Source organism: Haliotis rufescens, unplaced genomic scaffold, assembly GCF_023055435.1.
Source record: "Haliotis rufescens isolate VD_foot unplaced genomic scaffold, xgHalRufe1.0.p SCAF_10, whole genome shotgun sequence".
In the NCBI taxonomy this organism is placed as follows: domain Eukaryota; kingdom Metazoa; phylum Mollusca; class Gastropoda; order Lepetellida; family Haliotidae; genus Haliotis; species Haliotis rufescens.
The window spans coordinates 21,355,738-21,416,685 of record NW_025963780.1 but is presented as its reverse complement, the minus strand read 5'-3'; the positions used below and the strand labels follow the sequence as shown (position 1 = coordinate 21,416,685).

At 40.7% G+C, this 60,948-nt stretch overlaps 1 protein-coding gene across 1 annotated transcript; it reads right to left on the bottom strand.

The window, feature by feature from the left end:
• Nucleotides 1–1,261: 1,261 nt before the first annotated feature.
• Nucleotides 1,262–37,670, bottom strand: LOC124143128. The gene is made up of 23 exons (XM_048388107.1): nucleotides 37,588–37,670; nucleotides 25,525–25,596; nucleotides 25,105–25,202; nucleotides 23,443–23,538; nucleotides 23,032–23,139; nucleotides 21,816–22,082; nucleotides 21,163–21,292; nucleotides 19,999–20,182; nucleotides 18,174–18,846; nucleotides 17,634–17,799; nucleotides 17,079–17,196; nucleotides 16,540–16,734; nucleotides 16,227–16,263; nucleotides 15,097–15,363; nucleotides 14,695–14,742; nucleotides 14,241–14,353; nucleotides 12,663–12,855; nucleotides 11,545–11,664; nucleotides 10,113–10,267; nucleotides 9,444–9,572; nucleotides 7,578–7,692; nucleotides 4,981–5,074; nucleotides 1,262–2,800 (listed from the first exon to the last, which is right to left on the bottom strand). The coding sequence occupies exons 1-23, from the start codon at nucleotides 37,653–37,655 to the stop codon at nucleotides 2,665–2,667; spliced, it is 3,582 nt and encodes a 1,193-aa protein (XP_048244064.1). The 5' UTR covers nucleotides 37,656–37,670; the 3' UTR covers nucleotides 1,262–2,664.
• Between the last annotated feature and the right edge of the window lie 23,278 nt (nucleotides 37,671–60,948).

Genomic DNA, 60,948 nt, shown 5'->3' with positions numbered 1-60,948 from the left:
CTTATAGCAACTATGTAAATAGTTTGGAGTTAACATTTCTATTTTCTATCGTTGCAATATATGATGTAAATCAAAACTTCGGTGTCTTGGTGTATATTTCTCAGCGATATAAAAACAATAATTAAAAATGCAAAAAATGTTGCAAGCCTCAAATTACAAACGCATTATTAAAAGTGAGATCCACCATTTGCAACCATTTACAGAGACTTATTTCTGTCTCAAGATAAAAGATTGAGTTCGTGATGCTACATCTTTATTTTTAAAGTACAAATTATAATAAGGAGCACAACATCGAGCATCAATTAAAGTTAATCTCAAGTAAAATCTAGAAAAGGGTTTGAAAGTAAACAGAAACATACTGTTTTCATTGATAAATTCCTATATCCGTTGAACAACTTGATACCCAAATTGTATTACAGTACTTCATTATGACGCTGGAAATCTTTTGACAAGGTAAACACAATTTTATGGATTACAACTTCTTTAATACTGTAAAAAGCGACGTTTCGGTATACATCCTTATACCGTTGTTATAAGCAAGACTGAATGAGGAACTGACTGACTGATATAGAAGATTTAACGTGCGCTTTCCGACTGCGGCGTATTTCGCACACGGGCCTGGCCAGGCCATTTAGTGTATTCCGAGAAGGGTGAAAGTGGTGTGTGCAACCCAAGAGGGGGCTTTTAGGGGTTGCTTATATCGATTTTTTTGAAATTTTAAAATTTGGAATAAATGCCGAGGTGGGTGGAGGAGGGAACTAAGGGAGCCGGGTGAGGTTGGTGTTTGTATGTTTATTGGATTTTGGATTGGTAGATTAATTAGTTTTTAGATGCGCTTAATTAGGCCTGTTTTGATTAGGAATACGCCTAGGGCCTTGAAGTTTTCTAGTTTATTTTGAGGGTTTAGTATTTCATCTAGAGTTGGAACCTTATTTAGATTGAGGTTGGTTTGTAGTGTGGTTCTGTGTGTTTGGTAGTGGGTGCAGTGGATGAGTGCGTGTTCTGTGGTTTCGGGTTGTTTGCAGTGGGGGCAGTTGCCCGTGGTGTGTCTTTTAAGTTGTTTTAGGTGGTTATTTAGGTTCGTGTGTCCTGTTTGGAGTTTTGTAATTAATCTGTCAATTTTTTTAGAGGGGTGTAGGATTTTAGGTTTGGCTAGTGGTTTTCTGAGCACTTTTTTGATTTGGCTATTTGAGTTTTGATATTGATTATGCCATTTTTTGGTTATTTTTTGTTTGTTTACACTTTTAATTTCTGAAATGAGGAACATAGTACAGAATATATGTAGTAGGTGGAGGATTAACAGTAGAGGATTAAAAGCAACAACATTTGCATATATGAGTGGGATAACATAGGTAGGTGTTGACACCAAGGGGATAATACTGTCACAACACGATGGACAGAGAACACATATGTGGAAGCCAACAGGAGCATGAAGCCAATTAAACAGGATAAGTTATTATTGCTTGATGAGTTCATAGTAGGCGGATGGGAAGAAATAGGCTTGATCTTTGATGATTGATGGCTCGTTTGATGAGGATGGAGATGATGCCAGTCTTGGTTCTAAGGTGGTGGTTGGAGTTGAAGTGGATATACTGGTCGGTTAGGGTGGGCTTCCGGTAGACACTGGTTTGGATTCTGTTTGTTGGGCTTCAAAACCAGAATGAAAGAGCACAAAACCTCCACCATTAAATCCGACAGTAAATCAGCCATTTCGGACCATATCAGCAACTGTCCTAATCACAGAGCTCGTTTTTTAAGTTTCATCTTAAATATGAAAAACCTTGCTTAACGACTGCAAATATATCCACAAGTTATTCATTGTGCGTTTTGATAGATAATACTTATCCATGTCACATATTCGTGCAAGCAAAAAATAAAGCAGGAAAACAGGCACATACACTTTATAATCCACCATTACACATTTCAACCCCACCCTCCCAACCATGTGAAGAGTTGCGTTCCTTTGGCGTTGCCAGAATCCTATGACTGTGGACGTGGGTTTGATTACCATTTTCATCCTGATTTTCGCTTTTGACTTTTCAGCATTTGTTATTCGCCAAAGTAGTTTTTTGGCATTGCTACGGGCTTTCCTCCCACATTAACCTGACACGCAGTGACATAATTTAAATGATGTTGTGACTAAATGCTATTCAAAGAGGCGTAAACAAAACACAATCAGATAAATGTTGCATCAAGCAGTAACTAATATTCACATAACATTCTTGTGTAAGTAAATTTTACCTTATATAGAAGTTATATGTTAAGAATATTTAGTTGGACTATGATTTATTCGATGTCAGAACGAAATTGTGGCATACATCACTTTGAAAGGAGGTCACAGTGGCGTCCTACTGGTAGGACAATTGTCACCACTTGTCTTCGATGGATGCAATTACATTAATCTAATTGGATCTGACTACCATACATTACAAAAACCTTTACGTATGTACATTGATTGATTTTTTATGTTTTAACATACACAAAGTCAAAACTATTGACATTTTTTAAATACTTTAGGTTATAAAAGCTCTATGAAAACAACAACTCATCGTTGAAATCACGTTCTCTGACTGACTGATACTATACATTATGTGCTGATCATTTCTTATTATGTACTTGAAACACAGACACTTCTATCACGTTCTAAACTTGGTGACTTGACAGCTATTTGCAGTAATAATACACAGCTTCAGAGGTAGGTCTTAAGCCAAAGGACACCTCCAGTTTCTGCACAATTTTTACAAAGGTAGGTCTTGATTGAGGATTCTTCTCCCAACAACTGCCCATCATGTTGTAGTGGCTGAAAATATAACCAAAAAATGCACAATATGGCAGGTCCGAGTATAAAACTATTTATAACTAAAATATCTTTGGAGTATAATTAATACTTAGATGACGGTTAGTGTATTTTGTCAAGTCTTTTTTACTTTGATCAATAAAGAAAAGTATGGCCGAGTAGATCAAAGGGGGATTAAAGCCATTCTTAGAATGGACATTCCAAATGTAGTAAACGTTCACATTTTTATTATTTCTAATTGTCAGGGGGCTGAATGCCTTGGATCAGGGTGTTAATTAATGTGAATAAAGAAATGATATACAATGTAGTAAATGTTCACAGTTTTATTATTAACAGCTAGATATAATTAACGAGAGACAATATAAAGTGACAACGTCCTTTGTCACAGGCAAAGATCTCTAATACATTAACAATGAAGGGATATGCAAGCTCGTTAACTAAGCTTTGTTTGTTTGTTTGTTGTTTAACGCCGCGATCAGCAATATATCAGCTATATGACGGCGGTCTGTAAAATAATCGACTCTGGACCAGACAATCCAGTGATTGACATCATGAGCATCAATCCAGGCAATTTGGATCGATGACGTGTATCAACCAAGTCAGCGAGCCTGACCACCCGATCCTGTTAGTCGCCTTTTACGACAAGCATAGTCGCCTTCAACGGCAAGTATGGGCTGCTGAAGACCTATTCTACCCCGGATATTCACGTTAACTAAGCAGCCGTGTACCAGCTATTACAAAAGATGGGTAAAACAACACTCTGACCAGTCAATCAGCCAGACACATAGAAACCAGATTAAGTGTGAGACCAATGATCACTCGGGAGTTTTGCTGTGCACTTCCTAATGAGTTGGCAACCAAATTTGACTAAATCTGGACAAATTGGCAATGTGGGCCTGTCCCTAAAACCGTCTCTTGGACGAAAAACGAAATATTTGACTTCCAGAGTATGCAAGTACTTGACCTACAGGTACTTTACTTCCAACAATAAAAAGGTACTTGACCTAAGCTAGATTATCCTGAAAGGTAGAAATTAGTTGTTCACGGAAAGCAAGGAGTACATTATTCAAATATGATACCCTAGATTGTAAGTTTTGCAGTCACGACAGGGGTAAGTCAGTATAAGATCCAAACTGCCCAGTGACCACCTGCTGTCGAAATTAAGTTCGACCGATCACACAGTAACTGAGCGACCCGTCAAGGTCTTACGATTCCTGGAGATAAAGTCACTTAGTAGCGCTGAGCTATTTAAGCTTGACTGGCCTCGGAGAAAGCTATAATCGCAAGCTGCCCGTGAACGCCGTCTAGCCCCTCAAGCGAACAGAAATGTGCTTTCTTCAGTAGTGAAACACGAATTGTAAACTAACTACAAAACCAATACAAAAACAAATAAAGGACTGATACACAGTATTACCCACGCGTACCATTGAACAGTTACAGCCAGATATGTACAATTAGTAGGATGGCAAACTTAACTATAACTATATGAGAAATCCCGCTAATGCGTGAACATCAAAATTATGAAACACGTTCAACATGTGAATATGCTTGTACTCGCATGGGAGATAGCATATATAAAATCAACACATGATGAGAGTATAAGATTAAACTGTTAGAGATTGAAATTTACGGACAACAAATTCTCAAGCGCTTGCCCAAGTGAACACAAAGTCAAAGATCTTCAGTCGTGCGGCTGATCATGAGGAGAGGAGGGATGCTCCCTCCGAGCTGGACCACAACGAGCTGGGGTTTAACTCCCGGTGACACTTATTTTATCCCATTAATTATGCAAAGCGCCAGGCAAGGTTACATCTATCTTTAAACGTCTTTTGGTATGCATCTTCAGGAGCATCGAACCACCGACATTCCACTCTTCGGACAGATGCTCATATCCACATCACCACGGGGGCGGTCTTTGTCGAGAGAGGGAGTTTAATTATAATATCAACAAAATTTAATTTACTTCATTTAACTTCTTTGAGGGGCATTTGGAAGTATATCATTTCGTAAATAGCTGGGACACAGGTGTGAAGACTTGCATCACTTTTGGCGTTCTCCCATATAAAGGTCACAAGTCGCGATATAACTGAAATATTGTTTAAAGCGGCGAAAAACTTAACTCAAGTCCTTAAACACATATTTACTCTGACTCATTCCTGCAAGTGTTGTCATCAATCACTTACATGTCTTCAGCATACTCAGGTCTGGGGAGTCTGTAACCGTTCCTGATTTTGGCAGGTAGATCTCTGCTTCGAATGTCAGGATATGGCGTCTGACCTGATATTGACAAACATTATTTAAACCTCAAAGACATCGATGTATCACGAATAGTATTGTCGAATCGTAAATAACTCATCAGAACGTCGCGCACACAAAGGTCGTTTCTAACCATACACCCCCGTGATGATCCGGAGTAGAATAGATCTTTAGCAACCCATGCTTGTTGAAAGAGGCGACTGACGGGACCGAGTGGTCAGGCTAGCTGACTTGGTTGGTTCATGTCATCGTATCCCAATTGCGTATCCCGATGCTCATAATGTCAATCACTGGATTATCTGGTCCAGACTCGATAATTTACAGACCGCCGTCATATAGCTGAAAAATTGCTGAGTGCGGCGTTAAACAACAAATAAATAAATTAATAACTTCTAACAATTAACAAATCATTTTATTGATAGGTGTGTTTGCATTTTTAGTAAGCACATTCGTTCCCACGTGTGCATTTGACATCAGTGCATGAAGTTCATTATGTGAAACATAAAAGTATGTTAATACAAATGCTGTCGTCCATTTCATCCTTTCGTTATGCCATAAGTACCTAGAGAATAGACCCTTGAAGACCCGGGGTAGAATAGATCTTCAGCAACCCTTGCTTGTCGTAAAAGGCGACTAACAGGATCGGGTGGTCAGGCTCGCTAATTTGGTTGATGCACGTCATCGATCCCAATTGCGTGGATCGATGCTCATGATATTAATCACTGGATTGTCTTATCCAGACACGATTATTTACAGACCGCCGTCATATAGCTGGAATCATGCTGAGTGCGGCGTTAAACAGCAAACCAACCAACTAAAGAACAGCTACTCTCATCAACATGATGACCATTTCAACGAGTAAACCTCGGATCTAAATGGTCAAGCCTATTCTTCAATCAATCAATCAATCATTATTTCAGTACTGAAAAGAACATAGGCCTATAGTACATATATACATATAGTAGCAATGGGTGCAATAGGAATAACATATATCGTAACTAAATATCATCTGTAATGCAAAGGATCATAGCATGGTATATATAGATTGCAAGATATTTTGTGACTGTTTGATTTTGAGATGACATGAGCATATGAAATTTGTCTATTCTAGGATTCAGATAAAATATGTATGTATGTATTTGTTTCTGATATTTGCATACAATGGACAGACCACCATAAAATGGTATTCATCTTCTATATTATGACAAGTACAATATTTGCACGATATGTTTTCTCTTTTATCGCTTAATATCTACATTTTTCTGTTAGAAAGTCATTAGTACTACATCTGAAACGAGGTAGTGCTGTTAGGAATTTCATAACATTTATGTCCAAAAGATATTTTTCAGTAAGAATGAAAGATTTAAAATACGAGTTATGATTTAACTGAAGAGTACCACTTTTGAAAATACATATCTTTTAGCCTTTGTCTTAAATTATGTATGAAATGTCTGGTACTGTTACATTTGTTCTCGCGTAGTGTAATTACACCCGCAAGATTGCAGAATCGTTTTGACACCCGAGACCCAGTTATTTTTACCTCTACTATCGTAACGCATCATCATGGTATAGCATTTCTTTTGGAATCTGGTGCTTGGCATTGTAAACAATTTTATCCATTATCTTATTACATTTATGTGACTAAATATATATACATTGGGCATGTCCTACATTCCCCATAAACTGTAACATTTGGCGTGTTGGAATTTACCCCTAAAATCTTTGACACGCATTTAGATGTACCTTTTCAATTGTATCATAGTTTTCTAGACAATCCACTGATTGACATCATGAGCATCGATCCACGCAATTGGAATACGATGACATGCATCAACCAAGTCAGCGAGCCTGACCGCCCGATGCCCTTAGTCGCCTCTTACAAACATAGTCGCCTTTTACAGCAAGCATGGGTTGCTGAAGACCTCTTCTACCCTGGATCTTCACTGTTCTGTGGAGTTTAGTTATTCAGTTGTATATTAGAAAAGTATTTCTTGGGTACATATCTTTTCTTTCTTTGTCAAGAACATTACGAAACGGTTCCATAACAGAATCATTAGAACCCTTAAAATTGATAGTTCGTAAGGTACAATTTCATTTAATTCTATGTCTCTGACCCAAACCTTATCTGCTTGATCTTCAATGATCCAAGGAACTTCATGTATAGAATTATTTTTGTCAACTTTATTTTATTCATTTAATTAGGCACATACATGTGTCATATACACACACAAACATTTTATACTTACACACAATTCAAATACATTTTTCAAACAAAGTCATGATATCAAGAAAAATAGATACAGTAACATACATTATTGATTACAGGTAAAAGTTGAGTTGGCCATTTCTCCTCGAACACTATATAATTGTTTTCTTGCTTGCAAAATAATATCTGTTATGATTATTTCTTATCTTTGATACTTGAGATGAAGATCTATACTGCAACTGTCACGAGAAACGGTTTCATGAGATCATAGCAGCTTACAGTTCCCAACCGTATTGCAATATTATTTGATATACCTACCCATGCTAAGTATCTCCCACATAGTGATGCCAAAGGACCAGATGTCACTCTTCTCGTTGGCCTCCTTCAGAGACTGAAGACACTCTGGAGCCGTCCACTTCACAGGGATTCGATCCTGAAACATCAGTTCGTTTTAATGAGAAGTGTAAGCATGACTTGTTTAGAAGCTATCAATAATTATTTGTTACGAATGTGAAGAATTAATGTGACAATACGGAGAAAATCCCACATAGTCAACCTCATCAACATCCACATTTTCGTCCTTGTCCTCATTCTCTCCCTCGTCTACATCCACACCCTCATTCTCATCCATTTCCACGTCCACTTTTAGTTCCATGTTCTATGAGACGTAATTATCCACGTCCATATCAACAACAACGTCCACAATTATATCCACATCCACGTTCATGTCCACTTTCAGTTCCATGTTCTATGAGACGTAATTATCCACGCCAATATCAACAACAACGTCCACAATTATATCCACATCCACGTTCATGTCCACTTTCAGTTATATGTTCTATGAGACGTCCATATCAACAACAACGTCCACAATTATATCCACATCCACGTTCATGTCCACTTTCAGTTCTATGTTCAAATACACGTCATCATCCACGATCACATCCACGGTGCTTTGGAACTAAAGGTTATCAGCAGACTACCCCTGCCTGTGACATCACATCTGGTGACCTTTGCACTTACTGAAATATTGCTCTCAGAATTCACGATCGTTATTTTCGAAGACAAATGAAACATTCTTCGACTGAGAAGATCGTCAACATTCGCCGGTGCATATTGAGGAAGGCAACGTAAGTTTTGTTGATATCAAAATAGCAAAATGTTATCCAGAGGGTGGACGAAGCTTGCATCATGACACGGGATTTGTATTTTTGTATTTAGTAAATATTCAACCAAAACACTTGAAATTAGGATTGGTGAATATTTCTTGTCATTAATTGTTTCCTGCAAATTTTATAACGTGACACGTTAGATTTCTGCAAGTTGTCGTCACGATATGGCTGAAATATTGCCGATGTGACGTTCAATCATAACTCACTCACTCACTCACTCACTTAAATGTCTGCAACTAACTTGACGACCTCGGAAATTGAGGTTTTTTTCTGTTTAACGTTTGGATAATACGATTACTGAAAGGGTTCTTAGTTTACCATCGCGCTGTTATTTGCCAATTAAAAAATCGAATTTATACTTAGTTAAAATCAAGATAGCGGAGATATGATTATTGAAATATATTTGCACAAATTTAACGATTGGAAAAGCAAACCACTTTCAATAACGTAAACCAAGTAAGTTTACACATTTTTTATTCGCTTTGTTAACTTAACCTTGGTAAGATTGAAAACATTAGGCTACTTTTACAAGGTAATGTGTAGTTTTCTTTCGTGAATAAATGTGCCAATCTGCCAATAAATATATCTTCAATTGGCCCATGTTAATGACGCACCGACTGTTTGAAATCGTTCACCCTATTTACAGCGCCTTGTGCTAAAACAATTCAGCAGGCTGAAGATTAATGGATAACATCTGTTAACTTTTAATTTACTTACCAATTTCTAGAATGCCAATCAAACATTCATCCTTTATTCTCATTTTCATTCTCATATACACCCACAGCGTTACAAAGACATTGCTCTAAAATAACGGGATTTCAAAGTAATTTCGAACAAAGTCACACTCCTTCAGAGGACCATATCATTGGTGATAAAATTGTTAATAACATAATTTCAAAGATATTTAATCTTGTTTCATTCCAATTCCGTGCCCGTGGGATTTCAATGTAGATGTTGGTATTAATCAAATATGAAAATGGAATCTAAAGTATTGGTATGGTAGTCGGCTTACCGCTTTTGCATTGTTGGTGTTGTCATCGTCGTTGGTGTCGTCCATGCAGCTCGGCCCAAATCCACTGATCTTCACCTCGTATAAAAATGTTACCAGGCAGTTCCGAGCAGCCAGTTTTCGGTGAACAATCTACACAATAAAATATACATGGTTTTTTTAGGAAGGGGTAAGCGTGACACATAGTGGTTGGAGTCCCTGCTGTGCAGAGTTCTGTTCCCCAGACTTACCAGAATTCGTTGATCGTTGGACCGAATCCTTGTCTCGCCCTGAGTATGACCTTCAGTCTGTCAGCAACAAGCCAGAGTTCGTGGATATCAACAAATGGGTAAATGAATCCCACCAATACCACCTTGGGGTTTTCTGCCATATCAACCAGGCCCAAAGATACAATAGTCGAAAAGCTGTTGTGTTGACCCAGGATCTGATACGTGCCTGTTGTGACGTACAGCCCATGTAAACTAACGAAATGTGCCATGATCTTTGCTCTAAGTTATGATTATCCAAATGTGCAGAATAGTTATAAATGTCTATGATGAAAGTAATTAATTACTTAAAGTATTATCTGTGTTGGAACGATTCCTCACCACTGCAGCTGCCTGGTATGTGGCAGATACACTAACTTCTAAGCAAGAATCTCTGGTTAGGAAAGCATCTGAAGGAAACACATACCTCTTTATTGGCCAGAAATTCCATTCCTCTGGCAACACCCAAGACAAACATCTGAATCCTCTCCAGAACGTCCATGTCCACTTTGTCCCGATTGTCCTTGAGCCACGTGTCCAGCTGACCATTTTCACAGTACTCTAAGACCATCATTGGGCCGACTGAAAGAGTGAGTGGGGGAGCGTGTGATCGAGTGACCGTGTGAATGATGTATCGCGCTTCATCAGCCATCTTGCCATTCGCGACGACCGAAAGAAGATATGTAGCTCGTGTTAATAGACACGGTGGATTAAGAAGCAGATAGCCAGGGCCAGGGACAATGACTAGGGAGGGGTAAATCCTGCTTTATTGATATTCCAGATGACAACAACTTGATCATACAATGATTGAATGAACGTTTCACGCAGTAGGATATTCAAGCTATATCATGATTGCCAGCAAACACGAGCAACGATAAGGTAGCGATACGCCTGAGCATGAGGTGTTAGGGACCAAGTCTGCCTCGGAAACCAACTGGCCGTAAGGAGATGATTATAAGGTGAATTGGGGTTTATCGCAGCGTTTAAGATTATTGCACTTACGTTTTTGAAACGGCGTGCATGTCTGTGTAATACTGCTTGTAGTCCAACCTTACAGTGCAAGCTCATTGAAACGGACATTACATTCTTATGCCCATCATGGTGAGCGCCAGACAAGTAACAGTAATTAACATCTTTCAAACTCTGGTAGGACACATCTTCCCGAGGCAAATAGAGTTAACTGACAATAAAAGTCCACTTTCCACCCTTGCTGAACTAGGATGGTATTATGGAGTTACATTTTGGCTGGACTAACGAGTCTATGCATTGTCCAATAAAAATCGCGTAACGAAATCGAAATCCGGTTCGTAAACTGTTGTGCAGATTTCGGTCGATTGCAGGATTTGCACCGCCAACTCGTTGTCAACAGATATTTTCCAAATCCTTTAATCAATGTGCTGACGTGATTTGATGCATTTCGCGATGTAAGACCCGTTTTACCACAATATACATCTTGATTGTCGATCAGATCATCTTGACTGGGCGCCGCCATTTTGTTTGAAGCAAAATTAATGCAAGTGATACGAGGGGTGGAATCTGATTGGTCCATGGGAGAGGCTTAAAAGGGACAATAACTCGTAATAGCCACTGGTGGCGCTAAGATCGAGCCCAGGAATTCCATCCCAGTTTGGCAAGGGTGGAAATTGGACTTTTAAAGTCAGTTAACTCTCTTACCTCGGGAAGATGGGTTGGCCAGCAGGGCCAGGGAATGAATCACCGACCTTTCACTGTTCCAGCAGGTTCTCTGTCAACGAGGTGGCTCAGTCGAGGGGAACACACCATGGCAATCAACCGTGTAAGTTCTTTCCAACTTTAAACGCATATTTCCAGCTACATTCATGCGTACAAATAACACTCACGTGCATCGTTGTTGACAACAGCGCCAAGAAATCTCAGCACGTTGCGATGTTCTCCGACCTGTGTTGCAGCAAAGTTGATCTTGGCCATCATCAGCAACTTGTTTTCTTCATCTGGTATATCTGTAATGTTACCGATCATTAGAGCAGTTAAATCCCGTCAAACCGGACAGTGCCATTGTTGGTTAAACCGTCCTGGTTAATGAATTTCCTGATTGATAAATTGTTTGTGAGTAATAATCTCCCTACTATACACGTTTTCTGTCAGTATAACTCATCTGGAGGTCTGGATTTCTGATTTAATGAAGTCTGGTCTAAAGAAGTTCTCCTATTTTGCTGTTGTTTAACGCCACAATGTCATTAATATAAGAGCTTTAAATCGGAGAGATACTTCTTAGCATGAAGATCTGAGTACACATCGGGCCAGGATGTATAAAGCACATCCTTCATTATATATACACATTGACAATAACGATATTTCCGAAGGAGGTAAATGTGAGTTACACGTGATAAGAAAGATAATGGAGTGTAGAGTAAAAATACATTAGTTGTCGTTATACAAGTAGTATCTCTAACCTTTAAGTTACTTTCAATTTAGTAAAGAAGATGATGACAAACACTAAGAATATGCAGAGCGAGATATGTTTAGTTACATGTAGGTGTGAAACAGATTATTCACAACAAAACAATATTAAATCAATGCTTTGATGTGTTTACTATCAGGGGTAAGGGGGTGACAGATTGCCCCACTAATTGTGCAGATTGCTTCCCTCACTAATAGTGCACTGGTCAGTGAGAAACCTTTTATTGCACAACTAAGTACGCAGATTGCTTCCCCCACTACTGATGCATTGGTCAGTGGGAAACCTTTGTCTCCTAATCATACCTGCAGATGAGTCAGCGGCGTAGTTGGGTGGTGGACAGTCGCCATGCCAAAGCAATAATTACTGTACTGGTAAGGGCTTTTAACATTCACCTTTGAACCTACTATTAATGTACCCGAGACTTGACAGACATGCTGCCTAAATAAGCAGTTGTGGACCCTCAGACGGACTTGAGTTGTTCATGCCGAAATCATCACTTAGATCACTAAACTCTAAATGTGACACCACTGTGATTACCTCTGATAACCTTTGCTGCCACTTCGCTCGCTGTTTTTCCGGATTTGTGAGAAGCTTTATACATTTGTGCAAATCTTCCAGTGTGAAGCTTGTCCTTTAAGGTTAAGTCTTCCATGGATATGTGCCATGTCTGAGCCGTGGCGAACGTCATGCCGCCGTAGAGGTAGATGTCTTCGTCGTCGTATGCATTGTTCTGTGAGGGACATAAGTTTCAAACCATCAGTCGATGGGTGAAAGAGCAATTAATGTTCAGTTAAGAATCAATGCTAGCATGTGACAATTTGTGCATTCATTTGAGGGATATAAACACAACTGGTACGCGAAACAATGCCCACTGTCAAACCAATACTGAATGTAACTTACTCTGTGTTTATCAGTTTCTCACATCCTATTGTCCGATATATTTAACTGTGCATTGCGGAATGATGTGGGATCTCAATAAACTTGGCAACATGGTTTAATTAGACTTCTTGGCGTCTGTCGAAATTCCACTGACAGATTACATATCCTAAAACTGACTTATCAGCAAATCACATTGCTTTACATGGAACAAATCCTATAGCAAGGCATACCAGGACAGCCAGAAATACAAAGGAAGCCTAGGGCATCACGTGCGTCAGGGGACCGGTGCCATGCGACTGGCCTTTAACATTTGTGCAATAGTTGACATAGAGAATCTCATCCGAGTGTCTTTTGAAATCAAATATAGCGACACTAGTTGATAAAAGTGGGAAAACTCCGAGGCTTGCCGAAGACTTTTTTCCACTTTTATCAACGAGTGTTGATATATTTGATATCAAAAGACACGAGGGTGAGATTTTATTTATCATCCAACATCATTCTTTTTCAGTTTGTAGAAAGTTATAAGCAGTGTCTTAAGTGTAAAAAGTACTGCTAACAGCTTCATTAGCAGAGTCATTAGTGATGTCATTTGATTGTGACGTCATGGTAATCAATGACGTCACAATGGTCTGCAATGTTTGATCTCAAATAAGCGATATCTCCTGTGGGAGCCAGTTTGGATGATAAATCATTTTGTCATATTTGTTCCCAGGGAATAATGTTCATCCAAAAAGTTAAAAAAACTATCCTATCAATTAGTGACGTGGATGCGCCATCTTGATTGGATGACAGAAAACTGTTACCAAGGATACATTAGATCACGGGGACAGACAAGTTGAACAGCGACGTAAGCCCATGATGACCTGTACTATATCGCAGAATTGTGTGCCTGTGGTCTTTTAGCAAAGCTTCTTAATAACATTATCAGATTTTCGCACGGTTGGCCCGTTGTCCTCTACAGTGATAAAGCAGAAAGGGGCCCCGAGGTCAGGTTCTGTGACCAGACCGATTACGTGGCGTCGTCTTCCAGATGACATGGATCATTAGTCTGACCTTCATTCGCTGTTTTTGTCTGATCCCGACTCCATTAATTATCGACCGCCATTCTAAAGCTGTATGAATGTTAAATATGGTGTTAATCACGCTTTCACTCATCACTGTATCTTCTACCTGATAGGACAAAACTCCTCCTCTATTGTTTGAAGTTCCAAGATTGTTTGTGATCCTCCCAGTCACGTTTCCTTCACGTCGACTTTGTCTGTTCTCACGTTGCTTGATGAGCACCGCCAGCCTGCCGGTCCTCCACAGCAGGAACACAGCTCCCAGCACAACAAGTATAAGGAGAAGCGCTGGGGAATACATGTTGTCAGAGGCATTACTCAAGGAAAGTAAACGATCCAAAATATGGAATAAAACAGTTTAGTTAAATTTATCTCACAAATGTTTCTCAGCACAGTTCTGGCCATTTAAGGTGCCAGAGCATTTTGTGTTCAGAAGTGTTTGTCTTTGTCCCAGAATTTCAAGGAAGAGTTATCTTTCTTTGCCTAACCAGTTCCTTCATGGCTGCGAAATAAAGCCTGTTGACCTTATCACCTGGCAAATAAGCTGATCTTGCCTTTCATCTTCAATAAATATTTATATATTTTTATTTTTTTATTATAGTAATTTAATCATGAACAGCTGCTCATACCTATAACAATTCCTGCTACAGCGCCTGCACCAATGCCTGACAGATCCGCTGTAAGTGCACAATTCAAACATTTGAATGGCATGATGTAACGTGTAAAAACGCAATATGTAATAGGAGTTGCATCTTGTTCGCTGGAGTTATCTCCCTTATAGTTGTCGCCCTTTGATGTCTGGCGTAATTCTACTTAAGAAGAGAGTCGTTCTTATGATATAACATAGCTACGCGATAAATCGCAAAGAACAATGGAGAACGAAGTGTGGATTATTTCACGATAATATATTGTGTTATCATGATTCATTTCTGGAGATTCGAATATGCGCTTGCAACACGCAGACGTCGAGTATTGGACGACGTTATTTTTGTGTGTTGAAACATTTAGAACGAAATCAGAATAGAACTTACATGTGGTGAAATATGATGATTTTGGTACACTCTTAATGTCTCCATACTCTGCTGTTACAGAGACTCTGTATTTGGTGCCGGGCTCAAGGCCTACGATGTCGTAAGATTTAGCGTCTTTGAAGACCTGCACAGGATCAGACGCTCCCGAGTCCCACTCGTAGCTGACCAAGATGGCGGTCCTCTCGTAACAGCTTGGGGCGTGGTCCCAGGTAACACGCACCGTTGTGTCCCTCACCCTCTCTGTTTTCACATTCTCAAGGCCGAAGACTAGAAAAAAAGGCCCGGCAAACGTCACAAAAAGTCCAAGAGAGTCGTATTTCTAATCTCAAGTATGGTCCAAATTATATTAGACAAGAGTGTGACACCAATTTTACCAGCACTGTCTGAATTGTAATATTTAATGAAGGGTGGAATAATTTTGTCTGTTGGTTATTTCACGCCGGATTCAGGGCTGTATTCCAGCCGTATGTAAATAATAGAGTCTGGATGAGACGATTCATTGATTGCCATGGGAATAGATCCACACAACTAGGATTCGATGACATGCATTCAACCAAGCAACGCTGATTGACCACCCAATCCATATTGTCTTAAAACGAGCATAGGTTGATGGGGACCTAGATATACTTGACCCGTGAAGATCCGGGGTAGAATTCGTCTTAAGCAACCCATGATTGCCATAAAAGGCGACTATGCTTGTCGTAAGAGGCGACTAACGGGATCGGGTGGTCAAAGTTCGCTGACTTGGTCGATACATGTCATCGATCCCAATTGCGTGGATCGATGCTCATGATATCAATCACTGGATTGTCTGTTCTAGACTCGATTATTTACAGACCGTCGTCATATAGGTCGAATATTGCTGAGTGCGGCGTTAAACAACAAATAAACCAAACAAACGAAACTATATATTCTTACTCGGAACCCTGATGGTTTGAATGGTATTTTAAGATGGTGTAAAATCAGTATTAAAGGTACAATTTATAAGGATGTCATGCACAAAAATTAATCATGCATAATATTATGGAAAGTAAAGGGGGAGGCTAGAGGGGTGTTGCGTTGAAATGTCAAGTATTATATTTTTAAATCGCTGTAGAATTCTTAAATAATGGTATAATGGTACCACTTACATGCTTCTGTTCCGTTGAGCTGCATGAGATTCCTTATCTATGATAATGAAATAGTGTAATGATTATTCGAATTACCAGATTGGATTTGTGGTAACTACAACTCGTACCACCTGTTTATATAACCGTTACGTTGGTTGCATTCACAACGTAACAATGGTCTTAATTAACTAGATTTTACGAGCGCTTCCAGTTGAGATGACAGTCAGTAATGACATTCTATTGTTTAACACTTTAATATAAAAGGCACATCAACCGGTTCGCAATGTGCAAATCTGCTATTCTCTTTGTAGTTCAAATGTTTTCCAGTACTCACCGGGTGCACCCTGCGTGTCGTCAACCCCGCCCTGTTGACCACGCCCACCTCCATCTGAACATGGGCAGTCTCGAGGGCGTCCTTGGCCACCATCAGCCAGCAGTTGCTGATGAACAGTTTGTACACTCGTTTGTAACACACGTTCAGGGCGTTAGGGCAGTAGCAGTCGTGTACTCTGTCCGTGCATTTGTGCGGCTGCAGTGATTACAATCACATGAACACTTATGTACATTCAATTGAAAAAGAAGATGGACGGGTTCTTGGTCCCACAATGTATTTTTTTATGAATTACTAATAATAAGAATAATATTAAGCTTTAAAGCATGAATACGAGGCACATATAGCAGCGTTTCGAAAGGACATATATGGACTCATGAATGTTTAATTTAATATGCGTAACATTATAGAACGTGATTTTTAAAACAAACACCATTAAATATGATAATAATTTGACAATAATGTCTCAACTATCATATAATATGTTAGCGCCTATGATATGCATAGCTTCACGATTCCATCATTAAAAAGGCTGTATTCACCAGAATAGAAGCAATCGTCAAGTTCTTGTGGGTCATTAAATGGCCGTCACCAATCTCTGTGACTTTGACTGCAAGGTGATCAATCCCGCTCTCCTGGTCTTTCATTGTCACCTCTAACCTGTGAACCGTGGGAACATTAAAAGCAAAATACTATCTTCATTTACAATTCGGAGAACGAGATCTAGACTTGGTTGAAGCAGATATCCCGAATGACCAATGACATTTTTCTGTCCCAATATCCAACGACCTTAGACTCAAAAACAGAATGGTAGGTTTCACAAAAAAACGAAAACTTCTGAGACATGAGTGAAATTGTGTGACTTGCTATAATATTAATACTGTTCAACGAGTCGTTAAACCCAGCTCAAAGTTTCTCTTTCCAAGATTGTTAAATCATGGATTGAGAGTTAATTACAAGCTTTCCATCTGAAGGATGACTGCATATTCCACTGGTTTAATCATTTCCTTCAAACCCTACTAGCCAATATCACAATACGCTCAACATAAAATTCAGCAAAAACATGTATAAGAGTATAGTTTAATCAATATGTTTACCCTGAGCTGAAAGGGATGGTTGATAGTTCGTTTTGATGGAATGTCATTTTGCTGAACTGTGGTTCAGTCAAGTCATAGGTTACTCTTGTGAAGTCCACTTTCTTGTTGTCGACGACGTCCCTGGCCCTTATCCACACAGTAACGGTGCTCCCGCTGGTAACGTTGTCTGAAATATGCGAAACGCCATAAATCCGGACATCTATGCTCCAGGTGAAATCGTCCGTATTGACAAAATTCAGTGTTAACGAATCACGAGTTTCTGTAATATCACGAAAAACGGGGTTACGGATAGTCGGGGTCCGAATGACGATACATTGATGTACCCTATGTGATAACAAGTTGAAGCAATTCACAGAATATTCGCAGAAGGTATTTTTCCAGGGCCAATGCATTGTTCAGACTCAAGATCGATCATACGATACATGCACATAAAGAAAAAACATCGTCTTTGTCTAAATGTCACACAAAATGCATAAAATGAAGTAGCTGTTTCATAGCTATCTTGAACAACTGATGACCTACTGTGTATAATGTACTCACCAAGTTCTTTTTGCATTGTAGTGTTCAGACCAGGGATCTCATCCCAGTTGGGAGGTGTGGCTTGTGTGCTACCCCCTGTCTTATTAACAGCATGTGTCCACTCAAACCTAACAATGCCACGTACATTGGAGATAGCTGCTGTGGTTCTTCTGCCATCATGATCATCATTTTCATACGTCACTTCCTTGTAGATTGGTGGATTTTCTACAACCTTTACCTTGAAGGGGAGGATGTTGTTGAGGAATTTACCACTTTCATGGACATAATTGAGAAAATGGTTTTGCCAGTTGATCACTAGTGGCTTGGAGGCATCGGTCATCCACTGGAAGCCCTGGTCTTGTACAGCAGATGATATGAACAGGGCATGGTTTGGATCAGTGGTCACTTCTGACTCTTTGTCGTACAGTGCAAACCTTCTCATGTATACAGAGTTATTGGCCTTGTCCACGGCTTCAAGGACGAAGGAGTACATCCCTGGTCTTGTTGGGGCATAGGGGAGAGGGTTGGAGATGGGGTCGGTGTGGTCAACTTGTCTGTGAACAAAAGGTCTCAGTTTGTCTACTTCCGTCAAGCTTCCGTTCCCAGTGGGTTCAAGTTTGAAGGCTTCCCATGTGTATTTGTCCATTCCAGATTTAGCATCGGTCCACCCTTCCCACTTCATGGTGACTGGCATCTATATAAAGCACACAACAATAAATTTTCTTTATCCAATTCCTTACAGGATGACAGAATGTCATCAAACCTTTCCCTGAAACAAGAAAATGATTATCAAGACTTTTGTATTTTTGTATTCAAAAGTCCTGGCAAGTATTTAAAATCATTGTGTTGTTTGTTTTGTAAAAAATAAATGGAAAGTTTTAAGTCAACTATTTGGAAGCTGAATGAAATTGTTTGCTTTTTATAACCAAACATTTCTATATATTCAAAATTTACCAGTTTCGATTGTCAGTGTTTGAAGAACTCATTTAACAATAGAAAGTTAACAATGTCACTTGGTTACAAAGGTCAAGGACACAATATTGTGTATGACACACAGCGAAACATGTAAAAAGTACGAAATTAGGAAATTTCTGCCAAACCCAACTATTTGAAATTGAGCAAAAGGCACCAAGCCGCAGAGGGCCCAAGCACAGATATGGAAACTGATCCTGCAAGGCCAGTCAGTCTAGTATCCTGGCTAAATAGTTTCACAATTTGCATCTCTAAAGTGACCAAACCTTGTAAAATGCCTCAGCTGTGTCCCAGTCAGCCCCTGATTTTCAGCATATTATACTATTGTTTTAATAATGATAATACTTATCCCAGTAATTTCCCCAGATTCACGATTGACAAGGGCGACGCCAACTTTGTTTGTAAGTACTGAGAGTAGTACCTACCTGATCTTTCATATTTGCATCTTTATCCATAATGGCCCCAACGGATACCGTTTTTATCGGCTGGCTTTATCCTGCCGAAATCCTTCCCATTATATGATAAAAACCAGTATGCGGTAAAACAACCGATATCATCACTGTGATCTTTGAATCACTTACCTAGCTTTTTTCAAACGATGCGGTTTTTAGTAGCTTAGAAAGACACTGCCATCTCTCCAAAAGGCCATGCATTACTCCTATGTAATCGAATTTCAATTAATTATAATCATTGGGCAATTCTTACCGTCACATGGTTTCAGTACAAAACCAATGTCTTATCGCAGATATGCCTTTGTTGAAGGTCGTTTTCACATTGGTTAACTAATGTTGAGTCCAAAAGAAATTCGCCTGATGGTATAATGATTATACATTTATGCTGTATGTGAGGTTAAGAGTACGATAAACAGTCTTACATTTGTGAATTCTGGGTGAATCTGAAAAGCATCACTGGGGCTGTTGTACACCGGTTCACCCGTGTCAACGTGGAAGGCCACAGTGCTGACAGCATCCTCTCCGGTATAGTGTTGTGTGGCTGTAGTACCTGTTCCGACTAGCTTCCGGAAGCCACCACTTGAAACTCGGAAGGTCAAGGTCAACCTTGATAAACACATATTTTGTTTAGAGGCAGGGTCTAATGATCGTGACCTCGAATCCTCTTTCCCCCTCGGTTTGTGAGTATCTTACCAATGTCATGAGTTTCATCAGATCATGACTTTGTAGTACTACACTACTGCTCACAACTTACTTACCTCTGTATCGCACTACAGTGCAAGACTGCGGAACTCGGTACATTTACGGAAGTAAAGTAGTATGTTTTCCGCTTTGTACCGCTGTGGTATCGCCAAACTCTCGTAAATAATTTCCAATGAAAAAAAGTAAGTACTTGTGAGCAACAGTGTAATGTACAGTTATCATGTAGGGCATTTGGGGAATATGTATTGTCACGTCCTTATGGTCATACACATATTAACACTGAAGGGAGGAGTAAGGTAAAGTGGGTTGACCACCAAAACACACACACACACACACACACACACACACACACACACACACACACACACACACACACACACACACACACATACATGACAGCCTCCGTGGTCTAGTGGTAGAGCGTCCGCCCGGAGAGTGCAAGGTGTTCGATCCCCGGCCGCGTCATGCCAAAAGACGGTAAAAGATGGTACTTGTTGTTACCCTGTCTGGCGCTCGGCATTAAGGGGCAAAAACAAGCACTGGTCGGCTCGGAGCCAGTATACTGTGTCTGAGTGGGGTATTCATGTTAAACGGCGGCATGGTATCTCAGTGGGCTAGCACTATAAATCGGCATCAGTCCGGACTAGTACAAGCAGCCACACACACACGCGTGCATGCACGTCGCTATATAAGTGCAATAATCTTCGACGCGACGTTAAACCCCACCTCACCTCACCTCACCTCACTCACACACACACACACACACACACACACACACACACACACACACACACACACACACACACACACACACACACACACACACACACACACACACATTGCAAGGCCTGCAAGGCCACTGTAGATGTAGCAGTATGACTTACTTGTCACCATCTGTCAAAGGATTAGTGTAACTTGTAGTAAAGGTACAGGTGACAGTTTCCTTTGGGTTTTCGGAGCCAACCGCATCATCACACTGGTGTTCCTTGTCTTGTGAGGATATATCAGGGCCACCTTGCCAAAACATAAATACGTTACATGAATGTAATTCATTTTAGACAACGATAATAATGCGGCAGCGGGAACGGTTGTTGGCTTATTTGCACTGAGTGAGTGAGTGAGTGAGTATGGTTTTACGCCGCTTTCAGCAATATTCCCGCAATATCACGGCGGGGGACACCAGAAATGGGCTTCACACATTGTACCCATGTCGGGAATCGAACCCTGGTCTTCGGCGTGACGAGCGAACGCTTTAACCACTAGGCTACCCGACCGCCCCTATTTGCAGTGGGTGATTGAGTTAGTGATTGAAATAGGAAACACACTTAATGATGGATGTACGTACACCTAGGAAAAACACTGGACAGAACCTAGACTTGAAAGTACTTTCACTTTGTTAACATGCCTTTCGCGAACACCTGGTGTCAGATCATAACCGTAAAAGCCGTAAGCGTAAAAGCCAAAATAGCAGTGAACACTATATAAATGGTTCACTCGCTGAAAATCAGCAAGAATTCGATCACTACTGATTACTTACTCAATTTGAAAAATGCTCTCGCAATTCCAGTCTTAGCTTCGGGGATATAAGCAGGGGGATATGGCAGATCTCTGCCTTTAAACATAGCACTGGCCGTCACGTTCAGCTTGTTCAGTTGTTGGCGATTTGTCCATACGATGACCTTTTCCTTCTCCTCCGTGCCATCTGCTATGAGGCTATAGATGTCCTTGCTCATCTGACCGTCATCTTCCATGTATGAAAACTGTGCCCGTATCTGTGTGACCTCAGGTACCTGGGTCTCCTTTACTGTATGATGAAATATCATTCAAATGAATCCAATAATATTAATACATTCACTGGAATGTGTCAATGCACACTTTCAACATTGACTCCTTGTCACTACCTTGACGTATATGTGAGCGGTTGCGACTGAGACTTCAGGCAAAGGCATTTTTAAGGAATGACCCTGTTGAATATTTTACATCCGTATCTTATCTGGAGTGGTAAACGTCTGAGACCTGCATCACCTCGGGCTTTCCTCCCACATTAAGCTGACACGCCGTGATATGACTGGAATAATGTTAAAAGCGGCGTTAAACCCAACTCACTCACTCACTCATGCTGAACGTATTAAATGCGAAAAAACAGTTTCTTTCAATGTAACTAAGCGTCCACAAATGTGTATTGCAGCATCCCACATCAATGATATGCTAGCTGAAGTGCCAGTACAATTCATCATTTAGGTCAATCAACTGCGTCACATAAATTAGATGGTCCTGTAGAAATTTAACATCTTACTAATCATATGTTTAAATTAGTTTAATTGTGACGGACTATTTTGTTGCAGTGTAGAAGACTGTCGTAAGAGGCGACTAACGGGATCGGGTGGTCAGGCTCGCTGACTTGGTTGATACATATCATCGATCCCAAGTGCACGGTTTGATGCTCATGATGTCAATCACTGGATTGTCTGGTCCAGGCTCGATTATTTACAGACCGCCGTCATATAGCTGGAATATTGCTGAGTGCGGCGTTAAACAACCAACTAACCAGTGTAGAAGACACACATAATGAACAGAAAGAAAACTGTCCTCGATTATTGATTCTAAAGATGTAAGTGTAATAACTACTGTATAACTGTGTGTATATTGTCTATCCATTAGACACATGGAGACAAAGTGAAGGCAGTGTTTTGAAATGTCAATAATATTTCCTTGCCCACGTGTCAGTTGGCAAAATATCAAAACTGACTCACGACGTATGCAAAACGTTCCATCGAAGTCATCCATACAGTTGCAGACAACCGCAGCACCATTTCTTTGGCATTCTCCTGGATAGCATGGTCGCTCATTATTACAGTCGACTGGAAACAATTAATTTTAGATCTTTGCTGTATAATAATTTTCAAGGAAACACAATGATATTGATTAAATACCAAATCCTTCAAAACGATTATGACCTTCTCGTGGTGAATTTTGTAAGTGTTGCGGAACGTGCTCAATTCAACAAAACCGACACGGTGTTTATAAATCTTTCTGCATACAATTACACAATATAAAAACCATGTATAATTTATTGATAAGGACACGTTTTTGAGTAAACGATATACTCTGATACAATTTCGATCGAGTTGATATTGTACAACACGAACCACTATCCCACTTACGTCCAATGCATGTCGCTCCAGTATATCCGCTCCTGCAGCTGCACCTTCCTGGGGACGTGCATGTACCTCCATTACTGCACCCAGGGTAGCAGATTGCTGAAAGCAATTCAGCAGAGAGTGTGTTGTAATATTACCAGCGAGAAACTACATTGTACGTCTTCACTATAGATTAAGTAAGACGAGTTCTATGGGTGAACAACTTCTTTATTACAATTAGTGCGACGTTTCGGTGTAGATCCTAACACCTTTATCAAGCAAGTGCAAGTTGTTCATCCATAGAACTCGTCTTACTTCATCACACCAACTTCTAAATGCCACTGAAAGAAGTTGACTATGGATTAAGTAAGACGAGTTCTATGGATGAACAACTTCTTTATTACAATTAGTGCGACGTTTCGGTGTAGATCCTAACACCTTTATCAAGCAAGTGCAAGTTGTTCATCCATAGAACTCGTCTTACTTCATCACACCAACTTCTAAATGCCACTGAAAGAAATTGACTATGGATTAAGTAAGACGAGTTCTATGGATGAACAACTTCTTTATTACAATTAGTGCGACGTTTCGGTGTAGATCCTAACACCTTTATCAAGCACTTGCTGGATAAAGGTGTTAGGATCTACACCGAAACGTCGCACTAATTGTACTTGCTTGATAAAGGTGTTAGGATCTACACCGAAACGTCGCACTAATTGTACTTGCTTGATAAAGGTGTTAGGAACTACACCGAAACGTCGCACTAATTGTAATAAAGAAGTTGTTCATCCATAGAACTCGTCCTACTTCATCACACCAACTTCTAAATGCCACTGAAAGAAGTTGACTATGGATGATGTTCACCACAATGTCATCAGCTTCTGCAACATCTAACTTCATGAAGTTATGGTGCATGTCTTTATGCAACAATTCCTGCTTGCCCATGTCCTCTCATCAAACAGACTCTCATTTGTATGATATTGTGACTTTCTATATTGAGTACTTTACAAAAGAAACGACAAAGTGGCTATTGTATTTAACAGGCCTTTAAACGACGTAAGGCCAAGGCAATGCACGGGTGAAGTTGCTGTTATATGACTTTTGGAAACTGCTCCAAAACAAAAAAGGTAATGTTTCATCGAAGTGAACTAATTGTGATTTTAAGGTCATTTCACAACATACCATTCATCAGTCTGAAAATGTAATCTTTTCCCACGTGTTCACTGACCTAACAAGTGAAGAACTGTATTTCAAAAAGAAAAGCAAACAGAGCTAATTCTTCATTTTGAAATACTTCAGAAGCCCGACCCGTGAAGATCCGGGGTAGAAAAGGTCTTCAGCACCCCATACTTGCCGTAAAAGGCCTCTATGCTTGTCGTAAGAGGCGACTAACAGGATCGGGTGGTCAGGCTCGCTGACTTGGTTGAAGCATGTCATCGATCCCAATAGTGTGGATCGATGCTCATAATGTCAATCACTGGATTGTCTGGTCCAGACTCGATTATTTACCGACCGCCGTCATACAGTTGGAATATTGCTGAATGCGGTGTTAAACAACAACAAACAACAACAACAACTTCAGAAGCACATGCTTGTACATAAATGGCATGACATCTGCATATAAGTCATTTTCACTGTGAACATGCATTTATCTGACCTATTCATATTTTCTAAAACCATACAAACCGATATTGCAGTTTTCATCTCCATCGTCCCTCCACCCGGGACAACACTTGTACACTGTAGTGTAAATGGGTTGGTGTACCAATGCGTGAGCACAGCAACTGAAACATGGAATATTGATAGCATTAATATCAAAGTATGCACTCTGGTTGAAGATCTCTCCAATCTTTGTTTGCACCGAGAGACAATAGTCCACAATCACTTGACATTGTTTTGGGACACTACTTCTAGCTATAGTCTATGTTCGGGACAAAGCTGATCGCTGGTTCCTGTTGATAAACATGACCATGTTTCAAAGTGAAAATCAAGGAAACCCGAAATATATTACTATCCCTGTAGTTAGTCCGTGGCAACATGTTCACAAAAGCGACAAAGTCCTTTCGATGATAATAAACAATGGTAAATATAGAAACGGAAACCTACCCCCACCACCAACAGGGACAACTACACACGTAGCTTGATGTGTATGAGACAATAGTGTAGGGACATGCATGTCTGAAAGAAGAACATTCATGTTATTATTAATTAAATAAATATGTTTCCCCCAATATAATACTATGCTTGCAACAGTATTCGATTACCTCCTCTGTTGATTGAGTCACCGGTGTCAGAGCTCCGGGGAATTTTCCTGAATATAAATGTTCATGATCTCACCAAGGAATGTAAACAGCGTGAATATGTCAATCATGCATTAGGAAAGATCGTAAGTGAAAATGGGCATCACGCTCGAACTATTCAAAGATGCCATGTTGGATCGTACACACTATTCATCTACATTTAGTGATTATGTGACTATTCAGGAACAACCTCTATTGATTACGTTATTGTATCCAGCAACCTTTTTTTATAAATGTGACAACTTTAGCGTGGTTTCATGTGGCGAGTCCGTTCATTTGCCGATCTCGTGCACGTGTCAGTCACGGGATCATCCTAACTTTGAACCCACCCACTGTAGGACTTTTTCAATAGAAGAATCCGACTCTTGTGTTCTGAAAAAGCTTTAGTTGAAATTAATGGCTATGTGCATTTATTTACCAGCACTATGTAACGCTGCGGAATCAATGAAGATGAAGTTATCTTGTATCCTTAACAATCAAATGATAATGAATGTTCTCATATTATAGGACGAAAAGAGACAGGCTGCTTAAATGTTTTAGGTGTTGCAAGGGTAATGTCTCATTACAATTGTACATCAAATCTCGGAATATATACTCACAGGCAAAAGAAACGCAAGTCGAGTATGCAGTATAAATGTTATTTATTTTCAACAGTAGAGACACGAAATACTAATATGGCAAGATTCACAACAATTTGACTGAAGACAGCTTAATGGATTAAAGGCAGATGACATAAAAAAAAATTCAAATGTTAAGGGCTTACACAGTTTCGGGTCAATACCCAAAATGTCAGTCAATACCTGGTGTGACAACCATTAGCATTAATCACTGCCACACATCTCCTGTACATTGAGTGGATCAGATTTGTGAAGGCCCTAGGGATCCTCCTGCACACATCCAGAGCAGCTGTCCGTAGTTCATCGGCAGTTGTAGGGACTGGGCGCACATTGTGTAGACGCCTTTTAACCTCATCCCACATGTGTTCGATGGGGTTCAGATCAGGGCTGAGGGCTGGACACGGTAGAGCACGGATGTTGTGTTGTTGCAGAAAGGCCATGGTAGCTCTGGCAACACGGGGACGAGCGTTGTCCTGCTGGAAAATATGTTGTTGATGTTGTGCAACGTGGGGTCTGATCACTTGGTCGATATACCGTTGAGCAGTGAAGCCGTGTCCCCGACCTTGACCAACATTCAGAAAGCATATGGGTCCAAGCTTCGCATTAAGTCAAATCCGTGCCCATATCATGACGCTAGGTCCACCCCATGGATCCCTTTCCACAACGTTTCTGTCTGCGAAACGATTTCCTCGACGCCGACAAATTCTGACTCTTCCGTCTGCATGGGAGATACAAAAGCGTCTTTCATCAGAGAAGATGACACGCCTCCACTCACGATGACGCCAATTTTGATGACCCTGTGTCCACTGAAGTCGTGCTTGTCGATGCCGTGGTTGGAGAACAGGACGACGTGCTGGTCGGCGACATCTGAGGTTGTTGGTACGGAGACGTCGAATCACAGGGTCCCGGCTAATGTGTCGATTATATGTTCCTATGGTCTTTCGAGCACTTGCAGTTAGGAACGGATGTCGCTGGTGTTGACGGGTAATCTGTCGATCTTGTTGAGGTGTGGTGACCCTAGGACGACCGCTCCGAGGAAGCTCATCTGTGGTCTGTGTAGCACTGTATCGATGCAGGAGACGGTAAATTGTGGATATGTTAACGTTGAAATGACGGCCTTGGACAGACTCTCCAGCTTCCAAACGTCCGATAGCCTGGTTTCTCTGAATTTGAGTTAGGCGTGGCATTGTTGACCAAGGAGTGGTAGGTCCAAGCATCGGCCACAGTTTTATACCCACTACAGTTTGTGACAGTGATTTCGCGAGAAATGGGTGCATGATACCCACATATTCATTGAAATGGTGCATTTTGGCGATTCGTTTTTTATGTTGCGTTTTTACTCGGGGCTTCCAAAATGCAACCAAAAATACTGATAACACCATCAGGCTTCACAAAATGCTAAAACTCGTATCAATTTATGGTTCCGTGCTTGTTACCTATTTGCTTAAAACCACTTGCGTTTCTTTAGCGTGTGAGTATATATATATCTGTGATAATAATTATCCATTGATAATATGAAAGATAAATTATTTTTCTTGTATGCATGTTGCCTAAACGTTTTGTCGGACACTAAAACAATTCAAAGTTCCATATAAATCGCCAATAACGACTGAAAAGTGGTTTGAACATTTTATAACTTTACTTGACACTCCTGAACATGATTTAAATGAGGCATGAATATGTAATCTCAGAATTGTTTCAGACTTGCCCAAGACATTTTTTTACCATATATGGAACATGTATTTAATATACTGTAAGTAAGGCCACTTTACACGGTGCACTGGCGTAGTTATTCCATTGCATGGAAAAGGTTCGTCTCCCCGATCAATTACAGAGGAATAACATTGTTAAGTGTTTTTAGAAAGACATTTACAGCAGTACTAAATAATAGGTTAGCTTATTGGTCCAACGCTTGTGATAATATTGTGGAATCACACGCAGGTTTTACAACGCTATAGCACTATTGACAATATTTATATTTTACAAGCGGTCCTCCAACATTACCTGTCAAACAAAGTGGAAATTATATGAAATTATTGTTGACTTTTTGAAGGCATTGTCCTTGTATATAGACTTAATTAATAATGGAATATGTTAACAAATTATGGAATATATTTAAAATGACTTCGAGCTTCGCAATCTATTTACAAATGTGTTAAAGGCTTTGCTAGCTACTTCCCATACTTTTGAGTGTCCTTTAGGACAAAGACAAGGCTGTGTTTTAAGTCCTCTATTATTCACTTTTTTAACAAATGAAGTAGCAACTGGCTTCCTGTGCCAGTTCCACCCTGAACCTGTTTTTATTGTTATTTGCATATTGTGTTATCATGATTTCTGATATAGTGTACGAGCTACAAAGACGCATCAATGCTTTAAAATCTTGTTGTGACAATTACCGTTTCTGTGTTTATTTTGATAAGACAAAGGTGAGTGAGAATGGAGGAAGAAGTATGATGGACAACCCGCTTGTTTGTGTACCTATATAAATACTTAGGATTTACGTTTACTAAATCTATATCATGGTCCAAACATGTTAAAGATGTTCCCTTGCAAGCTAGAAGGATTCTATATGGTGTTTTTAAATGTGTGTCAATACTAAAACCGTTACCGTTTCTTTTATTCTTTCAAAATATTTGACGCAAAGACGAGTCCAATTTTACTTTATGGGGCAGCAGAATGGGGTGTAAATCGTGAATTATTTCAAGAAATTGAAACTGTACATATGTTGTCATGTTAGCGCCTGCAGAGTGTAAATCTACAACTGCAAATGATGTTGTTAGAGGTGAATGTGGATGATGCCCACTATATACGCGTTGTACAAGACTGTTGTGAAGCTTAATGTATGCCTGACTCCAAAATCAAATGTCAGAAAATTCAAAATTTCTTTCTTATATATGTGACAGTGTTTCATTTTATACAATTGATATTATTGTATGAAGCCTAAATCATGTGATGGGATTGTGACTCTAATTCACATAACAATTTGTTTCTACGAACTAGCAGTATTTTATCAATACAGTTATTGTGTGGATAGTCTAAAATAGTATACTGAAAGGTCAGACCGTCGAAAAGGTCATTGCAAACCAAAATAAGTATACTGTCGTGCAAAAGAAAATATACACCCATGCTTGATGGTGGTTATTAATGAAACAAACAAGAAATGGTATTCGATGGTGATGTATTTGATACAGGTATCTTGGTTGTGTTTGGAACCTTATATAAGCTTGCAGTGTTTCGATGACTGTCTTCAGCCTAGTAACGTGTTGATGATGTCTGTCCTGTTGTGGTCAAATATTTTGTCCGGCAGTTTATAATACTCATAAAAAAGTACCGCCTTGGTATTACTGATATGCCCTGGTCCAACGCTTGTGTTATGAAATCCTACAGCCGCACGTTGTTTCTAGTGTGAATCAGGCTGACGTCACTTTCAACACAACATTGCTAGACGCTATACATCACGAGTCCAAGCAGCATTATTTGAGAACCAAAACATATAGGTTCCACGTAGCCTCAGATTGGAACCTAACAAAAACACACGCGGGATGAACTGGTGCGACATCGTCATCCTGAACCAGAGACGGTGCAATAGGTACGTACACTACAGCCTGGGTTGGCTAACATTCCCCAACGTGTGATCAGTCCATTTCCTTCCGTAATGTCTTCATATTGGACAGTGTCCACTGCTGTCCTGTGTGAAATATGTCATCACTCATGTGTTCAGATGTGCAATAAATGTGTGACCCCCAACATCAAATATCTGATTATTTCAATATTTGCAGGAGGATATGGGAGATCGTGCACGTTACCTGCGTTAATGCAACTTCATCCTCATTCACACATTTGTCAGTTTTACAGTCACAGGCAGTCACATATAGTCACATATAATATAGTTACATGCAGTCACATACAGTCACAGAATCACATACAGTCACATGTAGTCACATATAGACAAATATAATACAGTTACATACAGTCAAATATAGTCACATGCAGTCCAATATAGTTACATACAGACACATAACTCACATGTACAGTCACAAAGAGTTACATATAGTCACATACAGTCACAGAATCACACAGTCACATATAGTCACATGTACAGTCTCATATAATACAGTTACATACAGTCACATACAGTCTCATATAATACAGTTACATACAGTCACATACAGTCACATACAGTCTCATATAGGCACATACAGTCACATGTAATGTAGTTACATACAGTCACATATGGTCAAATGTACAGTCACATTGAGTTACATATAGTCACATACAGTCACATAATCACATACAGTTACACACAGTCACATACAGTCACATATATTCACATACAGTTACACACAGTCACATAGTCACATATACAGTCACATATAGTCACATGAACAATCACTACAGTCACATATCGTCACATACAGTCACATACAGACACATACAGATACATAAGTCATATATACAGTTACATACAGTCGCATACGGTTACATATACATTCACATACAGTCATACCCAATGGGGTTAGACGTTGTTCGTAATATCAGTCACTGGTTGTCGGATCCAAACTCAATTATCTCAAATATACTCTGCCTGGTCGATATAGCTCACGCCGCGTATGTGTCTACCTGGCCGAACCATGCCAAAATAAATTGTTTGATATTAGGCATTACTTAGAAGCTGATGGATGACATACTTGACACAATTTATGGATGACAACTTCTTTAATTCTCTAAAAAGCGACATTTCGGTATAGATCCTTATACCGTTGTCATGAAAGACTCTCAGTCCATAAATAGTGTCTATTTTGTCATACCAAAATACGCTTTAAAATGTATTTTAAGCCTGCTGGTATCCATGGTAAACTGCGGTTTGGCACTATTGACTGATGGATAGTAAAAAGAACACAATATTTTCAATGAAGAATTTGTAACTGTTGGAAAAAGAATTCGTTTTTAATGTACTGAGTGAACACAGGAACGCATGTGCAATACACGTGGGACTTATTCATGTAAGATACTCTACTTAACAGTGAATATGGTTTTACGCCGCTTTTAGCAATATTCCAGCAATATCACGGCGGGGGACACCAGAAATGGGCTTCACACATTGTACCCATGTCGGGAATCGAACCCGGGTCTTCGGCGTGACGAGCGAACGCTTTAACCACTAGGCTACCCGACCGCCCCCTCTACTTAAGAAATAAACAACGAATCGGGGTTGTTTATCGTACAATATATCACTGAAGGGAAAATATCACTATAAGCGGCATAAGACTATACTCACCTTTTCACTCACTCTACTTCATACATCCACTGTTTTGCAATATAATATTTTGAATCACATTTCTGATATTGAGTGTGTGAGTGTGGATTATGCCGCTTGCATTACAGCAGTATATCTGTTATATCATTGCACGTTAGCTTCATGTGAGAGGAAATTAGTCCAGAATTGACGTAGTTCTAACGTTTTCCGCCTCCGTGGTTTAGTGGTAGAGTGTCCGCCCGGAGATCGAAAGGTCGGGGGTTCGATCCCCGGCTGCGTCATAGCAAAAGACGTTAAAAGATGGCACTTATTGTTACCCTCCCTGGCGTTCGACATTAAGGGGCTAAAACAGTATACTGTGTATGAGTACTAGGTATTTCAGGTTAAACTGTGGCATGGTTTCTCAGTGAGCTAACCCTTTAAATCGGCATAAGTCTGGACTGGTACAAGCAGCCACACACACACACACACACACACACACACACACACACACACACACACATCCACACACACACACACACATCCACACACACACACATTCCGGGGTAGAATAGGACTTCAGCAACCCATGCTTGCCGTAAAAGGTGACTATGCTTGTCGTAAAAGGCGACTAACGGGATCGGGTGGTCAGGCTCACTGACTTGGTTGATTCATGTCATCGATCCCAATTGCGTGGATCGATGCTCATGATATGAATCACTGGATTGTCTGGTCCAGACTCTATTATTTACAAACTGCCGTCATATAGCTGGAATATTGCTGAGTGCGGCGTTAAACAACAAACCAATCAATCATATGAAGGTTAAACGCACTTTCGTTTGAATTAAATCACTTCCATTTAGAGCAAATACATTTCATAAGCAGCGCGACTTTAAAACAGAACATCTCCGAGAAGAGTTGGGTTAGCATTGGTCTTCAGCAACTAAATGGATCGGGTTAGTCGCGCTGGCTCGGTTGATCCAATTGTGTGGATCAATGATGCCAATCACTGGATTGTCTGATCCAGACTTGATCATTGACATAACGTCGTCATATAGCAGGAATATTACTGAGTTCGGCGTTAAACAACAAACAAACAATGAAACAGAAAGTCCATAAACGTAGTCGACAGTTACGATACGGAACGGCCATCGACCAGCAGTACACCATCATGATTTAACGTGTCCCCCAGACCAAACAATTTATTCCATTTAACGTTGTATAGTGCCCTGAGTGTTTGTTACATAAAGCGTACATCTGTGCTTTTTACAAAATGGACGCTCGAAAGCTACCTTCAACATCCGGGTTTTTTCACTCTTGCTAAGTACTTCCGGCCTCGTCAAACACTTGGCGGCACCCTGCATAACACTTTACCCATGCGCCAACCTCATATATACACTTAAAAGAAAGTAGATATGAAATACAAATCCTAAAACCAAATATAAGAACAACAAAACGATGCTAGAAAGTTTATATCTGTAAAACATAACACCAAAACACACCCAACAGTAGCGCCATACACGTGCGTAATGTGTCATTCCTGATTTGGACACATTCAAGGAAGATCGACTAATCTCTGTGGATCATTATTTCTGTCAATCTGCTTATCATACAGTTGTGATTTACTTGAGATCTAATTCATTGTTTGTGTTTGAACGAGCGACGGGCGCATCTGCAGCGCATGGAGCGTCCACTGGCTATTGACATGCTAGAAACTAGCAGAAATCAGCGTGCAGTGGCCAAAACTTCCAACGTTTCACAGTCTGTGATTAGCAGTGATTATTTGTTGGATGTTTTTTCAATATCATCAAAACTTGATCCTCAGCAAACTTTGTGTAGTATCGCTCCGCTACCAAACGATAACCACTTCCTTGTATGTACAACAAGAAGAACTGTTATAATCCATTAGTCAATTCTGTAATCATTGATACTACAGCTTCAAAAAGCCAGTTATTAATACGGTTTCACAAATGTTGGTTGGTTGGTTGGTTGGTTGGTTGGATGTTTAACGTCGCACTCAGCAATATTACAGCTATATGACGGCGGTCGGTAAATAATCGAGTCTGGAACTGACAATCCAGTGATTCATATCATGAGCATCGATCCACGCAATTGGGATCGATGACATGCATCAACCAGCGAGCCTGACCACCCGATCCCGTTAGTCGCCTTTTACGACAAGCATAGTCGCCTTTTACGGCAAGCATGGGTTGCTGAAGACCTATTCTATCCCGGAATCTTCACGGGTCTTTTACAAATGTAAGTTACCTCTAACAGATACTGCATTTACAGAGTCAACAGGGCAGGACATGCAGTCACAAGACTAATGAAATATCTAATTCAAAACGTCAACGCCAGAGAATAATCAGTCTCGAATATCTTTGTTTGTTTGTTTGTTTGTTTAACGCCGCACTGGGCAATAAGTAATCGAGTCTCAACCAGACAACCCAGTGATTGATATCATAAGCATCGATCCACGCAATTGGGATATGATGAAATGCATCAACCAAATCAGCGAGCCTCTCGAATATCTGCCGAATCAGATTTCATATGGCGTTAAAAGGAAAATATGGTGCAAATTATTTGAATGAATTAGTGACGACATCAGGTGTTCGTCAAAATGGTAAGCATGCAATGCTCTAACGTCAGTACCAGGTTGTATTTTGGGGTTTTGATTTTGTTTGTTTTTCCACGCGGCACTCAGCAATATTCCAGCCATGTGACTGTGCTCTGTGAACAGTTGAGTCTATAACGACAAGCATAGTCTCCTTTTACGGCAGGCCTGGGTTACTGAAGACCTTTTCTAAACCGGATCTTTAGGGGTTGTAAATTCCAGTGCGTAAATATGTGTGTAAAGTCCATGTAACGGTCACAGTATGGGACAGCATAACATAGCATGTTGACACGTGATGTATCATTTTTACTTAAATTTTAATTTGTCTGAATGTCTACCATATAATTTCTGTAAAAACGCAGTCACGGGGGCAATAACAATAATTTTGGATCAAAGTGAGCTCAGTGTTCCGTCCTACAAAGCCATTTTAGCGTTATGACTGTAATAAGTCTACGTTAAAGTATTGTGGTTACGATCGTCTTAACACTTAGATAGGTCCGTGGAACTGGCCTTGGTTAACACGCTTAAAGTTATTGGATGTCAGATAAGTCCTATTCTTTTGTACACAAATCAATCAATAGATTTGAGAGTATAGCGAAAACCCACTGACTGCCTTGTACAATCTCCTTTAGGAACTTTCACATAGGACCACAAAAACAACATGATATAGTTTATGGTGATTGGTTAATATGACCGATATCCAATGTATATCAACTCACTGGCTCGTAGTGCTGGATACTGGTGTAAAATATTATCAATGCATGATGACCCCTCCATAAAAAAGGGTACAACATGTTACTTTATTTAGATAATGTGGGGTATAAAAAGTTGGCTTCAAATATACTGAACCGCAAAAGAAACGTCACCCCAAGTAACATTGCATGGACAGTTGTCATTTAAATATCTGGGTAATATTTGTCAAAGTTTCTAAAATTTAACATACCTTGTCCGGAAAAAATGAAATTTGATGATAAAAAAACAAAGCAGATGACAATAAAACCGATCGCCCAAACGCATCACGGCAACGGCCATGGTAACCCGATGCACGTGAGTTCCATGCAAATTGAAATGCACATGTGTTCCCCTATTTCATGCCCTATATAAATACACCCAGATCCGAAAACATGCATTCGTTATTGAATTGCTACCACATGCCAAGATTGACAAGAAATCAGCGACACCAAGACCTTGGACGATTGCAAGCTGGACAAACCGCCCGGCAAGTAGCCAATGCATTTCAAGTCCACGTAAGGACCATATACAGGCTCCAGCAACGGTAAGGACCACCAACACCACAGATGACTGACCACGTACTGGAAGACCAAGGGTCACCAACCGACGTCAGGATCGTCAAATTGTGCGACAGCATCTTCAAGATCGCTTTGTTACTGCTGCGGAAACTGCTCGACTGGCCGTGCGTCGACGATTGACGAGCGGTACCTCAACTGTCACAGGCCACACCGAGGACCCATTCTGACACCACATCATCGCCAGTACCGTCTTCAGTGGGTAACACAGCACTAGCATTGGCGCCACCAGCAGTTGAGAAGAGTCCTCTTCACAGACGAGAGCCGTTACTGCATCTCAACAGCAGATAGCAGAGTGAGAGTCTAGCGACGCCGTGGGGAACGTTATTTGGATGCTTGTGTTGTTGAGAGAGACTCGTTGGGGGGTCCGAGAATCATGGTGTGGGGTCGAATTGGTCTTGCACAGAAGGTCGGCCCTGTGGTCTTCCAGAACATCGGTCCAGGGAGAGGCAATGGTGTCACAGTAGCTCGGTACATTGATCAAGTCTTGGGACCACACGCCATTCCTCATTTGGCACGTCGCCGCAACCACGAGTTGAAGCATGAAAACGCCCGTGCCAAAACTGCGAGAGCAACAAAAGACTTCCTCCAGCAGAATGGCATCAGAACCATGCAGTGGCCTGTCCTCAATCACGATTTAAATCCCATTGAGCACCTGTGGGACGAGATTCAAGGACGGCTGAATGACGTCCGACCAAGGCCGACAACTACAGCTGAACTATGTCAGGCGTTCCTCAGAGTGTGCTCAAGTGCCTATGGCCTTCATCAACCGCCTCATCCATTCCATGTATCGACGTTGCACGGCAGTCATCAATGCACATGGCTGACACACGAGATACTGACTTGTGATGCCATTTTCTCAGAGACTAGTGTTGTGTTTCACTTTAAGAATATTTAACATTTTAATTTTAACCTTGATGATCAGTTTTGCCAAGTTTCATCTTTTTGATATGTCTCAAAGTATCATTACAGTGTTTGGACAAATACCAGGTGACGTTTCTTTTGCGGTTCGTATACTAGATATCTACTTTTTTCTCATGGTTTTAATTTTATTTGAATGTCACAAACAGTTGGAGATAAAAACATGTTCAATAAGAACGTTAATGGATTGTGCTATTAATAGTTTGTGAGTGAGTACGGTTTTACGCCGCTTTTAGCAAAATTCCAGCAATATCACGGCGGGGGGACACCAGAAATGGGGTGCTAATAATGTTTTATCAAAATTGTATATCTGCTATTATAACAGTTCATGTTATAACCATTATAGATAATTTAAAAGTTTGTTAGAACCAGAAAAATATCTTTATGCAATTAGCGAATTATAGCTTCGAAATATTTTAGTGGAGTTTAGAGGTGGACTATTACGGTTGAGATAAAATGAATGTAGATGGCAAAAAAAATCGATATATGCATGAGAAACTGTCCTTTATGTCATCGAGGTATAGAGGACGAATTTCATTTGCTACTTGTATCTGCAACTTTTGATGCCAGTAGAAGTAAATATCTACCAAAGACATGTATAACTAATGTTAGTATGCATACATTTAAAACCATAATTGCCACAGACGATACAGAACAAAATAAAATCAACTTGCCTGTTTAATTATCATGCGTATGAAAGAAGAAAGTATTTGTTAAACAATGTTTCAAATTATGTATGTTGCCTCTACCATTCTTGTAAACTGTTATTTGTATATGGGCTTATGGCCTTCATACTGAATAAAGTATTGCTTGCTTGATTGATTGCTTGCTTGCTTGATTTATTGACTGATTGACTGATCTGCACATTTGATTGAATTCGTACAAACGATCAATGTTTTTGTCTGTTAACACAAATCTAAAATTGTAGAACAATTTTCGACAAACCATTGCCGCCATTAATCACAGTCATATAACAGGTTGATATACGACATATATTACAACGGTTAGGAATGAAAATGGTCTTTGAACAGTTGGGCGTAGTCTCTCTTTAAACGCCTGAAGTAAACACACAACACTATCAGTAGGACGCTAAAACGAATTCTGCTTTTAGAATACTTCTTGTTTCAATTTTCGTGAAAAAAGTTAATCATCTAAATTAAATTATATATCTTACCCGCTCCATTGAACAGAGTGTCTAACAGCGAGAGCCAGCATGAAAACTACCAATACACCCGCAGCCATTCTGAATGATCATTGGGGTGACGTGTTTGGGACTTTATACGCTCTAACAAGGAAGTTGGTTTGGTTGGTTGGTTGTTTAACGCCGCACTCAGCAATATTCCAGCTATATGACGGCAGTCTGTAAATAATCGAATCTGGAACTGACAATCCAGTGATTGATATCATGAGCATCTAACCACGCAATTGGGATCGATGACACGTATCAACCAAGTCAGCGAGCCTGACCACCCGATCCCGTTAGTCGCCTTTTACGACAAGGGTAGTCACGGCAAGCATGGGTTGCTGAAGACCTATTCTACCCAGGAATCTTCACCGGTCTAACAAGTACATTAGCATGATTTGTTATCTCAATCTTCGCAGTTCAACATGGGAACAGATCCTGTCATTTATACTAAAACCTTAACATGCTGTTTCATTTAAATAATTGATTCATGGAGGGAGGCTATTATCCATATTATGAATCCGTGAAGGGGTCGGGTTGGGGGGTAGGGGGAGCAGCCGATCCTTGCCAATAACGTGTTTATATCATCGTGCGTTTAACCATATATCGTGAGTTGATATTTTCAGGACTTTCAAGATACCATATGTTCTACACATACATATATGTATGGAATATTAATTAAAGGAAACATGTTATGTAACTTCATTTGTTAATTATAATTAGTCATTTCCCATCACATCAGGAAATATGTACCTTCTAACACATGAGGTTGTTTAGTCCACAATGGCACCAAAGGGCGGAGGGCGGAGCACAGTGGGTTTTTTAACTTCCTGTGAAGCGACTTACCTTGTTTTGGAGGCGAACTCTTTTTATCCGATGAAAACGGTATCAAGTAAAAAGATAAGCTAAGAAGCCTAGTCGTTAAAGCGGCTCTTTCTCTCGCCTTGCGGTTAAAACACCTGGTCCACTCTGCCTTCTCAAATAAAATATGCCAATTAAAAGTGAGTTCAATCTTACTCCACCTACTTAATGTTTACTACATTGTGCTGAGAGTTAGAACTCTCTCTCTCTCTCTCTCTCTCTCTCTCTCTCTCCCTCTCTCTCTCTCTCTCTCTCTCTCTCTCACCAATCCCACCCCCCACCCCTCTCTCTCTCTAAATTCGTTATAGCTCTCATTGTATCACCCGGGATATATGCGCCTCCGGCTCGTGGTATAATTCCTAACGCGGGACCAATAAAACCACCTATACCCCACATTATACTGCTTCCAGGTAAATTGTAAGTCACTTCGCTTCACATACAACATTCCTAGAAACCCACAGAAAGACACACACACCACGCTGAAGAGAGCCACGCCACGTCAAGATTTTCAATCAATACAAGTTTTGTTTGTTTGGTTTGTTGTTTAATACCGCACTCACCAATCTTCCAGCTATATGACACCGTCTGTAAATAATCGAGTCTGCACCAGACAATCCAGTGACTGATATCATGAGCATTGATCTACGTCATTTTGGATACGATGACATGCATCAACGAAGTCAGCGAGCCTGACCCTTCGACCCCGTTATAATTAGATGCCTCTTTCGACAAGCACAGTCGCCTTTTACGGCAAGCATTTTTTGCTAGAGACCCCGGATCTTCACGGGGCACAAATAATGCAAGACGATACTCGGATATTTTCGCGCTAAAGATCATCTGACAAGTAGAACAAATGTGTCATGGTCACGAAAACACGAACGCATTAATAAAAAAAGAACAATTACGTCGCGTTGGTTCGGAAAGTACATAACCTTAATGTTACGTACTACAGTGGTATCTGTGTCAACCGGACTGTGACTAATCCGGATTTCTGTCAATACTGGACCAACGTTCTGGTCCCGAAATTAATTGGTTACAAACATGGTGGAGAGAAAAACACATCAACGTGTAAGTGAATTGAATTTAAATTGTTTGGCTCTTTTCGGTAAAAGTTAACTGCCTGGTTTGAAGCAGTGACCGAAATATATCCTGCCTCAAAGAAAAATCACCTTTTTGATTAGTATTTCAGTTACGGTGGGGGTGAGGTGAAATGGGGTTTAACGTCGCGTCCAAGATTATTGCACTTATATAGCGACGTACGTGTGTGTGTGTGTGTGTGTGTGTGTGTGTGTGTGTGTGTGTGTGTGTGTGTGTGTGCTTGTACTAGTCCGGACTGATGCCGATTTGTAGCACACTGTTATACCATGCCGCAGTTTAACATGAATACCTCAACCAGACATACTGACTCCGAGCCGACCGGTCCTTGTTTTAGCCCCTTAATGCCGAGCGCCAGGCAGGGTGACAACAAGAACCATCTTTTAACGTCTTTTGATATGACGCGGCCGGGGTTCGAACACGGGACGTTCCGCTCTCCGGGCGGATGCTCTACCACAGGACCACGGAGGCGGTTTGGTGTAGACAGCATCCGAGGATAGGAAAACAAGACTTGGACAGTATGCTGTTCACAGATGAGTCCGGGTTTCATCCGGGCCGCCCTGATGGGGTCGTGCAAGGGTCGACAGGGAACCAGGAGAACGTTCGACGCTTGCGTTACTCAACGTAAGCAGTTTGGGGGTGGAAGTGTCGTGGTATGGGGTGGCATCACAACTAATGGGAGAACACAACTCATCGTTGTTGATCGGCAATTTGAATGGCGTACGCTACAGTTACAACATCGTTCGAGATCATGTTCTATCCTTTGTGCAAATGGAGGGACGTAACGTCACGTTGCAGGACAACGCCGCCAACATGTTGCACATGTTCTCACACTCTTTATGGGGCAGCGTAACATTGTTGTATTGCCATGGCCGGCTGTTTCCCAGACCACTCCCTCATAGAACATGTCTGGGATGAGATAGAGGAGAGACGCCTACGACAGGATCAGAACCAGCCGCTAACGCTAGCTCAGTTGGACCAATCTTTAGGGAACATTTGGAACAACACCCGGTTGGCTGTTTTCAATCATCTTGTGTCATCAATGCGCTGCCGCTGCCTCGCCTGTGTCAACGCAAATGTGGGTCACACCCGATATTGACATTGTTAAGTGTGTTGTTACGCCATCTCTCTTTTAGGACGTGAACCTCGTGCATTGAACCCCGTCATTGACATGTCTGTTGTATTCGAGCGACCGTTTTCCGTTTACGGACTGGTTTACAAAGGTATTCGTAGGTTTTAATGAGTGATGGGCGTGTGATGTTGATCCTGCTATCAACCACTGGTTTCCTGTTCCAGATTGGCTAATTTAAGGGCTGTAATGGAATATGACTGTCTGGCGTGAAACAACAACAGCTGACATTGACAGCATGAGACAACAAAAGCGCATCGATTGTTGCACCTTGTGACTGCAACGCCCCATACTGTCATGACCATATGCTATTTCTGGTGATTTATCTCACAGCTGATTTGGTCGAGTTGCGTGGCAAACTGACAATGTCCAATAGTCAATAGCAGAGTTGGTCGACCAACACAAGGAAGTTACTTTTCTACTGAAGGAACCAGGATATAGTTTTATTGACAGATTGAGTCAGATTTAAGTGTATTTATTGGATGAATCATTGACAATCAATTCGAAAGGTAGACAAAAATCGTCGTAGTTCATGTATATAAGGAATATTCTAGGAGATGGTTTCGCGTCGAATGTCGAATTTTTAAGAACTCTTTACCAGAGGTTAATTGCGCGAAAAGTCCAAACCGCGGCGCTGGACCTGAGGGTGCCGACATTTGATGTTGATGAACGGGTCGGATGGGGTTTCGGAGTGGATGGGTTTGAGGATCTGAGAATGTATAAAAAAAATAGCTTTAGCAAATCTCGGAAAGTTTTTCGTTTTGTTAAAATATAAATGGGGAATGTTGGCTGAACATGTCTTAAAAACAATGTACAGTTGAGTACGGTTATAACGAACTCGAGGGGGCTACTAATTTGATTTCGTAATAACCGTAGTTCGTTATAAGCATACATACAGCATATATACAACAAATGGTGGGGACTAAAAGTTCGTTATATCCGTCAGTTCGTTATAAGCATGTTCGTTATAAACGTAGTTTGCTGTAGTGTGAAAGAAATTGTTCGACTTTTTCTTTGTGAAAAAGGTAAGGGCACGGATTTGATACTGAAACATTGTCAGAGCGAATCATGGATTCGAACCCACGTTTATTATCAGTAGACACAGACATAACATGCGTAAATCTGCACAGCGGATAGCGGCACGTGAACCAACAGAGCAACCTGTTCCGCAAATGTGTTGTACAAGTGAATATATTATGGTTGGTTGGTTGGTTTTTTAACGCCGCACTCAGCAATATTGCAGCTATATGACGGGGGTCTGTAAATAATCGAGTCTGGACCAGACAATCCAGTGGTTGATATCATGAGCATCGATCCACGCAATTGGGATCGATGACATGTATCAACCATGTCAGCGACCCTGACCACCCGGTCCCGTTAGTCGCCTCCTAAGACAAGCATAGTCGCCTTTTACGGCAAGCATGGGTTGCTGAAGAACTAAGCTATCCCGGATCTTCACAGGTCGAATGTATCATGACCATATAGTGTACCGGTCACTTGATTCAAGGCATGCAACTGACAGCAGTGCCTTGTTAAAAAAATAGGACACGGGTAACCCAAATTATCAAGTTTCTTCCCAATTCACCCCTTCATAAGGAAAACAATATTTGATAACACCATATCTTACTGTGAGTAACTCACTCGACTATAAAGAACGTGTATTCTTGAACGTTTGATAATAATATTTGAAAGATACTGGAAAATATTCCAAAGCAATATAAACAGAGTGTGTTATTCTTGTTAGTGTACTCTGTGGTGACTTGAATGATTCTATATGATTGTACTCTGTGGTGACGTGAATGATTCTGATTCATTGTACTCTGTGGTGACGTGAATGATTCTATATCATTGTAATCTGTGGTGACTTGAATGATTCTGATTCATTGTACTCTGTGGTGGCTTGAATGATTCTATATCATTGTACTCTGTGGTGACGTGAATGATTCTATATCAGTGTACTGTGTGGTGACGTGAATGATTTTATATCATTGTACTCTGTGGTGACGTGAATGATTCTATATCATTGTACTCCGTGGTGACGTGAATGATTGTATATCATTGTACTCTGTGGTGACGTGAATGATTCTATACCAGTGTACTCTGTGGTGAGTGAATGATTTTATACCAGTGTACTCCTGGTGAAATAAATGATTCTATGTCAGTTTAATCTGTGATGAAGTGAATGATTGTATGACAGTGAACTTTGTGTTGAAGTGAATGATTCTACATCAATGTTCTCTGTGGTTAAGTAAATGATTCTATATCAGTGAACTTTGTGTTTAAGTGAATGCTTCTACATCAGTGTTCTCTGTGGTAAAGTGAATGATTCTATATCAGTGAACTCTTGTGTTGAATGGCTTGTTTTCACTTTTATATAAGGACATGGCTCCATTATGACAGGCTCCGCCATCATGCATGATAGCGGAGCTTCAAATTAAGACAAGAGATATTATTGGATGAAATGGTCGCGGATGTGGAGGTACTGGTGGACTGCAGCAATGAGCTTAACCCCTGTTAAGCAACCCCAACTGCAGCAACCGCTGCCCTGCAACAACCATTGCCAAGCAACCCATGTTGCTTACCGATGCAGCGCCCGCTGCCCCGCAACTGACTTCGTTAGTACCAACTGACCCCATATCCGAACCAGGTTCTTTTGGTCGTGGGTTCGATTCTCATATGTGACATGGTTAATTTTAGTCCCCCAACATCATACATTGTGGCTATGTTGGTTGGTGGCAGTAAAGTGGTCATGTCGAAGACATGTATCATTTGGGGATTTTCTCGAACATTATGCTGACTGAACTGAACTTTTATTACACTCAGATCGCCACCAGCGGCATCAGCGGTACAAAGTTATTTCAACAACATAAAACATATACATATAAATATAAATAGATACAAGAACATGTTTGCCGAGCATGCTTGCATATTAATATAGATTTACCGAGCATGCTTGCATATTAATATAGATTCACTCAGGTAGCAATATATATGCAATTCAAGAGAAGGGAGAGGTACTTCATATATTTAAACAATGACATTATGATTTTACAGAATTTGGACAATTTTCTCAATGTTCCTAATCGTGCATCCTTGAAAAGTAAATTCATGTTATACATATTTGTAGAATACATGTAGTAGAATCTGTAAAAAAAATTTCTTTCGTTTTTTAAAGATGGACAAATAAACAAACAATGGATTTCATCACCTATGTCAGATAGTGGACATTGTCTTTTGGTTAAAGCTAATTTGCCCCATCTCCCTGTTCAAATAGGTAGATTATGGTCACAAGTTGTAAGCTTAAGTGAGACTCGCCAAGCGTTTTCCTGCTGTAGGTTCAAGTAATTTTGAAAATGTTGGCAATATTTTATTATGGTACCATACATGGTGCCTTTTTAAGACCGATCTCTTGCAGTTGTACAACAATGTAGATTAATGTAATTTAATTTCTCATGGACAAAACATTATAGAACTGACATATTATTTATAAAACAAATACGTTTAATACCAGACCTTATTACACATTTTGAAGTCCGATGCAGGGTTGGCGTGAACATGTACATATACAACTTGTATTCCTAGTTTATATATTTATATATTGTGTTTTGTATCTCAATGGAGAGTTGTCATAGTAACCTACTGCGGGCTAATGGACACAATCTATATATACCATCATCTGGCTTAGTGATGGAACAATTAACTTTCCAATGGCATCAACTTTGCTTGGCTAATCCACCCCATCCAGTCAATGTGCTTATCTAATGATCTATGTCATGTCCCTCTGCACCTTTGTCATGTACCGGATGTGACGTAACACTATAACTTCCCCACACCTTTGTATACCAAATCCATCGTATCTGTTGTATGACTGCATTGACTGAACAACATCCCCACTCCACAACCTACCCCGTTCTATTGGTTAAAGGAATAATTGGATACAAAACGTGCTTTGGCCGAAATTTACCAACTGTGGTAACACGTTACGCTACATAAAACCTGGAAATGTTCGATCCCCGGGACAGTTTATGCCATGAAAACCTACATAATGATCTCTATCCAATCCCCAAGACACCCCAGAAGACGGTGCTCAAGAGGGAGTGTGTTCTTCCGGATTATGCCTTGTTGAGTGATGAAGCATTCACTGACGTTTGTCTGGGAGCATTGTGACACAGTAACGTTCGTAATCAACTGGGTCCGCAAACAGTAAGGCTCTTACAACGTGAACATTAATCTGGCACAAGCGACATTTTCGTGGCCACTAAGATGTAAGCCCTGAAATAGTTCCATATCACAATGGCTTCTTTGTAATTGCTAGAACGGAACTTAACCCATGGATGAGAGGGCCAAACTGTGCTGACATCGTATTTAGTCCGCGGGTCCAACCGGTTGAAACATAACTCAGACCATCCCAACATATTTCTTATAGTTTTGACATATGCACCTGATCCTGTTACAGGTCAAATTGGTACATATGACTACCTTAAGAAAGCTTTACTAAGGCCTTTAGTGATGCAGCTCTAATCCATGAATCATAAAGCAATGTAGTCACAAACTAGAAATAAAGGCATGGTCTTCAGAAATGACTTTCCCTTAAAACATATCTCCCTTAATCAGGAACTCCTGTCCAGACTTAGATGTAAAGTTTTCCAGAATTTGAAGGTCTTGACCTTGACCTTGCAGTAACTAAATTTCCAAAAACATAAGGTTATAATCATTGGGGTTAGACTTGAACGTGTATAGCTTACACTAAGTAAACGATCATGTCAGTGATTTATCCACCGGGTATATCGTATGATTCCGAGCGATATGTCCTATGGAAGCTCTTTTCCATAAGAGACAATCAGACATGTTTCAAGAGCTGAAACAGACCATTTCCAGAGCGACACGATATATGATGAACGATGCAAAGTCAATATAAAATATTTGGCAGCGTGTTTGCAGTTTGACCACTTTGCTATTATCATATCACTGTCAACAACGCAGTGAATTAGTGCAAAGTATGTTGTATGTTATATTATTAGTTCATAGTTCACAGTCAAGCTATTGTGGGGGGAAATATGTCATACACAATATGACAAAAAAATAAAGTGGAATGTCTCTAGTCACCTCATAAGAAAGTCATCAGTCAAGTGACTTACATGACATACGTTGACAGAGTTACGACTAGTGGTGCACCAGTTCATATATAATATATATCAATATAGATAAGGAGCATACTATACATACAGGCCTCGAAGAAATCAAGTGAAAGTATCAGGACACATATCATGTATATGGGGCACAAAATGTCTTGTGTTTGGCATATGATGGCAAAAATACCTTAAGACACTCCAGGAGTCAGGAAATAAACAGGACCCTTTATGTGCCGGTCATTATATCACATGATGTACGGTATTATCACCCGTGTAGACATACTGATAACCCTGACTTGACACATGTTTCTAAGGAAATGATTATTAGTTTAAATGAAAATTCCTAGATAATAAAAATAATAAGAACAAGTTGTTCCTGAGAGTACTGTCTGCTAATGTAGACTTGCCTGTTATAAGCAAAAAATGACTACACAAAAATGGACTGATCATTCAGTACAGACTTGGAGCAAGGCTATGTTAACCCCAACAGCAATGGGTTGATGTAGCAATATACACATGGACTGATCATTCAGTACAGACTTGGAGCAAGGCTATGTTAACCCCAACAGCAATGGGTTGATGTAGCAATATACACATGGACTGATCATTCAGTACAGACTTGGAGCAAGGCTATGTTAATCCCAACAGCAATGGGTTGATGTAGCAATATACACATGGACTGATCATTCAGTACAGACTTGGAGCAAGGCTATGTTAACCCCAACAGCAACGGGTTGATGTAGCAATATACACATGGGTATACATGGTATAGGGACATGTAGTACTGAAGCAGGTCACGCCCACTCATACTTTGACGGGTATGACAGGGCTAGTATGACACTGCACTGAAATATGTAAAATGTGCCAAGCAAGTCTATGTTTTGCCAAAAGTAGATTTCTCCTGAAAAATGACGAAATTCTATGGATTCCTTTGTACGACCTATTACAAGACAATTCAAACAAAAAATCTAAACACACTTTCATGTCAGAGACAAAAAGTTAGCACCATATTCGCCACAATAAGTGCCCTAGGGCCTGCCACAACAACTTGAATCTGTTGTCAGGGATATAGAGGAAGAGAAGAGACTTGGTTCAGACATTGGTGACATCAAATCTTGTTTGATAATAGTTATAAGTGGTAGAAACTAACAGTTTCAGTCCACTAGTCCTTATAATGATAGCATATAGCAAAACCTCTAAAAATGGCAAAATTCTACTAGTCCTTAGGATACCTTTACTATTTGGCACTTTGGCAAGGACTATAGGACTAGTGCCAATTTCTAACCCTGGTTATACATTGCTGTACAATATACACAAGAAAATAGGACCCATTGGTGCAAATGAAATATTGGTGTGGGGTGCTTTTAAGGCGAATACAGTGGCTACCATGGTAAACAATCCCCTACCTTAAACAATCTTCCATCTAGAGGTGAATATCAATGGGCTGCGAGGAGGCTGTGTCAGAAGGTTGTGTCAGAAGGATGTGTCTGGAGGATGCGTCAAGAGGCTGTGTCAGGAGTCTCTGTCAGGAGGTGATATCGGTGGATGAACAACGATGATGATCTGGGTCTGCAACAATGTCCAACACAATGAACACAACTAATTGACAGCCAAAGGAAGCAAGATAAACCATAATTACTATGCAAACGTTAATGTCCTCATATCATAGAAATAAACTACAAATTGAATTTAATGGAAATTTATGAATAAGGTGTTTATATGTGATTTTTCCTCGTTCAGAATACTAGAAAAAGTACAGTACTGTTACCATGGATACAATGAACTTGTAACACGAATGACTAGAGCCGGCATCATTATTAACTTTAAGGTTACGTGTTTAGAAAAAAGAAGAGATTTTAAAGATACAAAATGATGAGACAATGCACTGTTTCCTTGGGAGTGGGAGCCAGGGGGGAGAGGGCCGTGGTTGTGTGACATCGGGTCAGCAGGTCTGTACAGCAGCAATGGAATAAAGACATACAACTTGGTCAGTGAATGGAGCATAATGTATGAATACTCATAATAAAGGGAGGTGTTTTTGTCGGAAACACAGTAGTTGAATACGGTTTGTTTACACTGTTCAGGCGTGGACAGTGTTTGAAGGTCGCCTTTATAATACATACAACAATACAGGAGGCACGCCGCCTGCTCGCTCACCATGAAAACACTTGCTCACCATGAACACACTTGCTCACCATGAAAACACTTGGAATGCGCACCAGAGGGCGGTAAATACAGGTGACAAAGTCTTAGAGGGCTGCGAATGGCCAAGTCATGTGACATGGTTTCCAACATGCTTCGTCCCTATTTGACAGTACAATATACGAATGAATTAATAGCTGTCCCTGACAAGCGATGGCGATTTGACCAGACAGAACCACCATGTTCGTGATGCAGGGCACAAGACATGGCCAGCTGATGGAGGTAAACAAGGCCGTTCGTGATCTCGCCTTTGATTGGTATGCTACTTCCAGTAACAGAAAGGCGGGTGATCGGTTAGACTTGCTCCAAGTCTCTATTGAATGAGAAGTACATATAACCGTATTCTTAGAGACATTTGCAAGTGTAGTGGTGGGTGATTTGGAGACCATGAGTAGAGTGGATGTGCACATGTGGTGCTGTGAAAAGTGGAAACGAGTAGAAAAGAGGAAGAAGATCTAACTGATACATTGGTTGATGTGAAAAACAAAGAATAATTATGCAAAAAAATTTTTTACAGAAAACATAAGACGTGAAGGTAAATGTGGGACTAAATGCTGACATCACCATTTATATGTCAAATTACATCATAAACAGGATATTTATGCTATATCTTACGAAGGAGGGCAGTTGAGTTCAATGAGGGACTAAATCAGTGATCGGTAATACCGATGTGATGTAGGTGTACGATGTTTACCACTTAGGCAAAATCCATGAGCATGGGAATGGTGCTGAAAAAGTTAGAAACATAATCAGGTCGAACCAGGATTCGAACCCATGCTCACCGGTTTCCGGCATTCATTTTAAGATTAACATACCATCTCTTCACTAAAGTTATGTATACTGTTGAAAAAACAATTCTATAAGGAAAAATAATATTTAATATTTGACAATGGGATATGTATAGGATGGTAGAGTGAGTGAGTGAGTGAGTGAGTGAGTGAGTGAGTGAGTGAGTGAGAGGTTTAATGCTGCTTTGAACATAATTTAAGTTATATCATGGTGTACGGGCTGATAGAGCTGAGAATGGGATAAGCATAGAATGTTAGAATAAGTGAGTGAGTGAGTGAGTGAGTGAGTGAATGAGTGAGTGAGTGAGGTAGGTTTAATGCTGCTTTGAACAGTATTCAAGTTGCATCACAGCGTACAGGCTGATAGAGCTGAGAATGGGATGAGTACTATCAGATGGATCTGAGAAGGGATGAGGGATGGAACAGAATGAGGTTGATGGATTTATATGATCTGGGGTCTTAAAGAGAGACAAGATTATTTCGAACCACCAACTTTCCTCTGCCTTGCAGGTATGCCTAAGGGACACAACTCTGCACAGCTAAATTGAAAAAACAAAAACAACTGTGCCACCCATACCACAAAGACTCATAAAAAGACAGAAAGCAACCACAAACAAGTTCTTGGTGAACTGGACCTCGGTTTGTAACCAAGACAACACAGCCACATAAACCATCGTTGAGGTTTTCCTAAACCCCAACCATCAGCCTAAAAACAAGTACCATCCTTTATCATCATTTGGAAAGACACGGCCACCAGGGGATTGAACCATCGGCCAATCACTCTGCCAGTCTTGTAGAGCATGTGTGTGAGTGAATGAAAGTATTCCAGTATCACCACTGCAGTAAATAATCAAGTCTGGAACATGGTATACGGACATGACATATGGACATGTAGTGATGAAACACTTCAGATGTTGGTGTCATACTCATCTCTCCCACAGACACTGAAGAAGAAATATCGGAAAGCTCCCAAGCAAGTCTACAAAACTATGACAACTCTAGATTCCTCCTGAAAATGAAGAGATTCTCTGGAATCCTTTGTATCATATGTTTCCATGGTCGCAAGACAATTGAAACAAAAAACTCAAACATAGGACTAGCCGTTGTAAACACTCCGGGAGCTTGGCAAATTGACAAAGTGGAGCGCTTATTGAAACCAAGCATAAGTTACATTTGTTGTCAGAGACGTTGCGGAGCTTGATAAACTTGATAATAATGGCAAGGATTTTCCATTAATTACTTTGGATCAAGTAACAGAGATAGCTAACCCATGCCCTTCCACATAACTAACCCTAAGGATTGTATAGGGGTGCTTGATCGGAAAGGGATACTTAACCCTAAGGATTGTATAGTGGTGCTCGATCGGAAAGGGGAACTTAACCCTAAGTATTTTATGGGGGTGCTTGATCGGAAAGGGGAACTTAACTCTAAGGATTGTATGGGGGTGCTTGATGGGAACCGGGTACCCAACCCTAATGATCATAAAGGGGTACTTGATGGGAAAGGGTTAAACAGAGAGTTGTGATTAACCTAGCCTAACAAAAACACAACTTGCCCTAAGGATTGAAGGGGAACACAAGATCTGTGAAGTGAGAGCCACAATCGACAGCCTGAGACAATTTGTGCTAACTAAGCTGGGCCAAGTAAACTGTATTGCTGATAGTCACTCCTTCACCATTGCTGTAATATACACACAAAAATGGACCTGTCATGTAAATCTATTTGGGGATTATTTAGACTTGGTCAGAGGCCCATATTCAGCCCCAAGTCTGCAGCAAATTACAGCACAAATTCCTGATTTGAATCTAAAATGTTACATTTCAAAAATCAAATTTTGAATATCACAATTTTCCCAAATTGCCTGCCAATGGCACCTTGTTTGGAATTCTAGATAAATCCTTGCTATTTTAGGAGCAGGGTGCTTGATACCACAAATACAGGACACCACATGACAAATATTATTGAGTACAATGAGACCAAGGTATAAAATCACCTACCTTTCACAATGTTCCTTAAGGAAGAGATTATCAGGGGCTGTGGTAAGTTGTGTCAGGAGATTGTGTCGGCGACCGCAGAGCCATCTTTGGTGAGGGTCTGCAACAATGTCCAACACAAGGAGCACAAGTGATTCACAGCCAAAACAAGATAAAACCATCATTACTCCACAAATCTCTGATACCTTGGAAACCAACCAAAAAAAATCAATTTCTTTGAAATTTAGATGTAAAGGTTTCAATAAATGTCACTTTTCATTGGTTCATGATACTGGAATAATGACAGAACTGTTACCATGGTTACAACCAAGTGGAAACACAAAGAGACCAATGTCAACAATGTTATTGACATTTAGGTTAGGTTTTTAGAAGAAAGAAATGGCAGATGTTAAAGGAATATTAATCGATGATACAATTAACTGTTTCCTTTGCAATTTATGCAGCATGACAGGATTGGGTGGAGGAGCCAAGGGGGAGCCAAGGGGGAGCCCGGGGGGGGGGGGGGGGGGGGGGGGGGGGGGGAGAGGGCCCGGGGTCGTGTGACATCGGTTCGGCCTGTACAGCAGCAATGGAATAGAGACAATCGAATGGAACAATCAATGAGTGGTGCATGTTGATTAATGATAATAAAGTGCAGTTTGTTTGTCGGTCGGATGAAATACCATAGTCGTATACACTGTGTGACTGTGAGGGCGTGGTCATTGTGTGTGTTAAGGTTCGCATTTACGTTACATACAAGAATGACGCTGCCTGCTTCTTCGCCACGGAAAGACTTGCAACGTGCACCAGGGAGCGGCCAAAGCAGGTGACATTTTCTGTGATGAAAGAAGAACTTGCAATTGGCTAAGGGAGAACTAGCTTTGGAACATGCTTCGTCCCTGTTTGACAGAATGGCCGCTCTGTGCGAGAAATAAAAGACGTGGAGCGAAATATACGAACGTACTCACCTCCAGATGCATGTGCATAATCGTCGTCTCCATCGATAGAGATGCGACAAGACGGAGCGAGCACGCTTGGGTGTGGTGATGAAACGTGCTCCGCCATGGCCAGCCGATGGAGGATGCGACGGCCTTTGACATTAGTTATCTGGCTTGTGATTGGTGCTTTGCCGCTTCCTTCCGGGTGGCTTGGTGCCGGCTGGCTGAACTGCGTTTTTTGGTGGTCGGTGCAAAGGCCAGATGCTCTCGGTGTAGCCGGTGCCTTTCGAGTGGCTTGGTACCGGCTTGCTAAACTGCGTTTTTCGGCGGTCGGTGCAAAGCCCAGATGCTCCCGGTGCAGCCGGTGTAGTCACTTGGTGGATTTGTGTGAAAAGTGGAAGGAAGAAGAAAAATGGAAAAACATGTATGATGAATAAAATATATTTCCTTTATTTGTTACTGCAAAAGATAAAGTACAATAATGTAATAATTTGTTTTACAGACAACCGAAAATGCGAAGGTAAAGAATTAACAGTATAAAACCTGAAGACTAGTTGTAAAAGAAATTCTGACAATTCGAAAGAGAGTTAAAGCTGCATTGAGTAGCAGCAACACCAACTCGCAAGAAAAGCAGAAATAAATACCGTGCAAGAAGTATATTGACTGGAAGTAGGCTTAATATATTGACTTAAAAAAATGTATTTTATTTTTTAATTTGGTTGTAGTTATTTTTTATGACAAAAATGTGAATAAATGAAAGATAAGACAAGACAAATTAATTGCGTTTGAAAGCGCAGTCGTCATTCTAGGTGAAAGCGAGGAATTTCGAAGAAGCATGTTAAAATGGGTCAGAAGCGGGTTGAAAGCGGGTTGAAAGCGGGTTGAAAGCGAGAAGAACGGAAAGGCGGAAAAGCGATTAGTGGTAATTCTAGGTGAAAGCGAAACAATAGTGGGTTCAAAGCGGGTTAAAACGGGGCAGTAGCGGGGTGAAAGCGGGGCCCGGGTAAGCGAGCCAAAAGAAGGGAAAGGGAGAAAAGCGATTCGTCGGTCGGTGAAAAGGGAGCGATTGGATTGGCTCCGGTTGAAGGGTGAGAGTTGAGTTGGGGGTTCATGCAATAAGTAAGAAGTTCCTTAAAAAAGAGTTCCTCCTAAAAGGGGGGTTTGCACCCACTAAAGGAGTACCTGGGCCAAAGTGGGCAGTGCCAAGCGACTGCAGACCAAAACTGCAGGTATGAGCACTTCTGAAGGTACCCAAAAGCAGCCCAAAGTTGATTTACCGACGGTTGTGAATTGTCTGGAAAAACCCCTTTCTATTAATAAATGTTCGGATATACCGCGAGATTACTAAGATTACTGTTGGCCACATTAGCGCTGTTAAATGATAAATCTGGCTTATGTGTGTATAGGATCGATTGTCAGGCCATGGGAATCATTTGTTTGCGGGTTATAAGCTCGCAACATTCCCCGTTAAGCACCAGTCCAGGTTTTCTTACGGGGGCTTAAAATGTAATACCACACGTACGTGGCACGTTGCATGATACTTCCAGTACGCAACAGATGCCTAAACCACAAAGACAGATACTATTGATTAATTCGAAGACTGAAAGAGCAACTCTATTCGTTGGGTATGAATAATATTTGTGCAATATTATGTGGGATATGTATATAGATGTTACCATTTTTTAGTGCACATTTCGAACTATAAAATATGAATTGCGCTTTATCAGTCATTTCGGCACAAACGTTTTATCTGAACAACCATAAAACTCATGACACATTTCTATTAACGTGTTCTCATGTGATGTTCTCTAGGCATGACAAGCGAAGGCTTGGGGGATGTCTGGGTATCGGCAGCACTTCACATTGTAGTTATATAATACCCAACTGATTAAAGATAAACTTCTCTCAGAATGTCGCTTGAAACACGTTGTGCAGTCTTTCTTAGTATTTAACTTGTATTAATGGAAGAGGTGACTAAAACTCATAACGCATGGGGCAGGGAGGCTGAATGGCTGTTTTGCTCTCGATAGTGTTGCACAATGTTGGACATGATATACATGGTATCATAGCCACTAAAGTTTCATCATGTTTCAGATAAGTGTCAATACAACAATACATGCGCCCCCTTCCCTTCACACCCCCCCCCCCCCCCCCCCCCCCCCCCCCCCCCCCCCCCCCCCCCCCCCCCCCCCCCCCCCCCCCCCCCCCAACACACACACACACACACACACACACACACACACACACACACACACACACACACACACACACATATTTTATATAACATCTCTCGACCCTCGACCTCTATTGCTATTATATCTATCCTAAGAATATTTATATCTCTAATTCGTTATATCTTTGAACAGCTATTGGAATCGACGGAACTTAAAACAGTTGCGACTGACGGAACTTAAAACGGTGGCTATTACTGTTAAACCTAAACCTAGACCTAAAACTTAGATGTGCGAAAAATCGGGAAAACCTGACGTCAATTTGGTCATCGACAACTTCCATGCACCAAGTCGTCGATCTGCTGACAGTCAGTCAGTCAGTCAGTCAGTCAGTCAGTCAGTCAGTTCAGTTCAGTTCAGTTCATTTCAGTTCAGTTCAGTTCTGACAGGCAGGCAGGCAGGCAGGCAGGCAGGCAGGCAGGCACGCACGCACGCACGCAGGCACGCACGCACGCACGCACGCACGCACGCACGCACGCACGCACGCACGCACACACACACACACACACACACACACACACACACACACACACAGGGTACCATTTTTTAACGTCTTTTGGTATGACGCGGCCCGGGAATAGAATCCTGGACCTTCCGCTCACCGGACGGACGCTCTACCATTAGACCACAGAGGCGGTCATGTGTCTTAGAGACCTTTTGCAGACAGATAAATACTAAAGCTGGGCTGGGCTGCGCTGCGCTGCGCTGCTGGGCTGCTACTGAGTTGACAGGCATATTCATCGTCTCACTGACAGATTTAACCGTCCCAAGCGGCCTGGCCTGTCCTTTTGAGGGGGATGTTCAGATGACTGAAGTGAGTGAAGCGCCAGAGAAATATCTTTAAATCAGCCGTTTACCGCTCCCAGTGTGGCCTGTTCTTGTCGTGAGAAGAGTTGTTGATGTGACTGAACTGAGTGAAGCGCCCGAGAAATATCTGAAAAATAGCCCTTTACTGAAACCAAGTTGAATACCGCGGCTTCAAGCCTGATCCTAGGTTTGAGGTCTTGCATACAAATTATTTTGCATTACTTTTGTTTTCAAAGAACACCATTCATGCTTTATTTAATGACACGGTAAACGATTCATTCAGCTGTGTATGTATATTTCTATAAAAGATTATCTAAAAAACAAGGAGAGACAGCCGGTTTGAACCCATAAACTTTGTAATGAGAGCGCGACACGCTACCACTTGTTTTATTTGGCCATTTTTCTACTTATACCTTAACAATTTGGTAGAGTTAAATTCTGTGGTAATGCGCGGGAATATACAAATTGTGGCTCGTTTGTTTTCGTTACCACTGGTATTGTGAAAATGCTTGCCGCAAACTGATGATGCCCTGGGTTCAAACTATGGAATGGTACAACGCCGGGGGTTCTTTGAAACCTCCAGCGAAGACACCCCGAAACATACAGCGGCTGGGGGAGGAGTGTTAGCATGCCCAAACATCAATGGCACTGATGCAGACTATTCGCGATAGACATGTCAAACGAATGCATGCAAGAAGAAAGTCAATGGTTGGATAAAATGGGTGAGGATAATAATAGAGAGTTCTGAAAGAACATGGTCTAATTGGGGTAGGTGGGGAGAGACGAAAACAGATCCCCTTTGAGAGTGGTTGTAGACGATGGAAATGTGTCTGAGAAATGGAGTGATGTACTAGATAAGTGGAAGAATGATTATTGTAAACTGTTGAATGGTGACGTCAGGATGCAGAATGTTAAGTGTGACAGTGAGACTGTTGACACGTGTGTTGTTCGACGCTAAAATTACTCTGTTTGAAGTAACTAGAGCGGTTGATAGAAGTCACGGTGGCAAGGCTTGTGTTGACGTTTCCCCGATGGAATGTCTTAAATAACAAAATGTTATTTCGGCTATGCACATTATTTTTAATATTTGTTTTAGCACAGGGGAAATCCCTGCATACGAAAGTGTTCTATTTTAGATGCTTCGGATCCTTTATCGTATAGAGGTTTGACCCTCACCAATCTATGTATATTGTAATATCTTAAATAACCTTCTGCAATCTTGGGCTGAAAGTACAGGAGCTCGAAATGATGCACAAAATGGGTTCCGGAAGCCTAGATCAACTTTCGGATCATATTCACTCTGTGTTCTAATTGTAAATAAAAAAGGGTATTAAAAAAGACACTTTTTTTCTGCTTTTATTGACTTTCATAAATCGTATGCCAGCATTAACAGAGGTGTGCTGTGGGAGAAATTAAGTAATATTGTTGTCAAAGGGAAAATGTTTCTTGCACTTCAATCTTTATATCTGAAATGCAGTGTGGTATATATGGTATGCATACACCCTGGTTTAATGTTAATCGGGGTTTAAAACAAGGATGTTTACTCTCGCCAACTCGGTTCAATTTTTTTATGTTTATGAAGGATTTGCTTGACAAGCTAAATTAAACTGATTTTGGTATTTGTGTTGATCTTTTTTTGCTTGCAGAATAGGCAGGTGATTTGAATAATCTATTACATGTTTTGAATACTTGGTATGTAGACAATAGGATCCTTATTAGTTATGACTGTAAAAGGTCAAGCTATTGAACAGAGTAAAAATATAAGTAACTATGAATAAATGTTTGGACAATAGAATGAAGGAATGTGAAAAAGGTATGAACAGATGGTCTATTATCACGATAATGCGAGCCAACATAAAATAAGGACTTCGTCTCTCCGCCACGCACTAAACTTGGATCCGTCTATTGAAGATTTATTATTTACTCCAAACTGGTTTACTTTCATTCTCTGCGCAACATTTGAAACGTTAACAAGACATCTCGACCTCTGGTTGAAAAACCTGTGACGTCAGAACTGGCGATGATGACGTCATACCCTTTGTACTTGAACTCTATGGCCTTGGTCCTGGTACAGCTGACAGTGACGCTTTATGTGGTCCAATTTCAGTTTCATTTCGGCCATAAAACTGATCAATTTGAGGGGACGTTTGTTGCCCAATGTCAGTAGGTGTGACTTTTTTCGGAATTAAAGAAGGGCCATAAGTTTACTTCTCAATTACACGCACTAATACGGACAAGGAACGTTTTTTTAACAGGAGCCAAAAGAATTTTTAAAAGTTTGTTGATAACCTGGAACGCCACGTGACGTCCGCCATAATGGCCAGAAACTACAGAGGCGAGAATAAAAAAATATCCTGTGGGCTCTCGGCAAACCTCAAATTCACAACATTGGTATGTACGCTAACTAATTTGCCTTACTGGTCCCAAGTAGAAAAGTATTTTTCTGAGTTTAGCCTACTCGTTTACCAGAATAAAGAAATAATGGCAAATAAGTGGAATAAAGAGAAGGGAACTGCCTGTAATTGCTGTCGTGACCCGAGGTACCCCAGGAGTAAAACCCACAATGAATTCGTGACTCCATATTTACCGCCATATTCTTCAATGAAATATTGGTGCAGACCCCATGTGTTGAATAATTATTGTTTACATGGACAGCCTGGCTTCAAGTGATATGTTTCTTACAAAGGTTTGTGTGAATATAAGGTTCAACTGTGAGAGTGGTGCCAATAGTGGCCTTGTAGATGGCCTTGTAGATGGCCTTGTAGATGGCCTTGTAGACACCCTTGTAGACACCCAAACGACAAATAATTTAAATTAATCATTTTATTTTTCAATCAAATTTAAATATGTTTTACAGTGCCAACTTTGTTCATTTTCTTGGATTTTTAACACTTTCCATAACATAACATAACATAACATAACATAACATAACGATGCAATTAGTAGTGTAGTGTAGTGTAGTGTAGTGTAGTGTAGTGTAGTGTAGTGTAGTGTAGTGTAGTGTAGTGTAGTGTAGTGTAGTGTACCAGTTTTGTTTAAAATTATCAAGAGGTCAAATTTTAAATAATATGATAAAAATGATAATATCCTGGCTAGTCCATACAAAACCAAAACCAAACCCAAATTGAAATAGAATATGTTTGATATGTGTAGCCCATGTGACTCTGCCATCATAAAGAGACTTTAACATTAAATAACATTGATGAGGTAGCCTATTTCTATCTAGAGTAGAGTGATTAATCTACACCAGTACTTAACTGTCCGTGACATCCATGTAAGCTGAAGTGGAGCTCTACCACATTCACTCAGTAAATACCATACTGTAAGTACCTATAAGTACCAAAAATCTAATATCCATTAAATTAACATTTCCGGTTACCTTTAAATAACCGCAAAGCCGGAAAACCTGTCTACAAGGAATCACATGAGGCAAACCGGAACCTGAAATGAGGCAAACCGGAACCGGAAATAAGGCAAACTGGAACTCGACATCAGGCAAACCCGAACCGGAAATGAGGCAAACCGGAACCGGAAATAAGACAAACAGGAAGTCGACACCAGGCAAACCAGAAATATAAAAAAAACCGGAACTCACCATCAGGCAAACCGGAACCGAAAATGAGGCAATCCGGAAATCGACATCAGGGAAACCGGAACCGGAAATAAGACAGACAGGAAGTTGACACCTGACGAAGCGGAAATGAGGCGAACCGGAAGTCGTCATAAGGCAAACCGGAACTCGACATAAGGCAAACCGGAACCGGAAATGAGGCAATCCGGAAATCGACATCAGGTAAACCGGAACCGGAAATAAGACAAACAGGAAGTTGACACCTGACGAACCGGAAATGAGGCAATCCGGAAATCGACATAAGGTAAACCGGAACCCGAAATAAAGCAAACCGGAACTTGAAATGAGGCAAACCGGAAGTAGACACCAGGCAAACCGGAGCCGGAAATAAGGCAAACCGGAACTCGACATCAGGCAAACCGGAACCGGAAACGGAATTCACGCACACCCAGCACACTTCACACAGTGTATTGCAAAAAATGGTGGCGAGGCTCTGAACCCTAATTCTGTTTACCTCACATAGCGTATTGTGAAAAATGGTGTCGAGGCTCTAAACCCTATTTTTTTTTACCTGACCTAGTGTATTGTGAAAAATGATGGCGAGGCTCTAAACCCTGACCCTGTTTACCACACTCAGGGTATTGCAAAAAATGGTGGGGAGGCACTGAACGCTGACCCTGTGTTTTTTTCAACACCATTAACCAAGGAAAGTAAACAATAGCAAAAGGCTTTAAATGTACCCAGTGTGTACCCTATGACGGTTTGGTGAGTGGTGAGAGGGTCGGGGTCACCTGGTGGGTTGGGGGTGTCATCCGGATGGATCTGGTCACCAGAGTCAATCCACATATCAGGAGACACAATGTCATGTCCCCAGACAGACAGTTACAGTAACAGACAATAGACAGATACAGGAAGAAAGTCACATGGATAGTATGTAAGAAGCTATGACCTTGGATAAAGAGCATGGTTTCAAAAGCAAAATGATCCTTTGCTGACTAAATCTGAATGCATCCCTCCCATTTACTTGGCTGAGTGAGTGAGTGAGTGAGTGAGTGAGTGAGTGAGTGGACGTTGTTCAAGCTCTACATGGTTGCATGTAAGTAATTGACCAGTGGTCGATGGCATGAGCAACAATTAAGTCACCTCGGTTCCATGACAACAATCAGACAGGGACGGCCTTTAGGATAGAAATGTTAAAATTCGTTAAAATGTCCACGTATCTTAAATGAGGAATGTGCTCGGACAAATCGGTTGTCTCAGAAAATGTAGTTCAAGTCCTTCACAAGTGACTACAATTGTCATGTAAGACAAGGTGTTAATTGTTTCCCTTTTATACCCACTGATACTTTGTTTGTTTGTTTGTTTGTTTGTTTGTTTGTTTGTTTGTTTGTTGTTTAACGCTCCTAACGCGGCGGTCTGTAAATAATCAAGTATGGACCAGACAATCCAGTGATTCACATCATGAGTATAGATCCACGCAGTTGGGAAACCATGACATACATCAATCAAGTCGGCGAGCCTGACCCCCCTGATTCCGTTAGTAGCCTCTTATGGAAGGCATGGGTTGCTGAAGACCTATTCTAAATCGGATCTTCACGGGTTCCCACTGATACTTTTTCAGGCAAAGGCATGTGCAAAGCTGAAAAAGCAGAACTAAGTTAACTTCTGATAATGATACAATTATGATTAATAATTAGGGAATAAAAAAGAAAACGTGTGTACATTTGTTTTGTAATATTATTTTTTGCGCCACATCAACTAAATATAACGAATACGTTACAATAAAATACCATTTTCACTAAGGTAGGTTATAAATGATTCAAGAGGCACGGGTTGCCAAGTCGTCTAAGGCTTTTGCACGCCAGAAACCCATAAACGTGGTTTGAGATCATGGGTTCGAATCCCGGTTCACCCCGATCATGTTTCTAGTTTTGGCAGCACCATATCCATGCTGGCGGGTTTACTTCGAGCTGTCCTCCCACATTAAGCTGACACGGTGTGATATAACTGAAAAATGGGGACATGAAAACAAACTCATTCACAAAAAAGACTACACCTATTCGCGCATTTACAATCAGATCAACCAAGCTTAAACGTACTTTATTATTCTGTAGTATACACATTGCACTTTAACGACGTAAAACAGTTCCAGGTCGTTAACCAATGCGTCATGGTCTTTGGAATCCCAGTTCTGATGATGAGCAAAGCCCCAAACGTATCCCAAACGGTGCCCATGGTGTCCATCACTGGATTGTCTGGCCCAGACTCAATTATTCACAGATACGCCGTCATATAGCTGGAGTATTGCTGTATGCGGCGTTAAACAACCAATCATTCTTATGTGCCAGTCCAATATACACATATATGCATATTATTCCTACTATATTCTTGATTTTAACGGGTAGCCTAGTGGTTAACGCGTTTGCTCGTCACGCCGAGGACCCGGGTTCGATTCCCGACATGGGTACAATGTGTGAAGCCCATTTCTGGTGTCCCCCGCCGTGATATTGCTGGAATATTGCTAAAAGCGGCGTAAAACCAAACTCACTCATTCTTGATTTTAACTCGTTTGTCCTGTCTAAGGAACTATTATTAATTGGCAACAAATTACATGTAAAGAAACGT

Excerpts from the sequence above, each read along its gene's own strand:
- LOC124143128 (XM_048388107.1), bottom strand. The coding sequence starts at position 37,655 with ATGGCTGCGGGTGTATTGGTAGTTTTCATGCTGGCTCTCGCTGTTAGA. Across the intron at positions 17,197-17,633 it reads ACCATCCCTTTCAGCTCAGG|GTTAGAGGTGACAATGAAAG; the intron begins GTAAACATATTG and ends CACGGTTCACAG. Across the intron at positions 11,665-12,662 it reads GGCAGCAAAGGTTATCAGAG|ATATACCAGATGAAGAAAAC; the intron begins GTAATCACAGTG and ends GTAACATTACAG.